Here is a 72,089-nt window from a genome sequence, read left to right as displayed (position 1 = left end):
TACCAGAAATCAATATTCTCACCGGGTGTCCCGGGCTGATAAGAGCCACCAAGACAATGTTGACTATTAAAGCCGACAGCTTGAGATATTACACTATTAGTTATGCTATTTTTAATAATCTATAATATTTGGGCTATAATTAATTAATTATACGGGTCAGATAGTATCTCGGGCTGGAATGAGGTCTGAAGGGTCTATTAAGGTTGGTAATGAGAAAGGAGAAATCTAATCTAAAGGCTAAAATCCGTGAAACATCGGTGACATTAGATACATGTATCTGCAGTGACATAAATGTGAAGGTTTATATATATATATATATATATATATATATATATTTATATTATGTGTGTGTTATTAAATTTATAGATATGTGTGTGTGTACTATTATATATATAAATACTGTAAATATAGACACATGATGAAATATAAGCAGTATAAATATAGTGATTTATGCACTATATATACAAAAATTTATACAGACAGCAATGGCAGCCTTTTTTATCAGTGCAGAGTTGGAGGGAGGGATACTTAGGTTTCACATACTTTACAACTGCTTTACCCCTTGGCAAAGGTGGATTACCTAGGAATAAAATGGAATATATGGGATGTGGTGGCTGCATTGGTGTTCGTTTATCAGACTTTTTTGTTTTTTTTGGTAATCTTGCTACTAACACACTTTTTGACCTTGGCTAACAACACTCACCTACTAGACTATATGGAGAGGACTATATGGAGTGTTGTCAACCTAGGCTGGTCTCCTGATTGTGACGACAAAACCTCTCCCTCTCCTCACCTCCATAGATAAAGGTGTTAAGGGTTGGATTTGTATTTTATTCCCCCTAGACCAGCTAGCTTGTGATTAAGAGCTGAATATGAAAGGTCGACCATAATGATAGTGGAGGGTCATTGGTGGAAACCATGGTGGTTGTGGGCAGAACAGCCCAATGCTAAGCAATTTTACATAATAAAATTATAATATTACAGCCTCAATAATAGTACAAATGCTGCCCCCATTGGTCATGGCAATGGCCTAAGGAGAAATCCAGCCATGCAGGTGTTGTGCAGTTCACAAAAGACAATTTGGAAGGCTGATATTGAACTGCAACGACTTATTTTATTGTTCATGGGTTTTAATAGACTTTGACAACATTGACTATACCTGGGTCCCATGCTGTTTTGAATTCATTGACACTTTGCCAGTCTATTGGGATCATATATGACGATTAGTGTACACAGACATTTACTGCTACCAGGTTCAGGTTATGTGCATGTGTATTAATTTTGATTATTTGATCATCTTAAACGAAACCTATCCTGAGAGTAAGATGAAGGCTGCCATTGTAGACCTCCAAGTCATGACTATAATGTATGGTAATGCTTCATGGATGGGCAATGCAACAGCTGCACCACATCCACCATGGGCTGCAATGTTCCATATATGTATTTTTATTATTACACAGTATTTATATAGTGCCAACATATTAGGCAGCGTTTTACAAAGTCCATTGTCATGTAACTACCTGTCCTAAGGTCAATTTGGGGTGAAGCCAGATAACCTAACTGCATGTTTTTGGAATGTGGGAGGACATGGAGGAAATCCACACAAACGTGGCAAGAAGTATTGCAAATGCTAATCTAAGCCGCCATGCTGCTCACTACCACACTGCAACATATCAATGTCCTCTATACTCTACGCAGAATATACCCTCCAAGCTACTCCCGATCCTCCTTAAGCAGCCCATAAACCAGCTCCCCTCTTCCCAAAAAAATTTTTCACCCACAATCTGGCAAGTCTACAAAATGTTATTACTCCAATTACTCCTATTACTAGAATGGGACAAAATGGCCTATAGAATGTGCAGGGCACAATGAAGTTTGTAAGCAAAGTATTGCTATATATATATATATATATATATATATATATATATATTCCCTTTCAATTTAAGCTCAGCTTCTAAATGTCAGGAACCTGGCCGTCATCCCATTTAGCGGATTGCCTGGAGAGCACTTGCCATGTGATGTAACTAGGACTATCTGAAGTGTGACTGAGTCTTTGTGCTTTGGGGAGAAAAGTGGGTGGATGCTGAGAGATGGCGCTCAATAAACACACCTTTTATTGCTGATAGAAGAAATAAAACAGCTGTAAGGCAAACCTGCGCCTGTTTTTATTGTAGCATTGAATCCAGCTCAGCTCATTTGAGCTCCTGTCAGGTTAGTGAAAAATACTGGCCACTCAGTGTGTGTACACAGCCGCTGACTGGCTCCATCTTTCATGTGAAATAACTTCCTTCCGTGGCTTCCGCATCTCGCCCTGCAGGACTGGAAGAAAGATTTCTTTTATCATTATTAAAGTGAATCTGTCACAAGTGAAGTGATTTCTGAAGGTGTATCACCCGAATGACATCTTTCACCTATCTTCAGGTTTTTCGTGAACTTTCCCATCATCAACGCTTAATATCGAAGGCTTGAGTATGAAGGTCTGGAATGGCAATTCACCTTTTACAGTTCACAACTTGGACTTGGCTCAGGGTACAGATAAATCAATTATGAATTTTTTATTTGAAATTTAGATTATCAATATTTTGGAGTTAGTCACAGTCTAATATCCCTACCATAGCCTAGGTTTTTATACATATGCCAGTGTGCTTTGGGGACCCAAGGGTTGCAAGGTCCAGCCAGTGCCACTGAGCCACTATTCCACCCACTGTTTTTCCGATATTTTATTAAGTGTCAAGTCAAAATGTTTTTCTTAAATGTGACAACCAAAAAAACTAATTCTTTAAGAGTCCAAAAATTATAATCCACCAGAGTACCTGCTGTTAATACTCAAAGTGCCAACCTAATGCAACATTTCAGTTGGTGTGTATGGGATTTTGGGAATTAAGTATAAAAAAGTAATATAACACATTTGAGACATTAGTCACAGATTTTCTCCAGTGTTGTGCACAGTACACTTTATAATGTTGTTTAGATATTGGCCATCTTTGTAAATGAACACAGTGCTTTTTGCAATGCCAATGACCCTACATATCACATTGGTGACATATTAATGACCCCACCATAATGGATTCTTTGTGGGATTTAATGGGCAGCCTATTTAATCCTCACTATGTAGCCCTTCCCAAAGCTACACAACCTTTTTATCAAAACATCAATGGACCCTACAACTGGTTTGCAAGTGCGCCACCATCACCATTGGTTTCTGTAGATAAGTCTATGTTTGTACCTCAAATGGAATTAAACACCAAACATAGGGAAAATGTTGGGAATGTGGCTAAAGTCCATCAGCTATGTAGTAGCACTTGTTGGTTTAAGCAGTGTCCTTAGTCTAAATCTATGAAGTGCACTTTCCCATCTCAGAGAGTTAGGAGTTATGTATTGAACATACTACCCAATAATTTGCATTTTTTATTTGCACTTTTTTATTTTCATTGGATACTATGAAAGGTGTAGTAATTTCTTGTGTCTGAGAGTGTCATGTGACTAGTCTGTCTGGCAAGCCGGCTAACCTCGCAATTTAGTATAAGAGTTGTCTGGGAAGATTGCTGGGAAACTTATAAATTGCACCAAAGAAGAACAGCGTTCTGTCATTTTTTTGGGGTAGAAGGTGCACCTGGAGCACAAAATCATCTCCCCCACACTAAGTGTGAAGATAAAGTTCTCTCTCATAGAGTCATCTATGAATGGATTGCAATGTTCAAGAATGGCTGTAATAGTGCGACGAATGCAGAACCCTCCAGATTATCAGCTACAGACAGAACTACGAACCCTGAAAATGATTCAACTGATGCCTCAATGGCTATTCTCTCACCCAAAAACATTTTATGTTGATGGCTTTAAAAAGTTGGTACAGCACTGGGAAAAGGAAGACTATGTAGAATAGTGGTGTAATTTGTTTTTGAAATTCTTAATAAATTAGTTAAATAAAGACTTAAAAAATTGCGAAACTTTTGGAAAGCCCCTCGTTTTATTGGTAATGTTGTCTCCATAACAATCAACTTTTTGAGGCAGGAAAGAGGGCCACCTCTTGGCACATAATATCATAAGAACAAGCCTCTGCTGTCCTGGTAATTACACTGATTGTGACAAAGTAGTATTTAAAAGTTTTTGGTGTAGTATAACATGAAAACAAATAAAGAGAATGAAAGATAAAGGAGCAACAGAGGTATTTGTGTTCAAAAGAGAGCAATTAGGTGATATGGATTCCATTACCATGAGGTTCCTACAGAGAGGAGATGCCTAGGACATACTGATACCAAAATATTGTCCTGCATGCATCAAAAACCAAAATGTATTCATACAAAGAGACTATTGTTATGACTTATTGATTACCATATTTTGTGCTTTGCTGCAAGTTCTTTATATTTTCACGCAGATGTAAAATACTATTGACAAAGAAGCGGATCATAGTGGGTGACCCTGATCTATCGAGCTGCAGAATTTGCTGTTCTTTCCTAAAATGAATATAAGAAATAAGATGAGGTTTTTTTTTTTTTTTTGCAGCCATCTTTTCTCAGAAGCAGCCTCACAAGCATGTAAAGAGCCATTATTAATTAAGTCAGCCTCCATTATGGGCCTAATTAACAATTAACACAAACATAATTACTACGCGTTGACATTTAACTCATAACATTGTTTTAATAATTTTCCAAAATTGCTCTCAGAGGCATTCTGTCATATTTAAATAATAGCAGCACTTTGTCATGTAAATTAAGTGACATTTGCATCGCATTTTCAGCATACTCCCAGAGAACAGCACTGGCGGCATGCTGTATAGTCTATAAATGTATAGCCAAACACTGCCACACCCGCTGTTGGAATATGGGGTGTAGAAAGTATTTGTTAGCGATGAATCAACCTAACACATTTTTACACCTGGGTTTATATTTTAATATACACTTGTTCACAACATTTATTTGCATTTATAAAGCTGGCCAGCAGACATAAAGATATCCAGTGCCCTCAACTGAATGTACAGGGAACCTGTGGGATATCCTTAGCAAATTTACAGCAATATATGTATTTATTACCTATGGAAATGATAAGGATATATGTAGGAAATTTGGTTTATTATGATGATGAATGTATGATGTCATTTATTCTATGATCTTTGTGGTGCACATTAGCCAGAAATCACTTTACAGGGTCTTTCACACTATTCCACTGCAGTAGTGCAAATGTCACCACTCTCAATAGCACCACAACACCTCTTCACAATGCACTTGAATTATACATATACAGGTATTACCCAAGTTAAAGACATCCGACATACAGATGACTCCTAGATATGAACGGGGCTTCCCTGCTCACTTGTGTGCAGGACAGAGGCTTAATGGGGGGTAGGGGGGCAGTTTGCATGACTTGCAGAAGAAATCTTTTGCTGTTCTGCAACTCTTGTAACTCTTTAATGACCAAGACAAACTCTGCAGTTGTTTCTTTTTGCATATCGAAGCACAGCTTGCTCCAGAATTTAATGCATGTCTAGGCTCCATAATCATTTTTTTTTTTTGCTTTGTGATTAATTTACAGTGAAGATTTTATACAGTAACTGACACTACGCTGCCTAATATGTTGAGACAAACATCTGTCCTAACTGCATATATTAAAAAAGTGTACCTGTTGCAACTTACATACAAATTAAACTTAAGAACAAACCTACAGTCCCTATCTCTTATGTAACCCGAGGACTACCTGTTCTATATACACAAACATGGCATACAATGTTCACCTTTCTTGTGTCTTTCCAGAAATAGGGGGCAGCTGTACTCATGCACAATTTTCCCCTAAACCAATCATGGAAGATATTCCAAGGTAATGAAAATTTTCTGTGTGTATAAGACTTTTATTGTGTACAGATAATAAAAGATTGTTTCCAGAGAATGCATTTTATATTATTACAAAATAGGAAACCTAATGATATTTGATATTTAAACCTTACAAATAATGATGGTGAAAATATACTTACGCTTTAATTGTTATGTTTAAGACCCTTTGAAAACACTTTTTTTCTATTATCAAACTGTTCTTTGTCAGGTAATAAATAGAGTGAAAATGGACCTTATACCTGGGTTGAAAAAATTGCTTTTATGTTTAGTTTTATGTTGTTAAATTAAATGACCTACTGGAGAGTGAACCCGGCAACTTCAGAACAAACCAACCGATTGCTTCAATAAAGCTCAGTAGGAGCCAAAATATGATCCTATAAGACACAAAGAAATGGCAAACCAAAAACTTCAAAATAAAAAAATGCACCTAAAGACAGATTTGATCTATACAGTTTGATCTATCTTGTGCATTGCATAAGAAAAGAACAAATAAAATAAAATATTAAATTTAATTTTTATATGATAAAATAAGGATTATAAAGAAAATAATAAAATCATAAATCAGAAATAATATTAGTAGATATTAATATCATTATTATTATTCACACTAATAAAGCAGTTTTTTAAAACATGTCAGGTAGTGATCACATTGTTTGGATTTGATTTAGGAGGAGATATGTTAAAGCAATAATCTTTTTTTTTTACCACCATCAAGTTGGGTCGTAGTATGGTTGCTTTTTTTTTATTATGCCCTAATTACAAATTGTGTAAATATCTAAAACAAATAATTTAGGAAGTTCTCTGGAAAACTTGGCATGGCTAAATTACATTTAAAAGAAAACCAATTTAAAAGTTTAGAATTTCTAAAAAGAATGTGTGCTCAGATTTTGGCTGTTAAGTGCCTGTTACAAGCCAGGTCTGAAATCGTCTTCTGAATGCATTGTGGGGTTGTCCGTCTTCAGGTGCCCATGTTGTTCCCTTACAATCTGAATACATTCCATTCAAGAGTCTTTATAATGTACTGAAAACTGGAAGGTTCCTAAACAGAGGGCTTCTCACAAAGTACTGCAGACTTCAAAAGGTGCTATCATTAAATCCCAACATGGGGCATTAACAGACTTAGATTTTAGCCCAGACATGTGCTTTATTCATATTGATCTTTAAATGTTTTAGCTGAATAAACTTACCCTTCCATTATTTATATTCTGTCTTCTAATTTATGTCTCACAGTATGCCACTTTAGGTTGTGATAAACCTCTTTAGATTTTAGAGAATAATTAGTCCAAAAAAGGTCAGATATGACAATTAGCTGTAAAGAAAACTCAAACTAGATGCACTTAACGTCCAAAGTTTCAGATCACATAGAATACAATGAGTTTAACTCTGATAGCAGTAAAGAAAGCAGAATTAACATAGATTTTTGCTATGCAGCCAAGTGTAGAGACTAAACTTCAATTTCAGGTCGATATACAGTTCATGGGCAAAGAAAAAATAAATTAAATCATCATTAAACCATCATTCAATTTATGTGAAAGAATAACCAAACAGTTCTTAATAAAATCCTATATGTGAAAGTGTTTCCTTAAATTGTCTTTGTAAAAATTTCCCAGATAGGAAAGTCTCTGACTGTGAAATACAGTCAGGTAGGGGTCTTCTTGTCTTCATTTCATCATTGTACAATATTATCACCAACTTGGATAATGTTCTCAACTGCAGGATATGTGGAAGAAAAAGCAATTACATAATATTCACATAGGATTTTACTCATTTAGGACAAACTCCACTGCTGGTAATGAGCACTTGTATGCTTCTTTCTGTTACTACTGAATACTACAATACATAAAATACATAAAATTCCTCATTTTCAAAAGCAGCATGCCTTATCTGTACCAATTTCCACCGATATGATTACTAAACAAGAAAAGGTGCACTTTAAAGGCCACTGGGCAAATCTAAACCCTCTAACCCTGAAATAAAATAAAAGAACAATCCCTTGTACGTACCTTAGTTCACCATTATCGCAGTTCATCACCAGAGATCCACTACTGCAGTCTGGGTCTGCTGCTAACTTGTCGAGTTGCTGCCACTCATCATGGCACCATTACTCCACTGAAGTCCTCTTAAGCTTGTTAGGGCCTCCACTCTAGAAAATTATTGGGAAGAGTTCAGGTTACCTTGAGAGTAACATGGGCACCTGAAAAAGTAGCCATCAAATCTGAATTTCAGAAGACCAAGGGATCGGCATATCTGGTGACTAAGGATTAAAGTACGTAAGTCGAATGATTAGTTTAAAGAAGGTAAGGGTTAAAGATAGGTGGAGAGAAGGCTCCTGAACTTTAAGGATACAAAATGATTCAGTTCCTTATTTATCATTACATAATATTAATTTATATTATTTATGTAATCAGTGAAAGTACCTGACCTGGTGTCAGCCTGCAGTGCCAATGTGCTAACATGAATCATGAAATAGAATAGTAGGAAAGCAGGGTTACAAAAAGATTTCTTCTAGACAGTCCTGAGTCAAAGGTAGGACTTTGATAACCTGTGTTCAGATGAAGTAGACTCAATGATACTGGCTCTCATCTTACACAGAAAAGAAATACTACAAGGGACATCTCCTTTTTGAAGTTGTGTTTTGAAGCAAAAGCTGTTTTTGTAATTTTATCCCTTAACATCCTAGTCATCTTTTTTTCAAATTGTAGGTCTGTTTTAAAGCCATATAACAGTAGCTGGGCAAAATAAAAATAGGAATACATTAAAGAACTTATAAAATGAACCAAAAAAAATTGCTCAGTACCAACAAAATAAGTACATGTCATCTTGCGCTTCACAGGTGTAAGTGACTGGCAACGTTATGCTTAAGACAACTAAATCAAATGTCCAACAGAGTTGTTTAGCTCAGATTTTGGCTGTTAAGTGCTTGTCAAAGCTCTAAGGTCCTTTCACGAGTCTATAAAATACAAAAGAATTATAGGAGCTTCGGGGTCACATAATTCATTGCACAGTAGATTTAACCTGCCGGCAAGTAATTCATATTTGTGAGAATTACATTGTTTTCCACTTTCTCAGAGTTATCGCGGTGTCTCTCTTCCAGGTCACTATGGATATCAAAAATCAATTTGAAAAGATGGATACTGTCAGGGGATAAAGCAATGAAGGCAGTGGTGCCTTCAGTCTGCGTCTTTCTTTCTAAATAGATCACCGGAGACAGTTATACTTTCAGCTGAACCTTGGCATTGAGCTGATTGCTCTCATATGGACACTAGGCGCTACAAATGAAACTGTTTGTTGGGCGATAAAGGTCAAGCCCGCAACATATTTTCATCATCGGGGGTCTGACTCTTTTGTTCCATGGTCCGGATCAACAATACAATCACTAAACACAAATAACGGTTTCAGGTCAAGGATTCTGAATTTATTTTGAAAAATGCTTTGGATTGATTTAACTGATAGAATAAAAATAACAAAAAAACAAAAGAAAAATTCTGATTTATGCCAACACAATTAGTCCAACAATGGCATTAACTCATAATCATTATGTTGTACTGGATATGCAGAAAAACTATACACCGTCTGGAATGATAGGAATGAGGGATGATAAATGATGAAATGTGTACATGGTCCATTTGGCCTTTCTCAGCATCCATCTTACGGTGGTAAATTAGGACCCTTTTACCCCATTTAGATGCTATTATGTACTTATTTTCACTAAGGAAAGAGCCCACTATGTAACCCTCCATCTCCCTTGTGCATTTAAACCCTTGCTTGTTAGGAATTCACTTCCTGGCAGGTGACAAAGAATTACCTGAGTAATGGAGTCAAAGTAGAGTAAAAATGACACCTGGTCTTCAGCCGAACACCTCGCAAGGGGTGATGGGCCAGCAATCCTAGTGGATACTGGACTGCTTGGATGCAAGATGTCACCAGGACAGGGTAATGGATCTCTCCACACTCACAGGGCCTTAGTGCAGGTAAAACCAACTAGACCAATTTGAATCATTCTGAGGTTGGGACAGGCAGCAGACCTGAGACATGAGTGAGGACAAGCCAAGGTCAGGGCAGGCAACAGGCAGGAGATGTGGTCAAAAATGACCAAAGGTCAAAATCCAACAAAAGAATATTAGGCAGAATGGCGAAGAAAACACGCTGAGGATCCAGCAGTGTCTGCTAGGACCTAGGAGACCTAAATAGTCCTTCTAATTCTAAGACCTGCCCATGCCCGTAGGCACATGTTTGTGTGCACATGCACACATGGCACCCTGCACACATAAAGTTGAACACATAATTTTACACCTTCATGAGCTCTAGAAGGTGCAGCCGATAGGCAAGCAGAGGGCGAGAGTTGGAAACGTAGAAATGTACAACAGTGTTGTAAAGGTATAGTAACAATACTCTTCTCTGCTGCTCGATACTTTGCACCAAAGGCCTACCCTTCCCGCACCAAGAGATACCAATGCTACATTTTGTAGCTGGAATCTGTGGCATGGCTTCATCTATGTTCAACTAATAAACAAGATAAGCTAACTATTATAATCTAAATAACAAAACCAATCCTTTATTTTTAGTCTTGAATAAGGTGGGAAGCCTCTGTCAGGTTTTTTATGGCATTTTCCAAGTTGGGGAGATAACCCCTTACTTTCCAAACCAGTGATCATAATAAGAACATGATGGAAGTTTCACCCCTACTCTATTTTACTATGAGAGTACTGTATTTGCTGAGGGTGTCATTGTTGGAGAGATTCCACTTCCTGTATCTACGACAGCATGGAAAGTGAGAGAATTTTTCCATACTTAGGACACAAATAGATATTTAAAATGTTGTGCGGTCCTAACTGTTGGACAATCTATTCACAACTATATATATCTACATACAGAAAAACATACTGGTAAGAAGTGCGGCTCTATATTTCTATATGTATAGATGTAAATATCACAAAATGCACCTGGAAAAATGTTTTATCCCTTCCAAATTGAAGAATACATATCAGAAACGACATATGCAATATAAACCTGACCACAACGTGACTGCATAAAAGTTGTCTCAATTTCCTGGCAAAAGTTACTCCGCATATGTTGGATGAGCCATGTAACCAGGCACAAGGGAATCTCCTGGGTACTCTGAACTTGATTTCCTAATATAATTGTGTAGAATTATCTAAATTGTTAACTCTGATAAGGTTAACATTTGTCTACAGATCTCTGGCTTTAACAGATGACACTTTAATAGACATTGTATCAAGTAACTGTTCAGGAAGATAAATGACATGGAACAATCGTGCAATCCACATTCATAATCGCTTCAATCAAATTATAAGCAGTCAATGTTTCCTCAAGTTCACAGCGAGCCATTACAAAGCCTGACAAAAGCGCTACAGCTGAAGGTTGTGCCAGCTAAATGAATTCTCCCTTTGCTGACACAGGGCAAGAATCTTATTTGGTTCCATCCCTTATCTGCGTTCCCTCTTCCTCTCGTTGCAGTTGTGAGGATTCATGTTTTAGCAGATCTTGACATTCAGCTTAACGGGGGCCTTTGTCACCTCTCAGGAATGGAAAGAGTTAGCGAGCTTCACTTTCTGGATCTTATCCATACACCATATTTCTCCCATTTTGTCAACTTCATAAGTGTTTTTCTTTCAGTGGCCATTTATCAGCTTCACTCCTCTATACCTCTTCATCCTGGAAAAAGCGGCTGGTCTCCTTATTTTTTTCTTTATTTTTTCAGGATTACATAGTTAAAGCTTAACCCTAGGTAGGTAGAACAACACCAAGTAAGGTGGTTATAGGTTATTTAGAAATAAAACATATATTTTTAAATACAGCTAATATAAGCATCTGAATTTGACTTGATATCAGTCTCTTGTAATGTTATGTATTAGAAGACTAAGATAGAAAGGGAAGGGCAGTGTTTGGAGCCAACGCAGCCTTTGTTGTATGCACATGTGGCCTGCACTGTGCCCAGTCCAATGATGATGGCACAGTCCATCAATGGCTGCTACCCTTGCCTTTCAGGGCGAGGGTTTCCATGCCCCAAAAACATAGGGCTTGTATGTTCACTCCCATTGTTTGCTTAACTTTCTATAGAGCACTTCACTTTTCCTACAATACCACATTGGTAGGTTTTTTAGCTTCCCCTTAAATTAGTCTTAGACTATGGGAGAAACATTAGATGCAGAGTGCATGACTTTGGAATCATAAGTGCAATATTATATATTGTCACTATATTATACATAAAACTAATGTGCAGGAAAAGAGTGCACAGAATGTCTTTATTGTGGTTCTGTTCCAATTTTGCCCAATTCAGCCATTTCTTTGTCCCAGCTTACCTCTGTAGGGAAAAGATTTACTCCACTTTATCTGAAGCAACAGCCAGTCACTGCTCTAAATAGTCCTTGTATGTGATAGATCCACCAGTCTACAAGTGGAGGAATGTGGGCACAAATGTGTCAACACTTCATTGTTATGGAGGCTGTTCCAAAATGTCCTCTGCGCAACACCAAATGCACAATCAATGATCAGAGTTCCTAGAGGAAAATATAGAGAAAGTCCTCCCTTGTGGCCTCAAACAATATAAGACAGAAACCCAACTGCCACTCCTTACAGAGACATTGAAATTTCTCAAATAAATAAGAAAATAGAGAAATTATTCTAGTGTACCTGAAAACATCCTGTGATTGACATAGGCTTTAATTTTAAGGGCAAACCTCTGTTTGAATTCACTTTAGTAATATGGAGATGTCATACATTTTCTATTTCCTCATTATTAAAAATGATTTTTGGCGGAACGTTTGTCAGCAAATACAAATAAAAAAATAAAAAGAATAAATAAAAAGCATTCTTTGAAGCAATACTTACCTTTAATCCATCAACAGTTCTTTTCCACCACTGAATGTCTTGAGCTGAATGATGGCCAGCGTCATTCAACCTACTTCCTCTAAAACCCATGGACCATGCCCCTATCTGTTTTTGTTTTTTTTTCCTATTTTTGTCCTGTTACCAATTACCTATGGGTAAATCTTCCAATTGGGACACCTTTTCTTGTAACAGCTGGCCAAGAGGGGAATTCTGCTTACTTTGCTGTGATTTCTTCTCCTTCTTTTGCATCTTCAGGACAAGAAGTGAAGGAAAAATTTTCTATCGGGATGCAAAACATTAAACTGACAGGGGTTTTAGCCCTTTCCTACTTAATTCAAAACTGAAAAAAATAGGTAATAGATATGGGGTTTTGGACTTTAGGGCAAGGTTTAATGTTACGTACTTTCAGTTGGGCATAGATAAAAATGTAGTGACACTTACAGAGACACATTGCTCCCTTTAGACTTGTTTACAACCCCACATCAAGAACCACAGTTTCTGATGAGAAAATAATGAACATGTCTGTTCAGATAAATAAAAAAAATTTGAATGGAAATTGAATCTGGCTAAATGACCTCCCAGTAGGAATTCAACACTGGAAGGATTGACCACACCTAGATACAGTATATTCACATATCCATGTGAAAGAGAACTCACGTATTTTTATATGAAATATAATCAAAAAATTGTATCACAACAGGTATGAAAATACATGAAAGAAATATGAAAATGACTGGTGCAAATTGTCATAATAAGCATGCATTCATAGATAACACTCCACAGTTTACAATAGAGTGGCCATAGGAAAAACAAAGGCTCCATAGATTTTTCTGGTTCAGGTTAGCCTGAGCATAATGCTGCAGAATATACAGCCTGGGAGCTGGTACTCAGTACTGACTGATAGACTAGTCATCTTCAAGATACCTGCACTAGTATATCAGAAAATTGATCTATCTGGAACATTGTCCTCAGAGAACTTCCACGTCTCTTGTTGCCCATCTGAAAGTGGAAGAGTCAATAAATCACACGGCCAGTACCGTGATCTGGCGTTTAAAGGAAAAATATTGTCCTTATATAATGTGAGGTTTCAGAAAGGTTGGGCTAATACTAAATGGCTCTCACTCATGGTCATTCTATTCTTACATACAGCACAATTGCTAAAGCTACCAGGAATTTCAGCTAATCTCTCAAGTGTCAAAAAAGCCATCGGAGCTATTACACACGGCGCTACTCACTGTGCGCACTTGACTTGTGAAACTGTACAGCTTTTTCATAGGTGAGTAATGTCCTCATTGAGGGCTAGTAATTCCAGTAAAAAGAATGATCCTTTTCACAGCTGTATGCTCATTGTGCAGTGTATAGCACAACCCTGGTTGTACTGAGTTCAGCTCTCACTAGATACGCTATTTGTATGGAATTTGTATTTTCTCTTTGTGATTGCATGAACTTCCACCAGGTTTTCCCTTTGTGGGTCGTGCAAAGAATATTGGCTCCAGCGTGTGGGCCTCTGCATAGCTTTGATAGGGTTAAGATTAAGTATTCTCCTTTGGAGGCAGCAGCTAATGTAAATGTTGTGTTGTGTACCCTGTAAAGAATTTGTAGGATAATTTTGAAACCATAAAAAAATATTAGGTTCATGCAAAAGTCATCATTTACGATTTAGTAGACTCCAGTAAGATAATTTATTCTTGGGGTTCCCTGTAGGAACTCGCTTTGAGATTCTGGCTTAGGTCCTCAACTGTAACCTCAAAAAGGCTCTGTAGCTTTTGTATTATAAAGTATATGTGCTTTTATCTTAATCAAATCTACCTGCCCCATCATTTTTAATAACCCTCAACACCTCCGTCCTGGCATCACCATTGGTGGCCTAATATTACATTAAGCTCATCGCCATTTGTTACCCAATATTACAATAAAAGGTGTAGCCAAACAGCTTTGGGTGGAATGTTCCTTCATACCAAAAGAGGACCTGATGAAGGAGAATGGCTGGGCCATGTTCAGTATATACCAAAAGAGGTTAAGGAGGACCTGTCATTTTTGAATAAATTGTTGCCAGTGTACGCAGAATATGTGTTACAGATTTTTTAGATATCCAAGGATAGTTGGATGTTGCTTTCCTATTTCAATCCTAACAGTGTGGGAAGCCTGACTAGCTAGCATCTGTTGTGCCTTATTAAAAAAACAACGTTAGATCAGTCGAAAAACAGATACAATTAAACAAAGTAAAAAAATTAGGCCCAATTTTTGTATAAGTATAGATACTATACCTAACAGAAAAACTGCCCCAAGAATGGGGATATTCCCTTTGGTATTATCCTAACAATAACTACTTGTGTTTCCTAAGTATAGACAGAGGGAATTCTGGCCAATATCATTGCCTTTAAAAACTCCCTTAGATCACTCTAGAAATGTTGGGTACATGTCATCATAAATAATATGACTAGTAGGAGGCTATAAAGTGGTTAGATATGAATTGAAATGGATATGGAAAATAGAAACCATTAAAAATACTAATTTTTAATAATAATTAATAATAATTAATAAAAAATAAATAATTAATAATTTTTATGTACCACCCTTGTACAGGGCATGGGGATTTGTTTTGTACTGTACTATGGTATATCAACTCAATAAAAAAATCATCAATATCTTTATTCAAAATTGACCATACACGCATTGTTTTGTAAATTCAGTCTATGAACTTGCCCATATCCCATAGTGAAAAGGCCATGAGTTACAGAGGGCCACAACATTTCGCAGATCAACTGCTGCTTCATCAGATAATATAATATGGTGCAATAGACAGGACGGTCAAGCACATGAATGCAAAATTTTGGAATCCAAATAGTACATGTTACCATCACTATCCAATGTATACCTTCAAAGAATTGGGCCAAAATCTTAGTGGCCCATTGGAGGACCTCCATGCTAGCCTACTGTATACAGATATTATACCCTTGTTAATGGGCCATTAAGGAGAGAACACTTCAAGGGCAATTGCAATCTCATGTGTTCTTTGGCAAACCAACATTATAACCAGGACAGGAATTAATCAATGGTAGACTCTATTACTGGATGGTAGCTTCAGCCTATGAGGTGTATGGGAATTAGGATTGGTATTATCTTCTGTATTGAATATCTAAAAGAAAAAATCATATTTAAAGGTTACTCTTTTGTTTTGGAGAGGAGGGTATTGGAAGGTGAAGATGTAAACTTTAAAAAAATACAAAAATGAACAGCAAAATGAATCCCTAATCGTGCCCCTTTAAAAACAAAGTCATCCTTGTCTTTATTTAAATGGATGATTTCCGTGCGTCAGGGCAGCCTCTTCTAATTTGCAGAATGATACATTTTCTGCTATTATTACAAAGCCCCAACTTGTGACCTAATAATGGCCTCCATGTCACAGTTATGATTTATACAAGCACACCGGTGCCCTTACCATCCATTATTGTATTGTATTTGCCATTCCAAAGTTAATTCTTAAACTGAGGTGATTACTTATGGCAAACGGTGTGTGTATCTGTGCAACTGAGTGATGACTCGCAGCCTGCTGCAGCCTATTAGAGTGGAAACTTGGAAGACCTGCACAGAGATAGTGCTTAATATTGCATATACCTTGGACTCTGGTAATCAATCATCATAAACTGACTACCCTACATGGGAAACAGATGATGAGGAAACCCACTAGGATTCACAGAGACGGAATTCCGTTGTGTGTACGTAGTATTACCACCAAAATATCTCGTAAAAGCATGTTTTTGTAATACACTTATTACATTAGATCACTGAAATCTCATATAACATGTTAATATAATTTCAAAATTCACCCTAAATCTCTTTTTGAAATGTGCAAACTTTATTTAAAATATAGTCAAAAATCCTGTCCTTGTTTAGACATTTCCTGTTATAGGTTGACAACCCTGCATTGCCACTTTGTGACATAGCTCAGTAAAATCCACCATAGGATATGCCAGAATGCAATTTACAAGCAATAATAACGTTAGAAATAATGCTTTCTACCAGGAAGATGCTCCAAAGCAATGCTTTACAGTCAAAAATGGAGGGAGTGCATGTAGACTGAAATTGGATGAATAAGATCAGCACCACTGAGAAAAAAAGCAAAAAGAAGTTTTTTTTTGGAACAAAAAGGTACAACAATTGTTTATAATACACAGAGCTTAACAAGACCAAGGAGTTCATTTTTTTAAAGTGAATGTGATTTCCATCAAACATTCTCTGGTAGTGAATCAATCACTGTCATTATGGCTATACCTAAATCCATGAAGGGTTTGCCTGAATGAAGGTTTGCCGAATGTCAAATTGATTGAAAAGAATGAAATAGACCCCTAGGGTTGGGGTTTACATTGATTTAATTAATTTCTATCTCCAGCCAATTATGGTTTTTTTAAACTAGCCCAAAAAAAAGTATTATCATATATACTTAAATATAAACTGATCTGAATAAAAACCAAGGTACTCTTTTTTTATACCAGGAAATACAGGAAAAAGCTTTGACTTTGACATCCTCACTAAAGTGCAGGCGCCTTTTTCCAGTGCATGCGGGCAGTTCTGACCCTGGGCGTGCCTGCTTTTCCAAGTTTTATCAGTTTCGCCCATTCTGCCGGCCATTAAGGAATTAGCCTCTTCCTCATTCTTGGTTATTTAGCTAGCTCAGACACAGCCCTCGGCATTCATGCAATAGCCCTGATTTATTAAAGCTCTCCAAGGCTGGAGAGAATACACTCTCACCAGTGAAGCTGGGTGATCCAAAAAACCTGGGATGGATCTGGTCCAGAATTCAAAGCATTTGCTAGCAAATAGCAATTGATATTAAAGAAATCTATTCCAGGTTTGTTGAATCACCTAGCTTCACTGGTGAGAGTGTATTCTCTCCAGCCTTGGAGAGCTTTAATATACCAGGCCCAATGTGTCTCCACTGGTACCAAGTCCCCTAACTCTGCTGAGCATTTCCTCTATACCTGTTGGTTGGTTCAGTGCAGCTCCTGCGTAACCCCTTGTTGTCCAGTCTGATGTTGCCCAGTCAATTTCCTTGTGCTGTTCCAGTGTTCCTCTGTGTCTGTGGTTTTTCCGTGGACACCTGTGGCTTCCTGTGTCTCCTGTGCTCTCCTGTGTCTGCAGTGGCCCCTGTGTCACCAGTGTTTATTTTCTGGATCCCTGGTTTTTGACCCCTGGCTTGTGTCCCAACCTCTCTTGCTTGCTGCCTGCCCTGACTTCAGCCTTCCTTGACAATTCGTCTGCTTAGTGATTTGGTACTCTGTATCTTCCTGCCCACCCTGGTGTGCCCAAGGACCGCAACGTGGCAGTAACCAGCAGCTTAACATCCTCACCACTACAGGCTCTGGAGAAGACCTGATTGCCACTTGGATTCTGCACCTTGGCCCTTCTCAGGCCTTACACCACTCTTGTGCAGGATGTAGCACCCCTAGAGGCTCCGTTTTCTTAAGCGTGACAGACTTAAGTATAAACCTAGGGCACAAAATGTGAGCATCACTGATAAAGGTCAAAATAGTAATCAAAACAAATACCAATAAAATGAATGTGAATAAATACATCCATGGTGTGGTATTCCTTATTTTTGAAGTAGATATGATGGGAAACTTGCTTTTAAATGATCGTTTGTGCTCTGTTGTTGGACACCATTAAATGTCACTGTGTTGTCATGTAAAGTGTGTCACAAACTCTAATATTAGGCCTGATTTATTAAAGCTCTCCAAGGCTCTCTCAGATGGCAATAGTTTGTTACACACTTTACATGGGGACACAGCACCATTTACTGGTGTGACCCAAGCATAAACCAAGATTCTTTTTCTAATGGCATTTTAAAGGGTTTATACTAAAGTATATAAAGTAAGTGTACTATGTGTATAATGCTTAGTAAATGATATTTTTTTTTAAATACATGCTTTTAAAGCATACAGCTTCCCACATTAATGATAATCTAAAAATTGTAAGCGTCATGCCTTCCCTTTTCTGTGCTCTTGGTGTACTGTGACGTTGAGATTAGCCAATTTCTGGAAATGCATTGATTGATTATCAGTCACAAAATTATTTCATCATAAAATTAATCATTAATCAAGACAAAAACATTAATAAAAGTCATCAGTAAAATATTGACAACCTAATAACAGATCATCAATTCTTTGTTTGACATTTTTCATTTCGAATTGCCACATTTATAATGCTACATTTATAAAAGGGCAATCAGACTGTTTTTGGTGGCAATCAGAACAGAAACTCTGTTTACATAAATTAAATGACTGATCTCCATATTTAAATAGGGGAACTGCTACCCATTCATTGCAATTGCCAATTCATTGAATCATACACCAATGATCTTCATTTTGGCCTATTGCATTCAATACTATCAAAATGACAAAGACTATTTGGTGATCTGTAAAGTGGTAGTTAGTAGTAGTAGTCAAACTGCCAAAAAATATGAGTGATAACCGGTTTAATCTGGTAATCATTTTCAGTTATTCATTATGTTTATGACTGTGGTGGACATAATAGTACCATTATTGTACTAAAATAACACATTTTTTATGGTGGTCAGACTGATTGATCTTTTATAATTTAGCTCCTGGGTGTAGGTAGAACCTCCCTTTACTCTTCAAAATAAACATTTGAGTACTATTTTACTAAATAATAATGAGAAAATGTGAAAGATGTTCTTTCCATGAAAATTTCAGAAAATCTGGTGAAATGCATTGGACTTCTTTTAACCCTTTTTTAATTTTAGATCTTTTCTTGTGCAAAAAACAGCTACCTATTAGCCTCAATATTTTATATTTGGGTTTCTCAGAAAGAAAACAAGAAAGTGTGAAAGAAATTGTGCTGTCTATGACGTATGCACCACAAATGATCAAATACTCAAAAAAAGAGAAAAAAACACCAAACTTTGCATAAACGACTACACCCTCTAAACAGTTAAAAAAAAGCACATAGAAAGATTTTAAAACAAATTTCTCTTGAGCATGATAAATGGTGATTGGGAATACATTTTCTAAGCTGGAATAATTACAGACACAAGGAAGATCACTGAATCCTGATCTTGAACATGATAAAATCATGTTTTTGGATATGATTGGATAAAGTCTGGTAAATCAGGTCTATTGCACAGCCTTGAAGAAGTGAGCAGTGAGCAACAGACACTGTGCAGAACTTCTTAGTAGGAAGTAAAGCCTATGTGGGTACTGGGCAAAAGTTACTGCCCCCATGTATATAGATACTAACAAACAATACACTTAACGCATTTAAATATATACTGATGTCTAAAGTAAAGTACCCAAAATACTCATCCTGTTCATTACATGCCTGTATTTTTGTCACTAAAATGGTGATGCTTAATGAATTATAATACCCAACTGACTGCTTTTTGATATATTTTTTCGTCTTTGGCTTTACTTTGTTCACATTTTGCAATGTACACATATATCCATTTTTAAACCTTGGGCACTCTAAAAAACTGATACCACCCATTGGGGCATAATGATAGTGCACCGCATGTAACAACATGGTGTCATGTTGGAGCAGGTGTGTTCTGTCCTCTTAGCACCCTCAAGTCACTAACAGACCCATTTTGTCTTTAAATTGTAGATCGATGGGTTTGCTTTGTCTCTCCCACCCCTGGGAAGTACCGTGACATTTCATATTAAGAGATAATAGGGCCAGTTAGGTGTCTTAAGAAGACAAAGATAAAAATCTGAAAAAATTGAAATCAATTAATATTAATACCCGGAAAGTACAGCAAGAATGGTAAAGCTCCCCGTATTTTTCCACAGGGGCTGTAAGTTCATTTGTTTCCTCTACAATCACTTGTTCACAAAGCTGTACATTGATGAGGTTAAAGAGATGCTTCAGGCAAGATCCTATTGATTTTAATTACTGGAAATGGCCTACGGGGACCAAGAGCTTTGTGCTGTTTATTTAGCCATCGTTTTGCCGTGGCATTGTCCAAAGAAAGATAGCATCAGTTGCTCTCATTGCTCTGACTAAAAGAAAAAAAAAGGCTTCGAAGCTTACAAGCAGAAAATGAAAATACAAAATAGACACAAAAAGCTGCTTACATCAGAACCTCGGGATGAAGGTTGAGGATGGAATCTTCCATGCCAATCGGAACCAAGAAGGCATTGGAAGCAGCTATGTTGGAAGATGCCTAAATCATGTTTTTGTGATGTGTGGGATTATTTTGAATAATTACAATACGCCAGTAAAATTGCTATTGCAATTTTAACAAATGGCACTGAATAAAACATGAATATATTAAAGAACAGCTCCAGTCTAACAACTACATAACAGTCATTGATGATAGAAGAAGAAGAAGACGGACTCAACACAGTTGTCAGGAAGTACATGCCTACTGAGGTCTGTGTAGCATTGTGTGCTGGTTGATGTACTAGATTACAAAGAATATAATAACCTAAATATTATTTGCATTTAGTAAAGTATGTAAATCCACTTAGTTTTCTAAAACTCAAAAAATATTTCTTTTTTCTATTATTTATGATACACAGTGCTTTAGCAAAATAATGGTCATTCAGTTAGGCTATGTTCAGACTTACCATGAGGTTGGGGTGCAGTTTTGGCTTTTTCATGCCAGGTAACTGCTGTCTTAGGGGAGATGATACAAGTAGCCCATATGATGATGATGCAATTCTCCCCATGGCGGCCTATAGAGAATAAATACTAGTACCGCTCATTGCCACAAGCTGTTAAATATGCAGACACTGGTTCATTAAGAAAGCAAGTGACCAGGCCAGCTACCTGGATTTGCACAGTATCACTTAATCCTCTTCTGAACTTACTCTTAGGGTTGAAATTTACCTAAGGTACACCTATTCTGGCACATTTTCTGTATTCAAAGATTTAAAAAAATGTAAATATGTGAATAATTTTATAGGCAAGCCTCTATCCTTGTAGACAGTCCCTTGATATGTATTATGCAGACTATTTTTTATAGCTTTAACCTGCCAAGAGTTAATCTTTCTGTTTAATGGGGTGACCACATTGACTCACATTACTGTATTTATAGAGGGATAGTGTAAATCACACTAATTTGCTGTTCTGATTTGGGACTTCATCTTTTTTATAACATAATTAGTTGGTTGGTGCTCTGCAGTTTATGGAGGAGAACTGGGAAGAAAAGAGGATTGATAACCGTCCAAGCTTTCAAGCTGGCATTGTTCTATACTTTGGGAAATGTAAACATAAAAAGAATGTAAAAATAATGTGGCCACTAAGGGCTGCTAAGCTTCAATATAATAAAATATTTGCTCTTGGGTTTAGATGTAAGGATTTGTACTGATAAAAGTTAATATTTTTGAATCATATTTATGCTGTTCATTGTGACATGGCAGGAATTTATTTATATAAGTTTGTAAAGTTAGTAAAAAGTTTGCTTTATTGTAAGAACTGAAAACAATGACTGGTTGACTGACAGTGTTCATCATCTGCAGACAAATTATGATAGTGTGCAAATGTATCAGAGATAAAGGTAATTCATATGGCCGAAAATGAATGTACCCTATATATGTGTTGCGGAATATAATACTTATCTTGCCATTATGAGTGCAGTATTGTATTTTGGGTTGGCCCATTATTAACCAAACTTATATTTTTATAGTCAGAGCAATGTGCCAGTTAATGGCTTCCAGGGTACGATTGGACAGCCCCACCAACACAGCAGCTGCTGAACTCCAGGATCCTCATGCCTCAATTACTGTGTACATTCTATCACTTTCAGCACCTTGGACAGCCGCTGCCAATATAACACTGAAACCAGCCACCAGGACTTCAAATGAGGTTTGAATTATGTCATAAGTATTGAATCTGCTGGCGATAGTGAACAGCACAGTTCAGATAAATCAACAGTGACAGCTCCCCCAAGAAGCATAGTTGAGTTTCTGACTTGAAGCTAAATGAATACTGATTTATTTCAGTTTCTCGCTCAAACTGAGCTATGGCATGTTGGCCCTCTTGGTTTCATATTTTGCTGTTCCGGTAATTTTCATCATCATGTCCTTCGATCCCAGTGAATGTGTTTACTATCACCAGGGATATGACCTTTGTAAGGAATATGGTGGCTGATTTTAGAAAGTCTAGGAGTGTTTTGTAGGCAGTATATAGCTTTATATCCATGAGATAAATATTGTTTTTTTCTGTTTAACATTCTAGAATGGCGTCTGTTCTGCAAAGCTTACAATCTAAATTTTGGGAGCTTTGGAAAAACACAAATTCTAAGTAGATGAGACTAGGATTCAGGCAGCACGAGAGGAAAAATGTCATCAAGTAACAGTTATAAAAAGTTAGGCCTATGACACAAATGTGATCTTTGGAATCATCAACTGCTTTAAAGTGCAAAGAAACTACTTGCACACATTGATTCTTTATTGGCCAATGAGTGAGGCATAGCTCCCTTGCTGGCTGAAATGTTGGCTTACTCATTCATCCAGCAAAGGAAGATAAATAAAAGTTTTTCTTTTATATATTTCTTTTATATATTTATATATTTTATATATATTATATATTAAATATTTCTATTCTCTCTAACACTTAAATCAATGCATTCTATGACTGGAGAATGTAGACTATCATAAGAGAACCTGGGCGATCAAGCAAACCCTAAATAGATTTATTTTTGGCAAATTTGGCAAATGTTTTTAATACTGTCCCAGATCCATTCCAGGTTTGCTGGATCACCAAGTTTCTCCAGTTTTGGAGAACTTAAACAAACCTCATGGTGAGTGTCTCCAGGATTGTGTTTGCTATAAAAAAAAAAACAACAAAACTTAAAAAGTTCTATTTTGGGCTTTGCAGCCCACAGCCTTTTTAAAGTATTAGAAGGGGTAAAGCCTCCTTTCTTAGGTCCATGTCCTACACGTTATCCAGTCCTCATGAATGGGGTGCCTGACTGTTTTGAAGAACCCATTAAGGTCCATCATGTTAGTCCGAAACTGACCCTAGTTTAGTTGGTGGCTCAGATAGGCAGATATTTTGATTGGTATATGCTGTGGATTTACATGCTGTACAAATCCCTCCCGCATTGAAGTGTATCTGTTTGTCTCCATTTGTCATCTATATCTTTTGGAAACACCACTGACAAGATTTCCAAGCTTTAGATTTTATCTCTGGCTTCTCCCACAAGCACATAATGAGGGTATCATTGTCTTGCATCTGGACTTCCCAATTATTCAATATGACAGAATATCTATTAGGAAACATGAATAAGTGAAAGTGAGTTTTCTTTACCCTTATATTGATCTCAATGCATTTTTTTAAAATGCATTGAGATCAATATACCATTATATTTGGTGGTTTTTGGGGGGTATAATGGAGTCTAAATGGCTATTTCAGCTAGACTAAAGGGACAGTACACAACAACAACCAAATACAAAAGGGAACTTAAAATGAGATAAAATAAACCTCCAAACCTAATACACTCTTTTTACTTTGGTATGTTGGTAGGGGTTATAGCATCAGATACACATAGAAGCATTGAGTATCTGTGGCACTCAGAGCTCTTAAAGACAACTAAAGCTTAATATGCCACTATTTGGAAAGATCATTATATGGGTTCTGTAACAGGTTGTAGTGGATACCCTTTTGCCCTATCACAATTCTTCAGTGGAATCTGTACAGTAGCCAATGGCATATTTGTCAGTTGGCTGGCTAAAGAAGAAGCAGTTTTACAGGGGAGGAGAAGGCAAGGAAGAAGTATGGTTGTGCTACCATCATCCTCTGGTACTACCCTTTGGTCACTGATTGGACGTTTTTGGCCGGAGGAGAAGAAGTCTACAGGCTATGCTAGGAGTAAAAGGGGAAAATGACTGGCAGGGTTGGTTTCCTTTATTATTCCTGCATTTGTTTTGTACAGTGCCAGGCTGTGGCCCTTTACTCTAGAGTACTTACAGCCATTTGTTTTAGAAGCTGTCCCAGTGCAGCCTTCAATACAATGCCCCTATCCTATTCATACATTTACACTTTTGCTCTCCAGAGACAAGTACAAGTAGAAGACAATTAAAAAGGATTGCCTTAGTTCATTATTCATTAAACTGGCTTTCACAGAGTCATTTAGGGTGCTATACAAGCTTATAAGTTAGGCCATGGGTAAGTAATTTTAACTATATCCTCCTCACATTCTGAGACCCATCTGTGACAACCCTATACAATCTAAATTCATTACCTTTTGTATTTCAGGGCTGTTAACCTTTTCACTTAAAGATCACTAAAGATCATTTTAAATAGGAAACAAAATAAAAGAGAATAAATAAATTAATAGACTTTAAAAAGTATAAAAAAGATAAAACATCAGTTTGATTCAATATTCATAAATAAGTCTGTTTATCTATCTTTGGAGACAAAATATATTTATTGGTTTCCATTCTAGAGAGATAGCATGTCTGAATCCATGAAATTGACCTGCTTAACATTTTTCAGTGCAGGCTAAACTATGTGATCATGACCGGTGACATCTGTTAGCAATGGTAATTGCTTAGCACAGGAAAGGAGAGAAAAGCCACCAGCCGGAGTGGCATGGCAAGCAAAACAATCAAGATGTTGGACAAGCATGGAGGACAGGTAGACAGTTCCAGTGTCAGAGTTAAACAGACAATGCAGATTTGCTATGAGGACTCTATTTCACCACTTTGCCTTAATAATCCCTTACTGGCTTTTGCTTACACCCATGTCTAACAGGCAGAAAACTGGTGCGGAGTAGAGCTGTTCTGCAAACCCTGTCACCCATCCACCTCATCTACTCCAAAATCTAAATGACGTTACTATATAGTTTGGAGAGTTAATAGTAATTTCATGGGAGCTTAAAGGATGGAGATTGCAGTATTGGCTTGGCAGGATTGGCATACAGCCAATATTAGAAAATGTATTTATTTGTTAGAGATGGAAAAATTCAAAGAAGCTTTCTCTTAGGTGTGTTTTATAATGGAATAACGACTTCCGTCTAGAAAGTCTAGTTCCTGCCTGCTGATCCAATGGCTACAGTTCTTTCCAAAGCAGTGACCTGGACAAACATCCAGAAATAGATGTACTGGACCTTGGAACATCATTGATGTGGCTTTTTAACATTATAACTTTAGAACATCATCTATGGGACTAATTTTTTAAATACAGAGATGTGCTTTAAAATTGTTCTCTTCACTTTGCCTGCTTTGGGACAAAAGAAGGAAGCTTTGGAAAGGTGCAAGTGCACAACAAAAGTAATTATTCAATGAAAACAAGCAATTAAGAAATTAATGAAAAAAAAAAAAAAAGAAAATGTTGAAGGATAACCCAGTAATGTAAAAGTTACTAGTTTTTAGTTTTTGATTGGGGCTCCACTGGTCATACACAACAGTCTGCTTTTTAGGAATGAGATGGACTCTGGTGTGTGCAGTGCAGTTTGGAAAAAAACTGGTTTCTACAAAGACAATACTTTTAAGCTGACAATTTGATACCACACTGAACATTAGGAAGAAAATTAACAATACATTCATTTGAAGCAGCTTTACTGTCCCAATTGTTGGCATTTCATTCTGCATCTTTTCATCTTCTTGAATTAAAAATTCCTTTTGTTTGCTAAGGCAATGATAGGATACTTGTTTTCACCTTTTATCCTGTGCAGATCCTTCTAGTCTGCATGCACTCAAGCAATGGCTGCATGGCATATGGCGTGGCAGGACAGCATTCCAAAAGTACATGACAGTACAATAAGCACAATACACAAACTAATACCCCAAGATAAAAATGGCAAAAAACAAGGTACCTGGGATCAGGATTTTTGAATTACTTGTATTAAACCGGTCACCTACATCAGAAGCGCAGGTGGCATGGTCATAATCTGGAAGAGCAATTGGGGGACAGAACCAGAATTTTGTTGCCCTATAGGAGAAACTTCCTAAGCAAGGACCTTTATTACACAATCACAAGGTGTTATTTTAATGAACCCCAAAATAAAAACATTGACAAATATGTAAGAAATTACATTAGCATGTTACAGTTTTCATAGGTTTTTAGTTATCTGGTTTAGATTTTACTTTATTCTACAAGCTGAAGATGTCTTTCAGCCATGGCTACAACAGAATTATGGAACTTGTGTACAGATAAAACCTCCTGATGCTTCTAACTACATTTGCAGCAAACATGTCTTGTGTTTGTTATATAATTATACTCCATCAAGCTGTAAAAAAGAATAGTATTTTTTAGCCAAATGGTCTGCAAATAACACTAAGACAAATGTTCGGAGATCAAATGCATTCAACATTTTGCACCATGAAAGAAATGAGACGCTCCCTTATCAGTATTTTATTTCCACTTGTGTGTCTTTAATTTCCAGCTCCTCATCCCGTTTTACAATTGCACTGTAAATTCTCATTCCATGCACAATTACTTTTTTTTTTATAACCACCAGTCCCGAGGATGTTTGCTGACTCTTTATGGTTGTTTTCGTAGGTACGTTCAGCTGTAGGAATGAAATGTGGGGCACATCTAAATGACACAATTGGTTGTTTGTTAGCTCCATGGCCTCAGATTACAATATCAAAGTCATTCTTTAGGCCCATTAAATAACAAAATGATCAAGGAAATCTTGTCCAGTGAATGTTCTTCCTAACAGATACTCTACAGGGGACAATGAGTGTTCCGTAAGTGCTTGGTTTACTGGAGCTTTCTACTTTAAAGTGTAATTATACCCTAATAATGAGAAAAGAAAATGGCGCTGCTGACCTCAGCACTTACCTTCTCACCAGCTTGATTTTATTAAAATCCCTCAATTATACAAAAAAGCGAATTTCACCAAATTCATTATTGATCTTCCTAATTTTGAGCAGCTATGGTATATTACTTTGCAGGCTCCTATGCCACCCTAAATCCACCTACCAACACCTTTAGCCAACCCTACATGAGCGCACTATGTGAATAAGATCAAGAAGATTCACATGCACAGGAATCCTAAAAACTTAAGCAATGGATAACCCCGTCACCCTAATATTAAAGCTCACAGAAGCCATATTATTAGTGAATGTTGAAACAATAAGGGACAGTCCTGAGACGGTTCTGATTCTAGTAAATTTCATTTAACCAGAATATTGGTAATGCACTTCAGTTCTTAAAGAACTGAAAAATCAATATTTGATTTGCTCTTGATATGGTTACAGGATATTTTGGAGTGCTCTGGGAGCCAGTATAATTCCTCCTTCTCCCAGTGTGCTTCAATTGTGTTGTTGTTCCACCATATAGCTTTGTGGAAGCATTTGCAAATTGCTGCTTCTGCTTATAAGAAACTTGTGGAACTTTGGGGTCCTTGTGTGATCTTTGGGTTTTTCCTTTTCCTGCCTTCAGTGACATGTTCCCCTCCAGCCAACTAAACCTGCTTCTGCTGATTGTTCATGCTTGACTTAAAGCTGGTAGAAGGTAGTTTAAACTCATGTGGCCCTTTTCTTCTATAATCCTTCTAGTTTTCGTTATTGGCTCCATCAGGTGTGGCACTTCCCTTGCCCCATCCGTGGAGGTTTTCCATTCTGTGATACATGACCTAATAATCCATTTGATCACTGACTCAGACTAAAGAGGCCACATATTCCATTCAAGAGTTCTTGGTAGTTTCTTTACAGACTTGCTTTATGATCTGCCTATGGCCATAAAAACTCGGTCTGATGTAGAGCCCCTTTAAACAGTAACAGAGGAGCTTTGAAAACTGAGAACTAGCCCTCTTCTTCTGCCAGTACTGCATCTGGTTTTGGGTCTTTCTGAGCTCCTAAAGAATCTAAGACCTTTCTATGGCACCTGCTGTTATTATCATTCTTTATGGGATTGGAAACCACCTGACAAGTATCTGACAAGGTATCTCCCAAATGTCTCTTAGCATTGTATATGTTTGAGGAGAAATTTATCAAGAAGTGATCCACTCCTACTCTTAACTGGGTATTTATTTTTTTCCGAATCTCGTGTAGACTTGATCCACTAAACAAAAACCCTGTGCTCAAAAAAAGTGCAAAAACACCACCCAAAAAAACATACACTCGGGTACTATAGTGATCCCTAAAGAGGAAGGGCCACCCAGTTTCCCCAGACCCCTTGGGGTGCAAAGCTCCAGACGGGGGCTGGGTACTAAGACCTCTAGCTAAAGCTGGAATGGGCTTACTAGCCTGTCTGACCGATCCAATTCTCTATGGGAAAGCATGAGCGATCCCAACAGATACTAGGATAGGAGCTCTCCTGAAGAGAGACTCCCAGTAAGGGAAAGTACCTGACCATAAGGCCAAAGCACTCACCAAGACTTCAGGACTAGCCCATAAGGGAATAGCACCCTCCATCAAAAGTGGCACACAAATACCACACCAGTGACAGTGATGTAACGGAAAAATACATAAAAAAATAAGTGCTCAGTGCATAACACACTGGGCAGAGTAAAACATTGCCCATCTGTACTAGCTGCAGCTAGTGCAGAATGGAGAGGAAGTGCTAAATCAACATAAGTGACGTACCTGTGTACAACGTAAGTGACGTGCGCTGGGTAAGAGCACCCATTTTCAGAAAAGTAGGAAAGGAAAAAACGGAAAAAAAAAGTTTGTTTTTCTACAGGATGATGCAAAACTTTGCAGTACATAAAAGGCCCAGACATGAATTTTCTTCTAAAAAAAAAACCCCCTCCAAAAATAATAATACTATTGTGTAACTTGACAAGATAAGGCAATGGCTATCTATTACATGGAACCCTACTGATGAAGATGTTTTTTTCTTTATGAAAAACTCTATAAAAAACTCTGTGCTGCTATGTGATCGTCCTTAATACCACTTTTTTTTGTAAATATCAGGCCATGCCCACACTTTTTTTCTTCAATCCCAAAGAGTTTCAAAACAGTTTGCATTGGTTGAAGTTGGTCCATGTTGTAATGTTGTTGTTGTAAAAAGTCCCTATGAATGTATTTCCCACACAATTCTACTTGATTCTACTTGAAAAAGAGATGTTTTATAGTTTTTGTTGCAATATGGGTATCTGTAGAAAATAATCTTTATTTCAAAATAATAAATTTATAATTAAGTTTGTAATATTTTTTTCCCATTATTAAATCAACCCAATAATATGCAGCAGTATCACAATATGAGCACATTTAGTATTGTACCTACCTCAAAGTAAACTCCAGGATATGTAAAACCACAATATTTATATATTTTTTGGATTTTTTGTTTTAAATACTGTAATTGTATTTGACAATATCAACAATAGGCAACTAATAACTGCTCAGGCATCTGCAAGCTGTAGGCTTATATACTCAACAAAGCCTCCAGTGTACATGTGAACCCTATGTTATAACTGACATAGTAATCACAGGATCAGACACCACTTTGATTGCTTCTGGATCATCAATGGAGTACTGCAACTGGGTAATAACTAAGACTGAAAGCCACCAAGAAGGAACATTATTAACAATATCATACAAATTGTTAATTGTAAAGGAGTTTTGAAGGAGTTACACATCAGATTTCCAAAATATGCTAAAACCTTGATTACTAGGAGAATCAAGTAGAGCAATAACCCCCTGCCTAAATGTCACCTTCTTTGCACAATTTTGAAAGGTAAAAGTTAAAAACTACATAAAACAAAATAAACAACCATTCAGACTCAGCTTTTGAATGAAAAACATATTGTGATTGAATCTGATGGACAATAGCTCACCTTTTACTAGCTCTAGTTTACAAAATAAGCTTAAATCTTTACATTTGTTTCTTTAGATTTTTATCAGAAAAGAGGATGACTTCTTGTTGTTTCTATTCACAAGTTTACAATCTATATCTCATCTTAAAGCACTTGACCTTAAACATAACTATAACCTAACCCTATTAAATCAATGTTCCCCATCATAAACCTCACAGGGTTAGGTTAGTCTCTTCACCTCTGGTCAATACCTTCAATTTATTGTGCAATGTTCATTCACTTGGAGAGTTAATAGTTGAATTGATCATATTTTAGTTCATTCGTATAAATAATATATATATATATATATATATATATATATATATATATTTATTTATATTTATTAATTTAACTGATATATATATATGAACTCATCATAAATATTAAAAACTAAGGTTATGTTTTAAATATATTCACAATCTATCTTGAAATTGCAGGGTGGACTTACGCAAAATGGAAACTTAACATTATCAACATTAAAATGTAAATTATTAATCAGTTTATTGTTAAGAATAAGAAACAGTTATAGGAAAGTGGTTACTGTAAACTGTTTCAATTTTTCAGTTTATTATGCAATTTTCAGCCAATAAATGTAAGTATCTATTTAAACACTCCACCGAAATCGCTACATTGAGAGTGCCATAAAAATCTTCCTTTCTTCAATTATTTTGTGTTGCTTTGTCACTCATTGATTGCTATTTTTTGAACTGCTGTAACCCTTGAGCACTTTTAAAATTAAAAAAAAAATAAAAATAAAAAAATCACATGAAAATGGATTTAATAAAACCACCTAATGACTTAATATTTTACACGAATATTCCTTTTTCTTTTTTCCTCAATATTCTTGGTCGGTAAAGTCTTCCCCTATATACTTTATTTAACATAACCTGTATTAAAATGTGTGCTAGATCTATTTTTTTTTTTCAAACTTGATTGTGTTGTTTACATAAAATGTAAAACAGTTAACATTTAATCATTTTAATTTACCAGGATATAAAATGTATTCTTTTTCGTATTTTTTTTATCACTTTAAGTGTTGTGTAGTTATTACTATACTTTGTGTAAAATATTTTTCTATGTATTTTATTTATAATTGTATAATTTCTTATAGTTAATTTTTTGGGCATTGAATATAACATATGAATTAGGATGATATGTTTTTATATATTCTATACTTGTCATAGAATTATAGGATGTTTAGAATACCATGCACAGGTCATCAAACCCTAGAAGAGAAAATTGCTATACCATTATTATTATTGTATTATATATTGATAGCCTAGCAACTGTTATCTTTGGCTCCATGAATGCTTACAGAAACATATCACCTACAGCAAAGTATCTGTATCACATCTGATAAATACATTACAATGTATTTTACTTCTGCTTTGCATTTTATGTAAGCGTTTGCTTGACAGTGCTGTATGATTGCAGCCAATATACTAAGCAGTTACCCTTACTGCTGTTGTGCAGCTGTGGGCAATTTATCTATGTCTCACCTCTCTTAAAACACTTTTATCAAAATTGGCGGTCAAACAGTACTGAACCATGGTGGCCTCAATCTTAAACACCGTGGTACAGATTTTAATTTAGGAAAGATTAATGCGTTCTCCACTCTTAATGCTGCAGCTCTCCGTTATCTGCACAGAAGAGTGTCAGCTAATTTCTGCAGAGGGGCTGCTGAAGAGGATGCTGAATGCTGATGTTTGAGCCGTCAGCTAAGCTTACAGGAAGGCGAGATAATAGAGAAGGGAATGGACTATTTTCACAAATTTCCTCTAAATTACAAAATGTTTCCATGTCTTTTACAAACCCGCTCTAGTCAGTTCCATTTACTTTTACTGTTGCAGGTATAAGAAATACTCATTTTAAAGTAACCTTCTGAAAAACGTTTAATTTTGGGTCTAGATATTGGCAGTTGTGTTTTAAAAGGGGAACAAATAAGTTTGTATTTGAGTAGCTGTTGTAATAATTACATTTTTGGCATTCTTGTAGTTGTCAAACACTTAAGATCTTTTAAAGGTTTTGTCTAAAATTGTCTACGTGATACATTAATATTAAATTATATTTTGAAATGAAACTACAGGCAAATATAAAAGAAAAACATTTAACTCTCCCAGATATTCTTTACAAAAAATCTTTTAGCTCATATCACTCAGTGTTTATATTACATTCCTAGAATTATCTGCACAGCAGGACTGTACTGTTATTCTAAGCTTGGACGAAAACTTAACTCACTGGGAGAAAGAGCAGAAACATTTCAAAGAGCAAACATTTAATTAGCATGGTGATTCTACCTAATTGTCCAATCAGCTGGCTGAGTTAAGCAAAGCTTTGGCGGATTGATAAACCAATGATTGAGAATGATCGCAGTGCCTTTCTATGGAAGAAAGGGGTGCCACTCTCCATACATCAGAATGCTGCTGTGTATACAGCTCTTGTTCATTTATCTATTATCTAGAAATTATCACAAAACATAATTTTCAGCCACAAAAATCTGATGTCAATTTGATGCTTGTACAGAGCTTCAATCTGTAATACACAACTTTATTGGACAAATCGAGGCCCCCGATCTGCCTGTGTTGTTTGGCAGGAGGGCTTAGATCTCATGATGGCCAAAAGAAATTAACAGTTGTTAAAAAGTTATAATGTTAGTAATGTGGAGGGGGGAGGGCTAATTGTTAGGAGGGCAGCATAGAGAAAAGTTTCCCACCCTCCTAGGTTGTTGTTTTGCGGTGAGGTCCTTGGGGGTAAGTGGTTTTAGGAGTGGTATCAGTATTGGTTGGAGATTCATCTTTGGTATAGAGTTCTCCGGATTGTAGTAAAGTGATAGTAATGGTTGGAGTGTTTCGGGTGAGGACTGCATAGTATTAGGAATATTGTTCCTGAGCTGGTGGGGTTATGGCTGGGAACATATACAATATATCCTGATAGTGCAGATCCAAAGGAGCCGTTTGTGTGCTTGGGAGAAGGCCCCCGAGGATCGGTAACCTGATAGTCTTGTTGGGATATTGTAGGTGTTATGGTTGATATATTTATATGTTGGTTTATTTATAATAATTATGTTTTAAAATATTGTTTAAAATGTTTGAGTACAATTAAAAGGTATTTAAAGGTTATTTATGTTTTGAAATAAAAACGGCCTACGGGCCATTTAACTGATTTTGTGTGTGTATTTTTGGGAAAAGTGGGGTAAATTGAAGGGCGGGGGGGGGGTTGAACTTGAATGCATCTGAAAGTAACTTTTTTGAAAATAAGGAACCTTACCCTTGCGGAGTCTACTGGGGTAACCCTAAAACATGCAGTTGTTGTCTATAGGTATCTTGGAGATCTCAATGTTTGTCCCAGGAGCCCCTCTAAATATTTTATGTGTTAAAGTTGATGATCATGCACAAATAAATGATAATAATCTGCTATCATATGCTCAAAAATTACAAGCCTGCAATGTGAAAAAGGGGAATTAATTTGCCTAAACCACCACACTTGCATAAACTCCAACATTTTTGCATATATATGCAGTCATATGTCAGCCTTTTCTAAACAATCTGCATTAAAATATAAAACATGAGACTCTTGGTTTGATCTTCTTAGTATATACAACCAATGATCTGATTATAAATTAATGGGGAATGGGAAGGTTAGAAGAGGGAAATGAGAGGCTTTTAAAGGCACTGATTATAGCCGATAAAAAAATCATACTTTATTTTGTAATTTTCTATATACACAGATATTCAAAGTCTAATCAATTTCAGAAGGAATGTAATATATACAATATAGCTGTATTACATTCCTACTGAAATTGATTGGATTTTAAATATCTATGTATATAGAAAAGTACAAAATAACATATATTTTTTATCAGCTATATACAGAGCCTCTCTTTTCCCTCTTCTTTCCTTCCCATTCCCCAGTAATTGATATGGCTTGTATATGAGGCTGGCACTTCCACAGGTTCACTTGTAATTACCTTTATAAAAGCCGACCTGGTACCCGTTCTCCTTTTTCCACTAACAATGATCTGATTATACTAACTTACTTTTAAAATCTGGACATCAGGATAATATATGAGGGAGGAAGGAATGGTATTCATCATGGCTTTCTGATTCTGTATTATGCAACACACGGTTCTCAAAACTTTGTAAGCATTTGACCTACATTTCAGAAAGCTGCCCAATAATGTTAGCTCTTTTCTGCACAGATTGATGATAATAATGTATGCTGTGTGAGGCTGTATGGACATCTTGTCAATGATACCCCTACAGTAAGATTGCCCTCCTTAAAGCCCAACTCCATAACTCTGGTTCGTTTTATTGTTTACCTCCTACCCTTGTTCCCATTCTATAGGTAACATTGTGTGCCTATTATATATGTTCTCTTCAATAAAAATGATTGAACCCAAAAATCAATTCTAGCTGCAATACTCATCTCTTTCACAGCGCTGCATGCAGATCCTCTGTATGGATTGAATGAATGACACCTTTTTTTATCCCGTTACTCGTGAATACACCCCCTACAAGTCACCACTGTTGGAGAGGTGGAATGACCAGTGACTAGATTGCACCTGATTTATTGAAGCTCTTCAAGGCTTGAAAGGATACACTTTCATCAGTGAACTTGGGTGATCCAGTAAACCTGGAATGGATTGCTTAAAATCATTTGGAATGATGGAATGAAACCTGGAATGCATTGCTTAAAATCAAAAAAACTATTTGTTATCAAATTTTTTCAATCCTAGATCAAATCCATTCCAAGTTCTTTGATCATCCAGGTTCACTAATGAAAGAGTATCTTCTCCAGTCTAGGGACGTTTTAATAAAGCATGGAGTGTGTATAAAGCATTTTTTTAAATAAAGCAACAGGACAAAAAGGGGAACATTCACATAGGAAGGACAGAGAGTAAGATGCTTTATTCTCTGACTGTTCCTGTTGACATCTTGCCGTTCCTGCTTCCAACTTCATTTTTCATAATATAAAATAAAAGAAATATCCAATAGGGAACATGAGAACCCCTTAAAGCTGGTCAGAGCAAGTTGTTAGACCCATGAATGTAAGCACAAACATCTCACTATAACTTCTTTAGAATTGACAAAATTGTCAGGATTTAACTACCCAATGTCTACCAAAAGCTGAAATTTGGGTTCTTCTAGGGCCCCTTTGGCTGTAACATCTCATCCTGCTTTGCAAATACAAATGTAGAACCTTAGTTCGGTTATCTAATTACAGTGTAACTTAGCATACGTAAACCAACAAGTAAAAAAAATGAATATTCAGTTGTGTCATTCTAATAGCTTTTCTAAGATAACAAGTAATTAGAGCTTAAATTGTAAATGTAAAGGGGGTGTGATCCATTAGGAATACATGAATACTCAGCTGCGTCTGTCCTGACCTTTCTGTGCCAGGAAAATGGACAGATGGTATCTAGTCAGAAGCCAGCCAAGCAAGCCTGGGAAACTGTCAGGAATTTTAGATATCACTCAGACCACTCCAAGATGTGGAAGTTACATGTGGATCAGTGGAATAGTTTGTGGAGCTAGAAATATATAAATATTAAATATAAAAAACTCCCACTAACAGTAAACCTAGGAACCTAGAAAACATGGGTTTTCTGTATTATTTAGAGGGAGGGCAGATTTTCATTAAGGGCAGATTTTTGAGCTTTACTTGAAAGATTTAAATAAAACTCTCACACTTTTGTGGATGTTTTGATGAGTGTATTGTATACACAAATCATTGGTTTACCTTTATCCTATATTGGTTTGGTTACTTGATATAGCTGAACAGCCCCTTGTAAATGTCTAAAGCCTGCAAAAACCTGTACAAAAAAAAAATTGTTTACAGGTAGTCCCTAGATTACATACGAGTTAGGGACTATAGGTTTGTTCTTAAGTTGAATTTGTATGTAAGTCAGAACGGGTACATTATTTTATTAAATGCAATTAGGACAGATGTTTGTCTCAACATATTACTAGGCGTAGTGTCAGTTACTGTATAAAATCTTCACTGTGAGCTAATCACAAAAAAAGCAAAAAAAAACTAGCTAGTCCTTTGATATGCAAAAAGAAACAACTGCAGAGTTTGTCTTGGTCATTTAAAAGTTACAAGAGCTTGCAGAAGAGCTCATTCTCAGCTGTGTTTTAGCAAAAGATTTCTTCTGCAAGTCATGCAAACCAACCCCCACCCCCCCTCCAAGCCTCCATCCTGCACATAAGGGAGCAGGGAAGGAAGTCCCTTTGTATCTAGGAGTCGTCTATGTGTCGGATGTCCTTAACCCAGGGACTACCTGTACATTTAAACTGTTTTTCCAAGACAATTTCAAGCATTTGCAGGCTGTATAAATGGTTACAAATACCAGGAAATATGGAGGTCTGAACATAGCCTTGCTCTTCCTTCCCCCACCCCTTTCCATTGAACAGAATGGCACTGTGTGTTCATCTGTCACTGGAAATTTCAAAAGGTAATTGTTGTAAATTTGGTACCAGTGATTAGGGCTATAAAAGATAGCATTTCAGCAATAGAACCGTATGGTTGTTTTAAAGCATAGTGGTGGAAATGTTTGGTTCTGGGTGTGCTTTGCTACTTAGGGGCATGGGTAGCTTGCAGTCATCAAGTCAATGTGTAATTGATAAGAATGTAAATCCATCTGTGTAAAAAGTGGGGTATTGAAAATTGAATTGAAAATTGAAAATAGATTGTTCAACATGATAATAATCCACTATAGCAAACCCACCATGGATTAAAATGAAAAAGGGAAATTATGAACTGGTCTACTGAAAGCCCTGATTTGAATCCCATTGAAATGTTGTGGGACATCAGAAATGAGTTGTTCATAAAGGGATACCCACAAACTTTTTGCAAATGAAATTTTACATGGAAGTTTGGTCAAAATGTCAACGAGAAGTTGTTCACTTGCCCTGTAAATGATCTGAGCATTACCCAAGCAGTGGTTGAATATCATTACACGGTATGCTGTATCTGTTTTTCTAACAAAACTTTAAAGAAAAAGCCTCAGGATAAATGTGGTGTTAATATATGAATGGATAAATGCCTACTTTGTGTTGGAATTACTCTGTCTAGCTTAATTAAACTGGCCTAAATGCATTCAGTGTCTTTCAGAGAATAAAACCGCCAAGCTCAAGACAAAACCATGCGCCTTAATAGAAATATGCAGGTGAAAGTACAATTAATTTTAATTACCAGACCATACATTGTTAGTTGCACAGCCATGAATAAAATTAAAATGGCAATCACAATTAGAGAGTTGCAACCTCATTGTACAAGTAATTAGTCACAAATTAAAAGTCCTGGAACTATTATATGTTCACTCTATTGCTTCATTGTCACAACTGCCTCGCCAGGCATGTAGCACCTATTACACAGTGAATGCTGCTTGATTTTTTATTTCTTTTTTTTTTCAGATTGATTAGTAGAAGTGCTGAAATTCTTTTTTTTTACCATTTACAGGATGTACAGTGGCTTGTTATGAATGCACTTTATTAGCTATTTAGTGTTTGGAGGCAGGCTTATTCTTTTTGTTTTTCTGGTCCCACCCCTGCTGATAACAAGTACTTCCTCTGAACATAAGCCACACCCCTGTCAGCTCCAATAACCCCCAAAGTTTTGTCTACAGGACGAAGCTGAGAATATGCCCCTGATTCATCAAGCAGAATCGCTCCCTATTGTGAAGGCTGGAATCCGGCTGGCAGTGAGGCGAGTGTACGCGCATACTCGAGTCCGGACCGCGGTAATCCGCGATCGATGGCCGCGCGTACGTTCGCGCTTCCAGCGAGCGCGGATTTCATTGATGAATCAGGGGCAGTAAGAGAGATTTATGACAAAGACAAACTTTATCCTGACCAATGATTTACACTAACTATACACAATATTCAACCTTTCCAGTGCCTACAACATAAAAATGTTAAAAGTAAAGCATAAAAAAAATTGCATTTCACCTTTTCACAATAATCAAAACTTATTTTAAAGGAGACTTATGTCGTTTTAAATAAAGCTAATAATGTTTCAAAAGTTTTTTGTCTAAATTTCTTTTATGTAAACCTTGTGGTATTTACAGGTAGTTTTTTTCATAATTGGCATCACATGGTTGTTCAACTTAGATACAGATTTTTACATTTTCAATCAAAGTCAAAAAAATTTCCTTTGTAGGTATCTGTTTAATTGTGCTCCTCTTCTTGTACCTATAGTTCTGATTTGATTAACACCCCTGTTAACATCTTTATGACCTCAGTGCAGTCACTATCTGCTCATCGGCTGTGTGTTCTCTCCATCCAGGCCTAATACTATATCTTGCTGACTTTTATTACAGTCTCAGAACAAATCTCCAACTGAGGGTAAAATAAGCTGAAGATTTAAGTTGACATTGAAGATTTGATTGGCTACAAAAAATTCCAGTGTTTTTACTTAAAGGAGAAAGCAGTGTGTTATTTTCAGTCATTTTATTTTACATTCTGACTGTAACATTTACCTTTAAGTGATGTTTGTTTTTGCTTTAACATTTTTACTTGCTGATCTATATTATTATAATAATATTTCATGCGTAGATATGCCAATGCTCCCTCTAGTGGTCATCTAAGGATCAAAGCCAATTAGGTCATAGATAGCTTTTGTTCACATTAAAGTTTGCTTCTCTACTCATGCAAGTCAACGGGAATACAAAAGCAGCTTGAAGCGAGCTGATACAGCTTAGAAGGTCAATGCAGGTCAAAAGTAGGTCAAGTGCACCAGTCAATAAAACCTACATCATCACTGAAGATACCAAAACTGATCTCAAATGCCAAGGGAATAAGTGTAAAAGTAAGCTACATTTGCCTATTGTCACAAAACTTTTACAGCTAGGACCTGCAGCTGTGTAACTTAAGGGGAGACACATGCATTCTCTTCACAGTGAGAACTTGAGCTAGTTTTCTGTTACTTAATGATGAAGCCATCAACATCTCAGACCTCACCCCAATATTATTTTTGGGCATTGGAATAAAAGTAGAAAGGTTTTATAGATTTATGACGTCCAACACTTTTATCTTATGGCTTCGCTATGCATGACTGTAAGAATTAATCTAATGTGGACATATACTAAAATGTTAATACAAAGGAAACATAAAGAGAAGGGCTGAAATTCCTATTTTTCATAAAACAATACCAACAAGTTAAAATACCCAAACCAGAATCTTCTACAAAGTTTACTTTTAATTCCCCACACACACATCTCTTGGGTATTGTATACTACACCTCCCACCTCTTTAATTGTAAGCTCTGTTGGGGAGTGACCTTTTTCTTCCCCTGTGTCATTGTTTATACTTGTTAGGTATATAGTTTTATCATTTGCAGTCCTTATACAGTGCTACATAATGGGCCTGATTTTATTAAAACTCTCCAAGACTGGAAAACCTGAGTGATCCAGTTTAGTATAGCAGAAACTCACCACCCACCAATGGGGTTTAGTTGCTCTTTAAAGTAAACTGCTGGATGAAGGTACATTAATTTCTATACCTGTACATATGACGTTGTTCAACAACAGCTTTCATATTGGGGTAAAAAAACATTATAATTTGTAGGAACTGCCCTTATAATGCCCTCATAATAGAGCAGTGTTGATGATAGTACATGTAAAAAATGTCATATTACACATATTTATACATGTTGTAGGGCCTCATTGCTGGTCCCAATACTCTACGCATACATTTGCTCTACTCTGTGCAACAAATACACCATCTGCTTGCTGCTTACCTTAACCACTGAATATCTATTCAGACAAAAGCAAATGACCCAACCAACTTCTTGTAATGCCATCAATGTCTCTGTGGAAAATATACATTGGTTTGAGGGCTTTGTTAAATGAGTCCCAAGGGTGTTTGCCTTGGTAATGTGCCTTCCCTAACACAATCATTAAATGCTGCCTGGAGACAGATCAATATATATGTATTTGCAGATAGTTGAGTGGGTGTGAATTTCTGGGGACTGACACTTTAAAGATAAAAAGGAGAATTCCTCTGAGACAAATGCCTGTATTAACTTAAAAAAATCATCAAAAAGTAATCAGCTTTTATGACTTTACCAATATTTTACTACTATATTTCTGGTTATATGACCAATATCCCCAAAGGTTTTTTTATTTTATTTTTCTTTAGATTTATTTTGCCCACATTTTTATCATGTACTCTTCAGATTTAGTAATATTAAGGTTAGTTTGGAGTTTTACAATGAGACCTAAGGCTTTTACATTGGCCAAAGAAGTTACTTTTTTACAAGCATGTAGGTATTTTTTCAGATTTAGACAACCCTTTTATTTAAGTTAAAAAATCTGTTGTTTTTTTTTTTTTAGGTGCAGCACCACCCTCTAATTCTTGGGCATACCCAGAAGGAGCCTTTTCGCGCAAATAGAAAATTTTGCAGATCTCATGCATGCGGAGTGAGATCGGCAATTTTTTTTAATTCTGCGTCATGCTATCTCATGTCATCCCGCGCCTGGGTTGGGTGACAGAGGATGAAGATCCCTGAAGAAGAAGAGAAGATGGAGGTGCCCGAAGCGCCAGCTCCGGGACGATGCAGGACCAGATGCAAGACACCCCGGATGGATCGGACTGCCCTGCAGGATTGAAGGTAAGTGTATAGTTTTTTTTGGCAAATTTGAGTTTAGTTCCCTTTTAAGCTCTGACCTAGGGTGTTTTTTTCTGAGCTCAGGCAGTGGGTGATAGGTAACTATTGTAGAGGAGGGAGTTAAGTAATCATCAAATTTTGTCAAGAATGGGCCAAGTATGGATTCAGAAATAAAGTCAGAAAACCAACTGATACTAAGATTTTTTTCAGTGGGAAATGCTCAGATCTAGGCATTCTTTTATTTTTTTACTTGTATTTTTTATAGCACTGACATATTACACAGCATTTTACAAGATCCATAGTCATGTCACTAGCTGTCCCTCCAAGGGGCTCACAATCTAATGTTCCTACCATAGTCATATGTCTTTAACACAGTCAAAGGCTAATTTTTTGAGGGAAGACCAATTGACCTAACTGCATGTTTTTGGAATGTGGGAGGAAACCAGAATATCCAGAGGAAACCCACACATACACAGGGAGAACGTTCAAACTCTGTACAGATAGGGCCCTGGCAATGATTTGAACCTGGGACCTAATGCTGTAAAAGCATGCTAACCCCTGAGACAACTATGCTGTCCAAATGAATGCTATGTGTTGTTACCATAAAACATTACCACGTCTCTCCAAATAGAGTTCCTTATAACACAGAGGCAGGAGTCCCTATTTCTGCGAAAAAAGTAACGTGTACTACAGCTGTGCTGGTAAGCAGCAGCCTTAAGCCAACAGAATTTTTTTCCCAGCATGCATCTCTGTTTTCTTACTCTTTCTTTTACTGGGCTGATCCATTAAATGGAAAAAGAATAATACAATGTTAAAACTATTCTCATTACTATCCAATAAGGTTTGTCTTTTCATTGTTATAGAAAGCAAATCAAACAAGAATTCCAATTGGTCACTATGAGCAATACTTTCAATTTATTTTTCTTTTCTAATAAAAGTAAGTCAGTAAGAAAGTCAGCTGCTACTCAGATAATATAATGGAATCTTGCTCCTCTCCTTTGGTGGAGATGGTGGAAAGTCCTGTACAACCCTCATGTGATAACAAGTGAGTGGAGTACAGTATAGGAATATTCAAGTCTTACCTTAGCGGGCAGGTCAAAGAGAGGATCAGAGAATGTGAGGACTGAGGACAACTTGCAAAGATGGACATAGGGAGGTGCAAATGCCACTGTAAATGGGCCCGTACCCTTCTTGGCCACAATGGGCTCCAAACGGGGCCTCAGGTCAATTCACTGGAGGTCCATTCTGCACAGGTGCCCACTGTTGATTACTTCCACTACTGCCGTGAGGACAATAAATAATGTGGGGGAAACATTAAACTAAGTGTAAATATTTCAGAAAAAGCTGTGTTTTTATCTTAACGATTGCTAGGTTTTCAGCTTTTGAAGCTAGAATTTAACATTAATAATGTAACTACCCCAAGTCTTTTACAGTTCATATATTGGTGACAATACTTATGATTATTCTTCTGTTCTTTATGACATCATCTGAACTAAAAGAATATAATATGTAGAAGTAGAAACGATATGATTTTGTTTCTAAAGAAAGCACCAAAATTAGGCACAAATCTAATAACAACCAAAATCTACATTTTTTAATGTAAAATATTTCAGTTACAAAATATGAATTATAATACTGAATCTTCAAAGTGAATTTCATTTCATTTTACCCAAATTAGAAATGCATTCTAATAGTAGGAGGCAAAGAATTCCCCCTCGAGTTCAGTGATTTTTTCACCGTGTATAGGGAAGTATGCTTGACTGAATCCTCTTCATTTTACTTGTCGGACTGAAGAAACAGAATAAGACATATAATTCTCTCGAGCCCCAGATGCAATGATATGACCAATGGTCCATTCGAGAAATGGTCACCCAAAGCCTCCAAGTGGAAGTTTGCTTTAATTGGTTGAAAATTAAAAAAACATTCATAGCACACAAAATTGTAACCTTTGACCTTACATGTCAGCTTGCCCTGACACAAAACTTGTCTCTGATTGCCGGAATCCTTCGTCCCCATTTAAATGGAAGCTCCCATGGGATGCCGTAGAGCTTGAGTTGTAGTGGCAGGTGGCACAGCAGTGACTGGGTCAATACTCAGAGCAATGCAAGGCTTAGCCATTCTTTGATGGGATTCTTCAGTTTACAAACACTGGATCCAATAATGTCCCAGAGAGAAAGCTGCTGAGCTTGAAAAACAGTCATTCATTTTTGCTACAGTGATCAGCTAACTCTCTGTTTTATTTACCCTAAACACGTTTTTTTTTTCATTTTATAGTGAAGTATACAAAGGAGGACACTAAAGGCCAAATTTGATAACAGCAGCCAGATATTCAACTTTATAAATATTTTTGCAGTTGAAAAAATTTAATTTTATTGGATATAATTTATTTTTCCATTAAATGAATTCTGTAAGTCTTCTAAATAAAATTGGACTTAAAGCGTCCTACAAAAAACTGATATTGAAAATTCTAGGTAGGTGCTCAAGTCAAATAATCTGACAGTTCCAAATATTTCTCTGCCTCTCTCTTGGTAATCTTCTGTGACTGTATGAGTGATTTTTATTGTTTGTTAAAGTATTATTACGTTTATTTAAATATTAATTTAGCAAGAGCTAGAGCACATAATGGTGGGTGGAAACATTCAAAAGAATGTATATCAACATCATTATGATTTTTTCGCTTGCCCTGGCAATTATGTTGTCCCTGAATTGCAGGCACATAATGACCAGTCTGACTTGATAGGACTCTGTAGAAGTTTAAAGGGGGTGGGCAAGCACTTTCACCCTGGCCCCTGCTTCATAGGTCAATTTCACACTTGTGATCCTTCTGCTGGACAGTTTATGGTCAATTTGGAGGACACAGGAGGAAGGCAAAACATGAACCAGCTTTTTTATTCTTTAATGGTTGGATATGTGAAGCTTACTCATGGCAACCTCCATGCTACAGCATTTTGAACTATGGGCAAGCAAAACCTTGCTGAGAAATATATGAAAAGCAAGGGAGTATTCTCTTTGCATATTTTAGCAAACCTGGTAAATACTGTTGGGGCTTTCTTACCTGCAACTGGATTGTGTGTATGACATTGGTCATAGACTAAACTAAACTTAAAATTCTTTTTTAGAATTCCAGCTTTGGAGAATGAATAGATCATGTCTGGCTGGCTCTTTGTATTAGTAGGGCCTAATCTGATTCAGTTCCTGGCCAATGACCAATGTGATAAAAAATCAAAACAGTCCCAGTAGAACAATTTTAAAAAGAGTTGTTTATTCATAATCTGGTGTCAGGTCTGTTGAATTTCTGAGATTCTTAATAAAATTTGTTACATAGTTAGATTGAAAAAAGTCTATCAGGAAAGACAAAAGAAAGTCTGTTAAATTCAACCACCAGGGAATAAACATATCCCAAAAAAAAACACTATAGACTAAATGAATCCAGAGGAAGGCAAAAAACCCCTTTTAAAGCATGGTTCAATTTTCTCCAACAAGGAAAAAAATCCTTCCTGATCTTGTGAGGCCACTGGATGTTCCCTGGATCAAAAATCTCAATTGTTACCTTGATAGAATTATAAGCTGTGGCATGTTCTTTTAAATATTTAAAATGTTTATAAGATAATCATATTTGGTCCTGTGGTCTCATGTAAGTCAAACAACTGACGGCCTCCTTGTAGTACATAATAAATAAATATAATATATATTATATATGAAATAAAATATAACATTTGGTTATAATAAATCAAAGATCCAAGGAACTGGCAAACTAACCTTTACAAAATCCAGTAACTCCTCTGATCATGATAGGTGAAAGCACTCTATTTTGGTGATTACCACAATGAGTGAATTGATTAAATATACCGGATGAGGGCAAAAATGTAAACTGCTTTGTTATTTTGAAATTTACTGGTGACTGTATGATAATATTTCTACAAAGCAGCATCGGTAATCTTTCAATGCCATCAATACGCTACATGATATAAATAAGGATGTACTCAAATGTAGCAACACCTCTAAACAAATATCATAGCAAAAAAATCCTGGATCATCCTAGTAACCTGGAAAACAGATATATACATGGAGCTTGCTGATAACTACAATCTTTATGCTAAGATAGCTTGTACCTTAAGGGCATACACACCGTTACCCTCTATACAATATTAGGAGTCAAAAGATTTAAAAGGAATGAAAGTAAATTTGATTCCAGAACAGAAGTAAAGACAAACCATTTTGGAACAATAGGTAATTCATAGGTGAAAGAACAATGTATTACATCCCACTATAATACAATTTCTGAGATTATATCATGTTATTTTAGATTATATTTTATATTAGAATGAGAATAAAACCTGGTTACTATGAAGTAGGTAAGCTCTATTATTATCTGGCTGTTTCATTACTAGCTTTCTGCAAGCTGATATTATATTTTAATTAAAGCAAATCAATGTTAGAAAAGAACTGTAATTTAAAAGGAAGAAGGTGTAATAATTGGGTATGGGATATGTTATCAATGCTTCATGGGAACATAAAGGATTTATCGTAGTTGAAATATATTAAATGACTACACCCCCCTTCACTTTGCCGTTATACACATGACCGCTTTAACTATTAGTATTGTTGACCTGTTAAAGGATAAAGGATATGTGATATCATATACAGAAAGGACCAAAATACAAGATTTACAATGTTTGTTTATTATGTTTGTTAGTGCTAAATCTATATATTTATATATTTTATATACATTTTTACCTTGCCTATATATACCTATATATAATATATAACTATAATATTTGCTCTCTAGGTTTAGAGGAGAGTTGGTAGTAGTAAGTTACATTCGTCTGGACTTGTTCTTGTAAAATTGTAAATTTTGTAAAATTTTCACAGTTTACAAGCTTTTTCATTATCAGCTGATGAGGCAGCTTGGAAAGCTGTTTCATGCAGAAAATTCACTCTGAGAACATGATGACAAAATGCATAAGTAGAAATTGGTATGAAGACAGCAATGGGCATTTCCTATAAATCATAAAACACCTGGGTCCACCTTTTCTATCATCCTAAGCCTCCCTTATAGTAAAGGTGCTTCATGAAATGGTAGGGCCGAGCTTGGCCTACATTTGGAACTGTTCGTATTTGTGTAGTATTCTATAAAAACACTCTAATATACATATTTTCTACATGTACGTAACTTTTTGTTAAGTTTTGTTTCAAGAAAAGACATTGGGCCTGAGTTATTAAAGTTCTCCAAGACTGAAGAAGATAGACTATCATGGAAGAACTTGAGTGATCAAGCAAATCTGGTCTAGAATTGAAAACATTTGACAATTAATAGCAGATGGGATTAAGAAAAACATTCCAGGTTTATTGGATCATCCAAGTTCTCCCATCCTATCCAGTCTTGGAGGACTTTAATAAATCAATCCCAATACATAGGCTTTCTGAAAGATAGCAGAGTGGGTCTTGTTTGGCACTTAGATCCAAAGTTCTAAATACTTCTTATAATAAATTTAGCTAAGAATCCACATGTAATGCATGCAATTTTAATATGAAATAACATATAAAGCATAGAAAAGAAAAAGCTGTGCAGCCAGTGCTATAAGTAAGAGCTTAGATAAAGGTTGGACAGGATGTATACAAATATACTTTTCATCTTTAACACAAGGCTGTGTTCTATAATGCAGCCATTAGAGGACGGAAGAAAAGGGCTCTAGTACGCTCCGCTTTTTTGCCTTCAGACGAAGCTGCACATTTAATTCTGCTCTGCTATGAAATAATAGAGTACTGCTGTATCTGTTACAGATGTAAAGAGATCTAGACTTTCTCCGGCTTCCCGGTGTGCACTGAAAGCCCTAACAAAGCTGGGCATAATAGACTCTCTCTGCCATTATCCATTCAGCCAGTGTTATAAATGACTCGGCCACCGCATGCCATATACCACCCAGCCCTGATAACAGCTGAAAGGAGAAAATTAAATTTTGCTTTTGTTGAAACATTATGATTTATGTATTTGCAATATAAGCTGTGGTGGGCAATTGAAAAAAAAAAGGAGATGGCTGAAAATTTTTCCAGGGTTACTGATTGTGCCACAGGCCACTTAAAATCCTAACAACACTACGTTTCTTTATTTAATTTGATACAGAGGGATGTAAATTCACATAAACCTTTTTTTTTTTGCAAAGAGATGTATCATGTTTTCATTAAAAATCAGTTGTGGTTGGTTATCTTAACGGAAGAGAAAAAATAAGCTCCCTATCTTTGAAATAAGTAAAAAGTGTAGAAAAAAGATGAATGTAAGCAGAGAAACCTGTTCACTATTTATATGGTTTTAATCATTTTTTTTTTCCTTGTGGGGGGGGGGGGGGGGGGGGGGTTAGGGCCCTTAGAATGAATTGTTTGGAGGATCGTGGGTAAGGTATTCTTTTGGAGTCCTCCAGACTACTATGTCTAAATGAAGGAAGATAATTAACTCTTCTTACTTTACAAGGCAACATACTGAAACACAATTTGTTACGTGTATTATTTCAATGCTGCTTTCCAAGACCATATTTCATCTTGGTGACCATATGGCCCGGTGTTGTAAAGGATTCTGGGAATGTTGTGCCTCTACAAAGGATGTGGGGACTTTAAAGTGGAGGCCACCATTGCTGAACTTTACTATGGATAACAACTAAGAGATGATGGATGCCACCATTGCTGAACTCATTGTGAAGAATGCTAATGGATGTAAAGCTGATCTTTTGGGTTTAGTTACACATTTGAAACAAGCATGAAGACAACATGCCAAAATAGGCTGAACATTTGAGCTGTAAAACTTATTCTGGATCAATGAATCAGAAAGTTTTAAAGTGAAACTACTTATTCTATCCCTGTTCCCTGGCAGGGCACCGCCATCTTATTATGTATTATCTTCCTTGAGATGATCTTTGGCCACCTTGATTAAGATACAGTTCCAGGGGAACATAAAAGGCATGGAAGCCGGGACAGATACCCAGAGCGATGAGGCAGGGAGGAGGGAATCTTGCAAAAGAGCATAATTTGTTTCTTTTTGCAATAATGAGTTGCCTAATTGTGGATCCTCAAATGCTGTGGATCAGAACACCAACCAGGCAATTGATAGTTTTTAGAGGCACATCAGAAACATAACCTTACATACCATAGAACCAGGTCTTACATAATTTCCCAGATCCAGTAAAATCAAGTCATCCCTAACCTATTTAGCTAGATGTACTGTGACGTAACTGATTCTAAAAGAGCCCTCAAGATCACAACAAACACTGAAATGATCTGTTCCTACAAGGCGGCACAAATTAACATGCTCTGTGCAGAGCAACTCATGGCACTGTTCTACCATGCCATAGTAAATGCACACACTAGTGAAAACAGACCCTAAGGTTTTATTCAGTTTCCTACAGTTTACAGCACCTGATGTGTGTTAACCATCAGATCTGCTTTCCATAGAAAAGAGCTTCAGGGTGTCTATTGTAAGCTTTGCAATATGACATTTATCTACAATGTCTACAGCTACAGAGGTTAGTGAGAGCTTGTTTTAATGTTCTTTTACTGCTTGTTTAGAATATGTAAAATATTGTGTGGGCACATGTAAAATTTCAGGTTTCTGTTACAGAGATGCAACCTTCTTTTATGTCCCTGTAACAGAAAGGGTAATACACAAACACCAAAAAAATGATAAGGGTTTTACCTTTTTCTCTTCTGTTAAATACCTTGATTATATATACACCTTAAAGATTAGGACTAGGATTATGCTCTGTTCTAAACTTTAAGGCTTAGGATAAATATGAGGTAAGGTTTGCTTTGAAATTGCTTACAGCAAGGGCAAATGATTTAGGGCCTATTTATAAAGTGTTTCTCCTAAGATTTTCCCAACTTTCCATCTTTGGCCCTGATTTATGAAAGCTCTCCAAGGCTGGAGAGAATACACTTTCATCAGTGAAGCTGGATGATCCAGCAAACCTGGAATGGATCTGGTCCAGGATTGAAAACATTTGCTAGCAAATAGCAAATGATTTTTAAAAATCCATTCCATGTTTTCTGGATCACCCAGCTTCACTTCTGAAAGTGTATTCTCTCCAGCCTTGGGGAGCTTTCATAAATCAGGCCCTTTATCTCAATTTACACATTTTACACTTTATTTTTTATTTGGAAAATGTCTTAACTAATTTTAGCTAATAATCTATACAGGTAGTCTCCGGGTTACATACGAGATCTGTAGAACTGTAGGTTTGTTCCTAAGTTAAATTTGTATGTACGTAGGAACAGTTACAATATTTTAATAAATGCAATTAGGACAGATGTTTGTCTTAACATATTGTTAGGCAGCATGATATCAGTTACTTTACCTTCTGGAGCAAGCTGTGCTTTGATATGCAAAGAGAATCAGCTGCAGAATTTGTCTTGGTCATTAAAGTGTTACAAGAGGCTGCAGAAAAGAGCTCAACTCCTAAGATCACCAACAACCTCAGCTGTGTTTAGCAAAAGATTTCTTCTGCAAGTCATGCAAACCGCCCCCTCCCTCCTTCAAGCCTCCGTTTTGCACAGGTGCCAGCAGGGAAGCCCCGTTCGTATCTAGGAGATGTCCGTATGTCGGATATCCCTAGCCCAGGGACTACATGTACATTTTTCTATTTAAATCAAATGTAAACTATTTGCAAATTTGGGGGCAAACCTTGGATAAATCTTAAACGCAAAGTGTACCCCTAAGTTTTAGATTTGTAGAGCTCCATTTATAAAATAGGGAATCAGACATTCCCTCAAACACTTCCTTATGGGAATCATGCAGGTCCATGTGTTTCAATGGCAGTAATTGATTCCCATGAAGGAATGTTTGAGGAAATGTCAGATTCCCTGTTCCATAGACAGAGCCCTTAGAGTTTTAGAATCTTGCCATTCTGTTGAAAATTTACTAATATTCAATATACTTGTGCTAAATCTTTTCATGCTAAAAAGAAAAGTAGTAACCCCTTGTGCCAAAAACAACGGACAGCTTTTAAAAAGCTTTTGCCAGGATTACTTTAAGAGGGAAATAGATATTTAGCAAGGTAGGTGTTGAAACTTAGAATCAATTTACTATCCATTAGTTGCTAAAATATTTTGTAATAATACTTTAGCAGCTTTCATTTTAAGGAATTGTTCTATCTGCAAATGATATCACACATGTTCATAATTCGAGAAGTAAGTTCTCCATCAACCTAGAAAAACTTGGGGTTTAGTTACCTTTGATGTACACTGCCTTTTGCAAACTATTAATTATCTGGCAATTAACTGCTACATGGGAATCTACATATTAGTTTTCTGTAATGGCATTTATTTACATCAATTAGCGAGCTACTGGAAACAGATTAGGTATGTAAATTAGCTGTGGAATGGCATAGACATGCCTGTAATTACAAAGTGTAACAATAATGCGTAATTACTATTTACTGGATAATTGAACATGATGAAAAAGAATTCTGGATGTGTTTGTTGGGTGATGTACTGGGAACAAAATGTGTCATTGTGGCTAGTTATATATAGGAGCAGTGTGCAAGACTGTAAATATGCTAAATATTTAGCTTCATCTGTTTTAGGTAGAGCATTGCTGTGTCATATATAACTCCCAAATGCAATTTGTCGTATCTGAGCAAAAAACAGGGGTCTATTAATTAAGGATTTGCTTAAGGAATTCACTCACAGACAATTCATTCACAGACATTCATCTAAAGCAGTACTTTCTTTTTCTAGCATGGGGAACCCTTGAAATACCTCTCTGGTCTTCAGGGAACTGGCAAATATAAAGTTTATTGCACAAAGATTGTAGGGTCAGGTTGTAGTGTACACAGTAACCCTAAATCAGACTGTAACCAGTTAACAGATGTCTAATGTTTTTTGTACAATACATGAATAGTTTTTACCCTGCGAGTGTATCTGCTGGTAGTAGCTCTCCATGATGCGCAATTTGAGCAATAAGAAGGGTTATGTGTCTCCCTTTAAAGATTATTGAGGCGCAACCTTGAGGGATAGGCTTTAAGGTGCTTATATACAGGTAGTCCCCAGGTTACATATGAGATTGTAGGTTTGTTCTTAAGTTGAATGTGTATGTAAGTAGGAACAGGTAAATTATTTTAATAAATACGATTAGGACGATGTTTGTCTCAACATATTATTAGGCAGCATGGTGTCAGTTACTGTATAAAATACTCACTAGAAGGTAACCATAAACAAAGCAAGACAAAAAAAAACTTTATGGAGCCCAGACATTCATTAACTTCTGGAACAAGCTGTGCTTTGATATGCAAATATAAACAACTGCAGAGTTTGTCTTGGTCATTAAAAAAGTTACAAGATGTCACAGATCAGCTCCACTCTTAAGATCACCCACAACCTCAGCTGTGTTAAAGATTTCTTCTGCAAGTCATGCAAATTGCTCCCTACCCCCTTCAAGCCTCTGTCCTGCACAGGACGCAGGGAAGCCCCGTTTGTATCTAGGAGGCGTCCGTATGTTGATGCCCTTAACCCCGGGACTACCTGTATCTGTACCTGTTTCCAATGGAGGCAAGTAGTTTTTTGCTCTATTTTTGGTAATTAGTTTTGGGGGCCTTCAGACACCTAATCAGTTTAATGTTCATGTAGATATAGAAAATAAATGAATAAATACACCCACACTGTTAAAATATAGTTGAATCAAATTTTCAATAATATTTACAGGTTACGAGTAGGCCACAGCATCTTATCCAGTGTTGGGATCTCAAGAAAGGGAAGAGCACAGGTCCCCTATTCCTCACTGAGCACCCCATCCTCACAGGGATCGGTGAAACAGTTCAGCATGGAGAAGGCAACAGCCTATTTGACCTCCATTGCAAGCAGGTAGGTGGTATATTAGCCTGCTCTTGCTAACATTCCCTGTGGAGGTGATGAAGAGACTGGTGCATTATTGCTTGAGAGGAGTAAACCAGATTTTTGGGGAACCCTTCTTCCATGCAGACTGCCCCATGTTTGATGTGCTGGGCTGGTACATTTGTAGAGTTGTGGTTTGTTTCAATTGCCCATTATAGTGGTGATCCTAAAGGAATGCATAGAAAGCATAAAAAACAGACAAGCTTTAATGCCAAGTGTCAGAACAGACTGGCACCATTGATGTTGCTTTGAGAACACCCCAGCCGCTCTAAGGTATTCTTTTACATTATCAGCACCATCTTTCAACAACATTACCATATATTTATCATGTAGACATCCCTCCTTTTCCTTCTTTATTCAAATTATTTTAGTCAACTTTCAACCTGGAATCTCCGGTGTATGTCTATAAGCAATACCTATAGGCATCCAGATGTTTCCTTGAACTTTTGGAACACACCTAACTACTTGGTAACTACCAACCTTAATGATTCTTCTATACTTTAATATTTGCAGCAGTGTAAGTTATTTTGACAACTTTGACTTTACAAATTCAATAAATTGTATCATATATAGACAATAATTTATACTAAACTATTCATATATGTTTTATCCTTTACTAGGCTTAATAACAGCCAAAATCTATCTAGAGATCGCTATTAAATTGTTTTCCATACTTTTATAATTACTTACCTTAATATAGTAGATTATCTTTATCTTGGTTTTTGATCATTTTACTGATACTTACCTTAACATCTCATTGCACACATATTTTGGTCAAATAATGTTTGAACACTCATGCAAAACTATATTACTTTTGTATCACTGTGTATAGATATAAACAAACATATACTGTACTAAGCTCAGATTATAAATTTTACTTTTGTTCTATCTGTATATAGATACATAGATATAATACTCTTTGGCATATGTATTATACTCTGGTTAAGAATATGTAATTTATCAGTTTAATGTGTGATTTATATAGACTGCACAGTCCCTACTATAGTCCCCCTGAGGAAGCCAAGTTAGGCGAAATGCGGCGGGTGATTAAGACTGAAATAGTTAAAATCCAACAACAAAAATTGATTGGTATTTAATTATGTATGAATTATTTTATGAGTACATAATTATCCTATTGTATGATTGTTTTTAAGATCAACTTTTCTGATCATAACATTGAATACGTGACAATAAAATGTATTAAGTTTTATAATGTTGCAATTTATAGAGATGTATGTGATATTTATAGAGATGCATGTACTTTTCCTTTATTGGGTTGCTGATATATATCCAGTAGATATATATATATATATATGAACTTCTTTAGTAAATCAACAACATAAAAAAGGATTTAATATAGCTAATTACAATAATGCAACTTGAAGAAAGAACCTTTTCATTAGTCATCATTTTGAAAGGTTTCAGCAGAGACACTACAATGAAGCACACTCCATAAAGCAGAATTAGGTTAGGGTATGCAATAAAGTTTCACCATATTAACTAGACATTAATTAGCAATCTATTAAAATGTTTTAACCTAATTTTTCTTTTAACGGAGTAAGAAAGTCATTTGTTACTGCCTGGATTTTTACTGAGAACTGGGAAAACCTTCAATAGAGCCGTATTTCACACCAAGAGAAGCGTAATAGCACAGATGGACTTATCAATAGGTGATCAACAGTATTGATGAAGCTACAAAGCTAAATCAGGATTTGTCTATGAATTACATACCTCATTAGGCAAACACACTTTTGCTATTTAAACAATTAGCTTGTTAATATCAGCAAATTTGTACTGATTTCTTTTAAGGTCAAACATAAGAATAAGGTATGTCAATTATAGTAATTACAGCAATTTATATATTATAGAGCGATGAATATTATTACCTAAGGGCTGGGGTGAATAATACATAAAATTACAATAAATCAATGTTTTCCAGTCCTAAGATCACAAAGCTGTACAACATTATAAGGCATACTTGCCGATTAAAGCATACACCAAATTTTTTTGAGCACTGGAACCTGCTGCATCCACTGAAGTCACCATCTTCATTGCCAAGTCTTCCAGGTTCACCATGATCCTCTAGAGCAGTGATTTTCAACCACTGTGCCGCGGCACACTAGTGTGCCATGAGGGATCTTTAGGTGTACCGTGGGAAATTATCCAATTACCATTGTCGAGTGTCTGTGCTGTAGTGACTGGCAGAGTAATGTAATACTCTTCCATGTCAGTGGGTGGCAGTAGGTAACATAGTTTTCTTGTTTACTCTTAGAGACAAAAGAATTAGCTACAGAGTGTCATTTTGTAACATTTTTGATTTGTGGTGTGCCACAGGATTTTTTCAATGTAAAAAAATGTGCCGTGGCTCAAAAAAGTTGAAAAACACTGCTCTAGAGCAGGGGTGTCAAGCTCTGGCCCGGGGGCCAAATCGGGCCCCCAAGGTCCTTTTTTTTGGCCCCCAAAGGAATCCTAAATATGAACTGCAGCTGGCCCACCACTGCATTGAAATAGCGCCGCTACTACAATTCCTGTCATCACTGACGTCTATAGACCAGCGGGCTCTCTGCCTATGAGTGGCCCCGCATTGGACTGTTCTATAGACGCAAGTAATGCCAGGAAATTTAGTAGTGATGCTATTTCAATGAAGAGGGAGTTCCAGCGGCGGGCCACTCATAAGATTTAGCTCCGCATTGGCCGCATCTGGCATTTCCAGCACTCCCCCTCAGCTGTACTTTTCCTTGCTACTCCAAGGCGTGGACTTGAATGGTTGGATTTTCATAGCAGAATATTGTTATTATTATTGTTAGCCTGTGCAAAAAGGTTACTATTGACATTTAACTACAAATAGAGAAAGAGGCATAAATAAAATTAAAAAAAAAACTTTTATGCCTCTTTCTCTATTATAAGTTTTTCCAGAATGAATTTGAAGCAGAACCTCTTTGTTTCCATATGAAAAGGGTTTATATCTCATGAGAAGGAAAAATTTCCTTCATTTTTTAAATACATTTCATGGTTGGCCCACGATCTTGTCTAAGTTTTTAATTTTGGCCCTCTGTGTATTTGAGTTTGACACCCCTGCTCTAGAGCCATTGGACAGCCAATAATGATGTAATACGGAAATTATCTTGTACCTGGCATTTAGATCAAATCTTGCCAGTCCTGAGTATAGGCTCTATACTGCATGGTGCAAATGCCATGCATTATACGCAAAATAAATAAATACATAAATATCAAAAAGCCACCATAAGCAGAGAAAATGTTTTTTTTACATGTCTCTTTTATTGTCAAAAAACTTATAGGAATGAAGAAGAAAACTTTAATGGTAACTCTTGTTTTGGTGGCAGTTGTTTAGGGGTTCATTGTACTCAATTTAGAGGAACTTTCTTCTATTGTCTGTTATGTCTTCAAGGAAGAATGTAAATGGAAATATTCCTAATAAAGCACAAATGGCAAATAAGGAGGGTAAAGGCCCTCCAATATGAAAAAAATGCATTGGCTATAAATATTCCTATATTTTTGAGATCTTGTGAGACACGATTCACCTGTATTTCGGGATCAGAAACTGTAGTGGGTATCAGCATCTCACAGTCACTGTAAACTCCCTGGACACATGCTTTCCTTGTCCCAGACTCACTCTAATAAAAGCTGGCACTTGTCTCTCTTCATTCACACAGCACCTAGTAAATAATCATCAATTTACTCAAACAGACCTTAAGTTCCTGGCAACAAACTGCAAATTGCTCTTTCAAGATGTTTCCACTTCCTTACACTCTATGCTGGAATATACTGAAGTTATATTCTTCTCTTCCCTCCAAGGAGTTTAGCAAAATAACTCATTTATGTAGCTAGAATGAATGAAAACTAGCGTAAATTTTTTTTTCTTTTCTGAGTGTTTAACCAGATTGTGATTATCGGAGATTTCTAGAAGAGAAAGCACACCAGAACAAAAGACCACCTTAGATCTTTCACAGTCACTGATTCTGCTCTCCAAGATTGTATGATGTATATGTATTCCCATTGCTTTATTTAACAACAGGGATATTGTCTCCCCCTGCAATCTGTAGGTTATTAAAAAATTAAGCTTCTAGCACACAATACTTACTATAAGGCTCTAGTTCCTGATAACCCTACTAGAGTTACATCGGTAAACATTCCAATCCACTGTTCCGACTATATTACATTTCTTTCAGATGTTTAGATGTTGGGATTGGTACATCAGCTGGTATTTTGGGTAACTCTGGATGTACACATTGTAGAGCCTAATGCTCGGGTCATGTCTCTGCCCACCTCTCCTATGGCCATCCACAAAGCAAAGCCTATGACCCGTGTTTCTGAATGATGAAGAGGAAGAGGGATGGAGACATGACACCAGCACGGAGGTCTATGAGACCTGAAGCACTGATTTCTGGAACAGATGGGAAATACCGAGGAATTCCAAAATCTAAACCATTCTTTGACAGTACTTTGATTTTCTGTATTAGTATGTGAGCAAGTTTGCCTTAAGTGGCCACATCCTATCTTAATTACAATGCAGGCTTGAAGAACTTGATAAGATGGGTGGTAACAAAATTAATATAAAACTGGCACACAGAGTGGCCTAGGTGGACCCAGGCATTTAAACAGAACCAGCAGGGAAGACAATCACAAGATGGCAGATTAAGGTACATATTAATGGGTATCAGCAGGGGGGAGTAATACTCATTTTTCTTTACGTGGCAGTACTTGACCTTTATAATACCTTTGCCAAGTAGATGGTCAATCAAACTGCACATTAGGTCAACTTGTCACAAGATCAACTTGTAAATTAGAGAAATCTTGTAGGGACTTCCCACTACATAATTTGCAATGACAGGATAAAATATGTAAGCATAAAGTCTATATTAGGTTAAAAAGTAGTTCATTTTTTCCTTAAGTGAAACTGAAGTGGTTGATGGTTGGCAAGCTTATGTTGTAGTCAGCAGTTCTGTATGAGGCAGCACCACGCATAGGGCCGAGTCTATCACAATTTAGTGATAAAACCAGGGCTGGATTTTTTTATTTTTTCTCCCCTAGCTATTGCTCAATAGGAGAATATAAAAAGGCAATCATGATGATAGTGGGGGATCACTGATGGGAACTTTAATGATTGGGGGCAGAACATCCCTACGCTAGGCACTTTTATGTAATATAATGATAATATAACAGCCATGATAGCAATACAAATGCATGGCACCTTGGTGGCCTTGCAAGAAATGGATACATCAAAAAGCAACCAAACCGAAAAACCTCTGCCTCATGGTGGTTTTTATAACATATAATAAAGAATAACTTTTAGAAAATGAAGATTTGCTTTGGAATAGGTAAGTGAAGCAGCAATAGACCTTGACAATGGCAGCATGACTTGTGAAGGGTTATCATGTCAGTGGGTCATCACCATAAAAAATTGTGGAGATAGGTGAGGAACACCCTAAAACAGTCCTACATGGCTTGCATGTGAATAAGGGCTTCTAATGCTCTGTGCTCTTTGAAATTGTTACCACTGTAAGCCATGGGGATTAGAATCAGTATCCAGTTTTTTGTGTAAAATCTGTTCCAGATTGCAGAACATGGTTACAATAGTATCTAAAATAAATACATTAAGAAATAATCCAAACATATGTCACATTTTTGGTATCTGACTGTCATTCATGGTGCTGTCCATCTTCCACCACAGCCTAAAAAAGCTGATAGGCATTCCAGCCTTTCCCTACTTAACTAAAAAATCAAGGTCCAGTAAAGCTTTCATCACTTAGGCTTGACATTTACTTTTAAAGAAAATCTTATGTATTATAAATGTGTACTTTGCATCCTTTAAAATGTCTTTCTGACCCATCTGTCCTAAAGACAAGTCACAAGTACAGCCGCCCCTCTTGCTGGTGAGCCAGCATGCCTCTTGTTATGCTAATTGCCCCTCAGTTGCCTATTCATTTTGTTTGGAGAGTAAAGGGAACAAATTAGTAACAATTTAGCTTATTGTCTTATGACAAGTAAACCGTTCCCTGCAATTTTTTTTACCTGTGCCCATTGCTGTGATTCTGCATTGTAGATTCTCTCCAGAGAAATGATCACGTCTTATGTGTTTAATGTACTTGTTCAGTTAGTTAATGGTCATCTAGCAGTTATTTTTCATTCTGGTTTTGGTTGGGTGAATACGTGTTGTCTGACCTGTGAGTGAACCATGTGCACTGAAACATCTCCAGGGGAAGGGGGTTGCTTTACAAAACATGCTTAAGAAAAAGGACAGAAAAAACAAATTGCTGTTTGGAATGTATTCATTAAAATTATTCATTTGTTCATTATTATTATTTTCAAATTATAAAAAATAATACAAATAATATAAGTACCCGTATTATTATAAAACTGTGTTATGTTGTCTTCCTGGGATCCCTTGCAATGCAGGATTTAGGCTGGCCATATACCTTAAACCCACGTGTGCAATCCCTGCTAAATCTATTTTAGGCCATATTCACACCAGGAGCTTGCATCTAACACATATACTATTAAATTAAATGCAATGCATTGTAACAAGCACAAGCATAGTTATATCACAATGCAGTTAGTTTTTTTTAAATTGGACCTTTTATGGTATTGGAAGGACCACTTTTTTGCTAGCCCCCCACTGTCCTGAGACTGTTCCTTTATGCAGCTATAATGAATGTGATGTCAGCAGCCCCAGCAGACACAGCATAGGTGTCATTTAAGTGACAATCTGTAGTAATGCCCATTGCACTTCCCCTGGTAGCTATATAACGTGCACCCCAGAAGGCTTTGTGAACTCTTTATAAGAATGAACAAAGATTAGATCTAACAGTAGGGATTGTTCTGCCTATGCATAATAAAGTATATTAAATAAGCACTTAAATGTATTTATTCATACCCTCATTCATCTCCATAGCTATAGGAATTGTGAAGAAATACATGTTTTAATGTTCACTACAATGACATCTAGGTTGCCAGAACCCAACTATAACTTTAGAGTTCACAGTATATAGAACCCATTTATAAAAGGGCAATCGATCCATTTGCCAAAAAAATACCAGCACTGTGTTTTGATTCACTTCTTATGAATAATCACCAGTTCATGAATCATACAATCGACAGCAAGAGTAATAATGGAGGATGCCATAGGCAAAAATAGAAATTAGTGGCTTTTGTTTCAAACAGTGTTCACCACCTTGTAAAAAGAAGGATCATGGTCAGAATTTAGATTAATAGACAGTGTAAGCCACATTTAAGTTATGTCAATCAGTTAATTGCTAAAGTGAATGGAGTGTGTGAAACTGCAGTTAGAGGGTAAATATGGGTAATCAAAACTTATTTTTTTACCAACATAAAAAGACCTTTATACACCTAGCATTATAAAATAGAAAAACCGGAGAACAATTAAATGATGATCTGTTATCAAATCATCACTTCTTTATAAATGAGCTCATGGGTTGTGATCATTACCGATCTCTGAGGATGAAATACTCCACAGTACAAGCAGCTAGACAGGTCAGTGATGGCTTGTTTTAAGACCTTTTTACTGAATGACAGCAATAAGCAAATATGTTAATTACTCTTGTCTGGGCACAGCTGTACTTTAAGGTACAAGTCATAGAAAACGTAATAAATGTCATACTGGTTGTTAAAAAAAAAAGACAGTGGGTAACATAAGACCTCCAGCACTCCTCTCTACATTCCCCAACTCTTCCCTCATCATTGCTCATTTTGCTGCCTCTTTATACTGCCCACTCAAAAGCACATCTTTAGCCTTTAGAACCTTAAAATAGTTGACTTTATAAAAGAAACTGAGCTTAAGTGGAGCTATTGTGATGTGCAGGACATGGTCATATATACCAGGCAGATATTTCATTGCTCCTGTATTAAACAGTGCCATGGAGGTCATAACACCAAGGGTAAGTTTGGCAAGTGTATTTATCATGGGAACACACTGTGTGTTTATTACCTCATCTGCTGTACAGTCTATGAAACCTACCAGTTAGAAATCATTAATGCAGCTTTTGGTTGGGTCATCCATTGTATCCCTCCCGGGTCTGAATCTATATGTAATTTTCAAAGATAAGGAATATTAGCTGCACTGTACATAGTATATCCGAACAGCTATATCAATGTCCACTGAAAAGTGACTTCAGCAGAATGTTTTCTACTGTCTTGTTATATGGATACTGTATATATAATCCATTGTTTATCTGCACTCTTAGTTTCCTGTTAGTGTATTATGTTGGTTCAGATATATTTTACTTTTTGGTAAAATTTTCTTTTTTCCTTTTAAGACATTCAACAACATATAAATAATAATGTCATATTATTGCTATTATTATTATTATTATTATTAACCATATTATTATTCCTTATAGAGATGCGGCATAAAGAAAAAATATGTACACCCTAGCAGTATATGAACCTGTGCGCTTGTTGTCAAATTAATTGTATATATAGAGTGCCCTTTCTATACATGTAGGCACTTCAAACTGAAGGAAGGATATAGTCTGGGTACACACAACCCAAATATAAATTAGATCAGTCAACAATCACTTGGATGCCCCAAAACATAGCAGACATGAGTACAATATTTTGTCCTTTTGATGAGTTATTAGTGATAGCAAGTGATTGGAAACTCACTCGAATATGAATGATCATTTGTATACTGGACCCAACACATGTGCTTTAATGAAGAGCAATAGTAATAATGCAAGATTGCATACAGTTGATGCCAAACCCTTTTACGAAGTATGAATAGCAAACTGAGTTTGGATTTTACAGAGATTTTTACAAAACATGTCTATCACAAAAATAGATTATAAAAGGTTTTTAATAATAACATTTGAATAATATTTAAAATTTATAATTTTTATTATTAGTTTTGTTCATTACAACAGAGTCACCTCCATTACATATTTACAGATTGAAATAAATCACGCAGATTACATATAACAGCCACAGTATCTTAATTGTAAGCATACGAGTAGAAGTGAGCCATACTTTAGGACCGAAAGACACGTTTCGCAGTTATTATTATTATTATTATTACACAGTATTCATATAGCGTCATCACATTCCGCAGAGCTGTACAAAGTCGTGTCACTAACTGTCCCTCAAAGGGGCCCACAATCTAATGTCCCTACCATGGTCATATGTCATTTATACAGTCAATTTTTTGGAGGAAGCCAATTAACCTCACTGCATGTTTTTGGGATGTGGGAGGAAAGCGGAGTACCTGGAGGAAACCCACGCAGACAGGGTGAGAATCTGCAAACTCCATGCAGATAGTGTCCTGGCCGAGATTCGAACCTGGGACCTAGCACTGCAAAGGCCAGTGTAGTTGAAAAGGAAACGTTGCTTCTTCAGCCTGAGTGCCTCAAACACACGCACACAAATATACATATAAATAAATATATATATATATATACATATCCAATATTAGTATTACTATAATATAATAATTCTGGATAATACATAATGGCAGAATGGTGTGACAGGACAACCCACAGACAACGGTGACAGGTAGGCATAGTGTGCATTTGTCATATTTGTTAGTATGCAGCAAAGATTTAAATTGTAGCCATCCATGTAACCTACTATGTAATGTGCCGTGATGAGTTGAAGTGATCAATGTTCATCAAAGGAAAAAACAAGCAATATAAATTAATAACCATTTTTAACCATTATAACCATTTTTAAATAGTTGCAAATATTCACAAAGTAATGAGAAGAACGTATAGGTGATGTTATGATGTTCTTGGCTACTCTAACAGCCAGATCTCCTTTCCAAAACCAATGCTATTCCTGCCCACCTGGAAGGGGGTGGGGGAAGGGGTTGATGTTTAGTTCGGTTTGTGTGTTCTAGGACCTCTTAATTAATTTACTATATATATAATATAAAAAGTTTCAGGAAATGATACACAGAGATCCAACTAATCTCTAAAAGTTACAAAGTCCTAAAAGATGATAAAAAAAAAGAACTTGTAATCCTGTCGGTGGTTGCTATATAGTAACACAATGGAATGTATTGTGTTTAGAGTCCAAATACATGCAAACAATGCACCAGTATACAAGATGTTTTGGACTGTGGTGTTCTTCAGTGAACAAACAAAACAGAGCAGGAGGAGTTTCTCCTGCATTGGGTCTCATTCAAAAATAAGCATATTGTGCCGCATACCTTAATAATTCACCTTGTGGTGCATACGCTCATATGCATTAATGTTGTGTTGATCGGTCAATAAATTGGTAAGATTAGAAATTTGGTTATCAGAAACCGGAATTTTACCTTAATTGAAATTAAATGGGGGGTGGCTTTATATAATTTGTAATGCATTTTCATGATATTGACACTTTCTCTAGGATATTTCTTGCTTGTGTGCTAAGAGTGGCCATAGGAGATTTAAAAATGTTGGCGAGAACATTGATCACCATTTGTGTGCCGAGATCCTGCTGGTGGAAGCTGTGCACTGGTTTAATGCTTATTTGACCTTTACTGAATGTGTGACCACCCATGACTTACTTAACCATGTGTGGCAGAAGTGTTATGTCTGTGAAATGAGCTCACCTTTTATAGATATATGAGAAAAAAGAAGCATGAAAACATCAAGAAAATGCCAATATTGATAGATTAATGCTACTGTACAAGGCAAGAATGATGTGCAAGAACAATGTTCTTACAAAAACCATTTAATTTAATACTCAGAATGTAATAAACGTTACAAATCTCTCTTGATCTATCAATCTATTTATCTATTAGTATCGGTATATGTCACAGTTTCTTGGTCTCTCTGTTTTCTTATTTTCTTGGGCCTATTTATTATTTTTTTCACACAAGAATGATCCAACCCTCACCCAAGATTTTATTAGAAAAATGAGTGACCTATGGATAAAAGTTTGGAGAATCTTGGGTGAAAATAGTAATAAACGGACCCCTGTATATTTGTATATTTGATATTTTTGAATCCAGCATTTGTAATCAGTAACACTCAATCAGATTTCATCTTTCACTCATTTGACTTGTCATCTATGGACTGTTCCATATTGCACTTCATGTAGTGATGCCATTCTACAGTCCACAATTGTTCTACCTTTCTGAAACATTTCATCTCACAGCTGTGATCCTATTCTGTTTACAACTTGCGAGCGACTGGACCACTATAAAGTGCAGTGAAAATACTTACTTGGGTCTGCAAGTCTCTGGCTGGGTGAATGTTGGACCTTGCCTGATTTTAATGCTGCACAATTTCACTTGATGCAATGGAGCAATGCTTCGGTGAAGTATTTTTCTGTGCTGTCCTGCATATTAATCCCTGTTAGTGGTACAGTGTCACCAACAACAGAAGTACATATGCAACATAGGCCTCAGGGAGAGATCTGAGTTACCCCTTAAATAATGGGCAATATGTAGGCAAGAGGAAAGGTAATATCAATAAGCTGAATTGATTGATTCCTAGGTCTGCCTTATACCTAATATCCAGTGCTCATTGGTAATGTCAGCAATCAGCAGCCCCTTTGGGCAGGTTTGTTATACACTACAAGAGGGTCAGGACAAGTCCACAGTGCTTTGGAGAGAAGGGTAGGTAGGCACGGTTCTTGAAGCAGTGAAGTTAAATAAATTTGTCAAATAAGTTAGCTTTTTAACTTTGTAGTATATGAGCGTGTGTGGCCACTGGGGGACTTTATGTTAGGAGCAGGGTGGGCAAAGGGGATGTCTTGCTTATGGTACCAAAATGGGCAAAAATGATTCTGGTTTCATTACAAAAAAATCAGACGTATATTGCCTACACATACCTGAAATAAATCCTGCCTGCTAGGTAGGTAAGTCATATATTTATAGTCATATGTTACCCTCTTAAACCAAAGCTTGCCAAATGGAGAATACATTGCTGGGTGCAACACCAATTTTGGAGTTCGGAAATTGCTTTTTTTGCATCATTTATTTAATTATTGCTTAAGACTGTGTTTGATATGTGGGGGTGGTAAGGCAGGATCTGAAATGTAAAGAACAGGGCCATGGAAGAGGAACTTTGCCAAAGGCAAATAACCTAGTGGCCCAGAATAGGGATAGATTGTTGGGTTGTTGGGGTGGTCACATGGGACATTGCTTTTAGAGCCCTGGAGACCTTTAACAAAACCCAGTAGGGTTACGAATCTTATCCATCACCTTTAGAACACTGCAAAAACCTTCTTAGGAAGGAGAATGCTTTAATGCTGGTAGGTCAGGGATTGGGAAATTTTTATACTTGATTCTCCAAATGTTCTTCACCCAATTATTGAATGCCCTTAATTTGATAAATCTACTACTCTAAGATATTTGCTTCTAAAAATGCCACATTTTAGTGTCTGTTCTCTTACTACTGCAATGCATATTTCCCAACCAAGTGATGTTTTCCTCATTTCCTTCACGCCCTTCCTTAAATGTATTTTTGTTCTGGATCATTGACCGGTGGGGCGTGAATATCATTAGGCGAGTTATGGGTGCTTGGCTCGAAGCTCTTTTGGCTCTGGCCCCTTTAAATTAAGCAGGATGAAAGGACAGCACATTTATAATTTATCGTGTCCGGGATGGCGTGCGCTGTGCCGGGGGAGGATCTTCTTTAATTACAACTTCACCGTAATACGATGAGAAATGAGTAGGCAAGAGAGTTGTGCCGGAATGAGACATGATAAATCAGTTTGTCCAGGAAGCGCGCTCGTGTCAAATCTATCACCGCGTTCAGCAGCGTGCTATCTTTCTTATTTCAATAAGGAAATCTCATGGAGAAATTTTAATTGCATGCGATTAGGTGAAAGTCAATGTGCCTTAATGAGGAAAGTGAAACCTGCATTTCTTCTTCCTTTATCTTCATGCTTTGAGTTCTCAAGGATTAACACAAAATGATTTGGGCTTCAATGGCGCTCTTTTTTTGCTCATTTGTTTGAAAGATGTAGATTTTAGGTCATTTAAAAGGCCTCATCTCATTCTCTATTCTTCATGTCTCAGAAGCAACGGAGTTCTAGAGAAAGAAGAAGAAAAAAAAAAAACATTCCAATTTTCGAGCCATCTATTGTCAAGGGTGACTGAATGGCAGCCTGCAATTATATGATTTCAATGTAATCCTTTCAGCGGGGAAGAGGCAGGTTCACAGTTGCTTGGCGTAGAAGATTGGCGTTGCCAGCTGATTAATTTACAAAGTTTAGAGGCATTTTCAATGACATACCGGGGGAGCATGTGACATTGACAAGTTTCGTATTTTTGGCCGGATTGTTTTTGTAATTGGAGTTGGTGGCTCTTGGGGGATCCTGGTGCCATAAGATTCTTATCGGGTATTTGTAATTTCATTTCAAATTTAAGCGATCTTTAAGACTATTTTAACAGTACGGAGTTTCCGCTGTAGAATACTTGACAGGTCGATTCAAGCGGGTGCAGATTATTTTATATTTATTGTAAAAATAAGAGCATTGACAAAGAAACTGTTGTGGGTTTATGGTGTGGGCGTAACTAAAACAAGTTTGAATTACTGGGGAGGATGCTGGGGATAACACAAAGCTTAAACTATGCCAAGTGGATCACCCAGCAATCTTTGTAACCTTTAAATGTAGTCCTTGATAACCACAAAGGTTATAAATCCACGTTGCAAAACCAGATATCATTTTATGTGCATTTTATCATTGCAGAGCTGTGGGAGGGACCCAGCAGGGCCACCCATTACACGCTTCCTGTAGAAAACTACAGAGGGGGCGGAGACAAGACCAATCACCCTGCACCCAAGGGAGAGAACAGGACTGACTTGTCTTTATTACAGAGTGCTCCTGCAATAAATGTAGGTAATTTTTAACACTGAGTTACGTTACAGAGCACAAAATACACCAAAAGTCAAGTAAAATACATGTTTTTAGATAATATTTGCTTATTCCAGAGTTTAATTGAAAGCAGCTTTTGCTGTTATATTCATTGGATAAGCTCCCACGCTAATTTACTAGTCCTGTTAATTTACTCCAGTCCTGTTGGCTGCTCCTTTTCCAGTTTAACTATTGCGTTAATGAAATGTTTAAAAAAACTGTGCTTTTATTGGGTGGAAAATGCCCCTATATTGGGTGTGGGAAACCACCCTTTTATAAACTGAGCTTATATAAGAATAAGGGGGTGGTGGCAAGGACTAGACGGGCCCTCCAGTCTTCTATGAAGCAAAAACGCTGCTCCTTTGCAATACCTGGACTGGACTTGGGTCACCCTGGCTTTTTATGTCATATACATCTATATGTACCCACTAGTCCCTTGCTTATAATACATCATACAGCTATTAAGTCTGGTATATTTCTCCTTAAAAAAAACATACAACTGTTGCATACTCCTAAGGACGCCTACAAGGTGAAACGCGCCAGGTAACGAGATGTTCTTTTTGAATACCTGCGATACAGCGTATGTTTAATACCTAGTATAGGTGCTCTTTGTATGGTCCAGCATCATCTATCCCATGACTATCTAATGGGAAACAGATGTAAACAACTACCATTTGATGTATATTCTCACCTGTATTAGGCTTCACTTATATAAAAAATATTTTGAATCATAAGCAGCCGTAAAACCCCTCTCCTTTGTTTCCTTACAATTATTAATTTTATATAAATAAAAAAAATTCTAATATTATAAATCCCCCACCCCTCATACTCACAGGAGAATGCTGCACAGTGGGATGCCATGCCACATCATGGTGTCATTCTCTGGAGCATTCAAGTTCCATTTACCGCCATGGAAATAAAATATCTAAGAGGATCTGTGTTGTCACTAAACTGGATAAATGACACCTGGAAAAATGGCGGTGCTCCACCAGGGTGGGTACGGCCCAAGCCAAAGTGGGGCTTTAAGGGGAACCTGTAACTTTGCCCATTTTCCTTTATATTTACCTTTGCCTTGCTCCCTTTCTATTTCATTGATCTGACCCTTGAAATTGCAAAGAACTTCTGTGTCTAAATAGTGGAATAAATGACCTTCCCTGCCTTCTCCCATGATACAGTGCTTGGGCCTCAATGGGCAATCACTAGGCATTAACAAGGAACACAACTGTGTATAAGACTATGTACAAACATCAGATGATGACTTTGTTCATGGATCTGTATGAATCTATGAACGACAGATTGGGAATGACTGCTATACAAATTAAGGGTATGTGCACAGTAAGCTGCTGCTGCTGGCTCGTCCTCCCTTCTCCATATAACAAAATGGGTCCTGTGTGTACATCACTTGATCGTACATCTGTCACTGGAAACCGTCGTAAAACATTGTTTACAGCGACAAAAATTTGACGCCTGTACGCAGCCAACATTTTGGAAATTGTATTACAGCTATTTCCTCAACTAGTGCAAAGGTTTTGATATGTGACCATGTGACACCCAAAGAAGAAATAATAACATGCCAGACTACATCTCCCAGCATTCCTGTGTTACAGTGGAAATCGTGTTGTCATGAAAAGGCAAGAAACATTTCATGACAGGAAATGTATGGTTAGGACATCTATTATTATTATTATTAATAAACAGGATTTATATAGCGCCAACATATTACGCAGCGCTGTACATTAAATATTAACTAGAAATGAAAAAACATGAGTTCATTGAGGCTGCATATGTGCACAGCTACACAATAGGTTTTGGAATTTGTAAAGTTTCAAACATACTATACATAATCAAGCATAAAAAAACATATTTTGCCCTGAAAAAAACATTAAAAAAATTGGTTTATACTTAGTTCACAGCACTAGAGGGCGATATGTTCTTATGTGCAGTGTAATAAAATCTTCTGTTACTTAGACTGAGTTTGTTACACACGTAACACAAAGACACAATGCCATCTACTGGTAGCCAACAATAATGCACAAAAGTTAATTTAAGAGTACATGACCCAATAAAACCAGCTTTAAAGTACAAAGTACTTTTTTTCTGTAATAAAGGGGATAAAACATAAACAGACTGAGCTCATGTGATTTTATTTAATTCCCATTTTGTATAAATGTTTAGCAAATAAGACACAGTGAATGCATTTATTCACTATCATTTTTTTGGTATTTCTATTGATTACTGTTTTGAATGACAGCAGTGCTTGCCCCATTTTATGCCCTAGGTTTATACTCAAGTCCAAATAGTTTTCCTATGAATATTTGGTTTTAATTTGAGTTTATATGGTAATACAAATGTAAATGTACTACAGATAGAGTAAAATGTTTGTCTTCAAATTTTGGGGTTAGCTAGACTTTATTTCATATTTTAATGCAAAGACAGCTAATTAATACTGAGTCTACAGTAAGTCTTGTGAATCAAACCCTCACATCCCTTTTATCATCACCTGTCAGTCATACACAAAGATAGCCAGATAAAAATATGGTTCTGTCCTATACATAGACCCATAAGTATCTTATGGCCAGTATAGTCGTCACTTTATAATTTTATTGGGCTGTTACAAAAATTTACATTGAGACCTATAAATGTCTACCCTCAAGGTTTTTTGAGTCTGCACCTCTCCCGCATTCCCGTTAACAGTGTCGCTTGTTTACATGTAGCAGTCTTTGAAAACCACATAAAACGCCAGCGGGGATTGAGTATTTTTTTTAACCTTCTATATTTCCACGGTTCCTGCCGGTAGATGCAGGCTATTTAAATGCTCCATTGGAGAGGGATTAAAGTTTATGCAAGGTCACTGGGGATGTGATAATTATAATCACAGGTTTTTGGCTCCACAATGATGGCCATTTGTTATCTTTGCTTGAGTAATTCCTAGAGCATGGAGCTGTTGACAAGCATGCACTGATTTAGTGGTTCCCCCCCAGGTCCCAAGGCAGAGTCCGCTCTGGAGCCACACACCCCAGTGTGAATCTCCCGCTGCTTCTGCTATCTTTCCTGATATGAGTTTCTAAACCCTCTGAAAATTGGACAGAGATATTTGTGTGATCTCATGATGGGATCAGAGAAAGAATATGAGGTTACTAACTTTACCGATCTTATCCACGTCTCCTAAATTCAAGATATTATTTTCTGTGCTATGCAATAAATGTCTGCTGTACTTTTAACCACTGTGCAGCCATATTGCTTTTGACGCTTTATATATATTACATATATTATACTGTGCTATTAGTAAAAAACATTATTATTGTTATAAAGTACAATTTTCTGATCTATTTCCTAACTATTAGTAGTAAATCCAGTAAGCTTGTATAATAAAAGGATATAATGACTGGATACCAAATGCAGTGAAGCATTGCAAAGTGTTAATGTGGTCTTATCAAACCGTTTACACTTTGATAATGCCGGCATGTAGGCGTTTTCTGATGTTTGGCCATTTTGCCATTAGTTGGTTGGTAGTGTTTACTATGCAACACTGAGAGCTATTAATCTTACTGGAGATCTTCAAAGATTTGCAGTAAATATGGATAATGAAGCTGAAAAGTTACATAGATAGTAAAGTGGTATGGTTAGATCACCAACATTCACTACACTCTTGGCTACTTCATCAAGGTGCAAGGAGCATTGTAATAAAAGAAAATATCAAGTATTTCCTTTAGTTTAAATCCTTAGACTGGCTGAGGGCCAAGATGAATAAGGGAGAGAGCCTACTGAACCCCTAAAACACCTATATACCCTGATGAATCTAATGGTAATAACATTTAGAAGTGACATTTTATGACCTGTTCCAAGCATGTGTGTCTCATGTGTGTGCATTTTAACAAGTGCTCCACTTCCCCAGTTCATCATGCATAAGCTAACAAGACACCCTATGTCTTGTCCTACTATACTATGATATATAGTGCTAAGACATAGGGATTCAGGTTACATCAGATAGAATGGATAATCTTACAGGTAGAAAGGATAGCCTTCGCTATCTTTCACGATCTTTCCAACAACAAATGACTGCACGATGCATAAACGAGCGCTGTACATGTCATTCTGTTCTATGGAGAGGGGAGGGGGGAGAAAGACGGAGTGGCACCCCACTGTGCTCTCTCTCCTTCACTTTCATTTTGATCGTTCCTCGTTTGACGTCAGTGGATCCAACAGGACGGTCGTTAGAAGGACAGACGACGAGCGCTGTACACACGACAGATTCATGTTCTATATTAGCCCTGTGTGTACATAGCCTTAGGCTAAGCACTTTTATGTAATATAATGACAATATTACTGCTGTCATAGCAGTAGAAATGCAACCTTAGGTCATGGTCTGGGTCAGCTTGTGGGAAATCCTGCCCTGAAACCTCTCCATAAATGTGCAGTAACTCCATGCTTTCATGGCAGGGTCATCTGATATTAATTTGAAAGCTGCAAAGAGTTGCATGAGGCTTTTAAACATGTAAAACATTTGAAAAAGTTATTAGATACATTAGTTCATTAAATAAAATGCAATATTATACATTTTTTTTATCTTTGTTTTTGTTTTATTTAGTTTTCTGCATAGTGCAACCTTTATAAAGCCTAAATAGTCACTAAAGGCTTGTTATGTTTATTGAATTTTTCAAAATAGTATGTTAATACATGAGGGCTGGTAAGGTGAAACATGGGGCAAATGCCTCCAGGCCACTTTTGATTCTACAAACAAGGCAGTGGGAGAATGACAGATCCTATGTCATGAGTATGCTTAGTCAATAAAATGACCCTTTAGTAGACCTGCTAAGAATAGAGTCAGATCAGTTGAGAAATCTGACCCGATTTGGTATTTTTTTTAATACAGATATAGTACAGCTTGGTCAACCCGGCCGCCAGATGATGATAGCTATCAATGTCTAATACCCAGATTGGCTGAGCCATCCTACACCTGTCAATGACAAGTAAAGTACATTGTATATGTTGGATTGGAACTTTGATTGCTCAGATTCAGGGTTACAATGTAAGCATTGAACGGCTCCAATATGAGTCAGAACCGACTACTACTCTGCTATAGATTTGTAGATTTTCAGTTTTTATTGGAAAACTTTATCAGCAAACTTTCCATGGATTTCTCTACAAATAAAAAACCTACTGGACACCTAAAAAATGAATATCCTTGCACTGCAGAGGTTTAGTACCATGTACCAATAAACTATGGGTCTCGCTATTCACCTGCAGCCAGCCTTCAGCTGCAAAACCTATTTCAGAATAGATAATTTTACAGACTTTTTAATACATGTACTTTTTAATAAATTTGACCTTTCACTAGGAGATTATGTAAAATGCAATTTTAGACCTTGTTCCAAAAAAAAACCTGCTTGTTTGTTTGGTGTTTTGATCTTCTGCATAATGAGAATGCAGCTCAGGTGTTCAGATAATTGGAGCACAACTTGGCACACCATTATCTGCCTGCTTGCCCCGGTGTATGAGTAACACCACTAAAATCAAGAAATTAGCTGTACATGCAAGTATCTTGCATTTTTTAGAATTAGTATGGCAATGGCAGTTTACATCATCGTTTAATGATGAGTCTGCTTTAAGCCCAAGTAAAACAGAAATTCAGGATAAGATCTTTATTGTTTATTCAGCATATAGCAAAACTAGGCTTTCCATATATGCTTAAATTATTTGCTGGTCTTTTTACCAAGGTAGTAAAAAACGTAATAGATAAAAATTTCTTGTCATGTCTAACTTGTACAGAATAGATTGGACCACTCTAAATACTTTCAAAGACCTCAAAACAATCAGCAAATTTAGACTATGCAGCTGGATGAACTCAACTGATTGAGCATTTAAACCTTGACCAAACCAAGACTCACAGTTGGCCACGCTCATATTGTACTATGGTATAAAGTGCTGTGATATAGAGATTAACCCCCCTGGCATTCTAATTCTGTCCATATTTTCATGCAAAAAGGGTACCGAAATATGTCCAATATTTAATAAATTTATTAAATGTATTAATAAACTTTAAAAAAAAACATCTGGTAAAAAAAGGTGCAAAAATAGAAAAACCTGTAAAATAACTGTTCAGTAGCATGTAATAAATAAATATATATATATATATATATATATATATATATATGAATAAATATATACATATATCGGGAAACCCTGGGGAACGTCAATGCATTCACCGGCTAGGGATCGGAGGAAGAGGACGCAGTCCGAGGACCTGGACGGACGAGCAGGATGCCAGAGGACACCAAAAGAACAGGATATATGTTTTTTTTTTATTGTTTTTAGAAACCTCGAGTGTGACTCGGGATTACCGCTTTTTGCATGCATTTTTTACCCTGAGCCACACTGGGGAATACCACTAGGGG

The sequence above is a fragment of the Pyxicephalus adspersus genome, chromosome 3 (genome assembly GCF_032062135.1).
Source record: "Pyxicephalus adspersus chromosome 3, UCB_Pads_2.0, whole genome shotgun sequence".
Lineage (NCBI taxonomy): Eukaryota > Metazoa > Chordata > Amphibia > Anura > Pyxicephalidae > Pyxicephalus > Pyxicephalus adspersus.
The sequence above is the reverse complement of the archived record's forward strand: the minus strand, read 5'-3'. Positions refer to the sequence as shown.